This window comes from Vigna umbellata, chromosome 5, assembly GCF_029865625.1.
Source record: "Vigna umbellata cultivar VRB3 chromosome 5, Vumbellata_1.0, whole genome shotgun sequence".
Taxonomy (NCBI): Eukaryota; Viridiplantae; Streptophyta; class Magnoliopsida; order Fabales; family Fabaceae; genus Vigna; species Vigna umbellata.
Window position 1 is genome coordinate 45190305 of NC_142169.1, and position 72089 is coordinate 45262393.

Sequence of the window (72089 nt, forward strand, 5' to 3'; positions counted from 1 at the left end):
TCCGAGGATGGGAAAATGAAATTCCCCTGTGCGTGAAGATGGATACCCCGTGTTGATGCGCGTATGAATATGAGTATGAGGGTGATAGTTGATGATGTAGGGCTGGCGAGATGAGGAAGACTCTAGGAAGTGAATGAGTTTAATATCTGGGTTATGCGAGACCAGTGTGATAGTGATTGTGTGTGAATTTCTGCATAGTAATGATGATTTTTTTTTGTTACAGGGTGAATGGAGGTATTAAGGGGTGTTGATGATAGGGGAACCCATGATGTTCATAGGAAAAGCCTTTATGATGGAATAAGCATAAGAGGTAGTCATATAGTAAACGTTCATGATGAGTCCGGATGCACAGGTGAACCAGAGACTTACCTGCTGCTATGGCTGCTGCTATCATTCACTGTGTGTCCGATGACCTCTTCTCACCTTTCGCTTTCTCTGCCGGTGCTCCTGATGAATCTGGATGATGATTCCCCCAAAAAATGGTCCCCGTGTGTCCTCCTTCTCCCTTTTCTCTCTCTGATCCCACCCAAATCCTCCCTGCCAAAATCTTGGAAAAACCCTATTCTAACCACCTGGTCCCCCTGCTGCCTTTTTTTTTTTTTCCAAAAATCTTGGAAATATTCTCCTTAACCCCCTTGTCCCCCTCACTCCAGACACGTCCCACATACCCCTTTCCCACGTTTCTTATTTTTTATTTTTATTTTTTTCAATTTTATTTTATTTTTTAATTATTTTCAGTTTTAATTTTATTTTTCAATTTTTTAATTATTTTGATTAATTAACTCTATTAAAACAAATTGAAGATAAGAAAAATAGAAATTGAATTAAAAGCAAAAATCTAAATACATAAAAATAGAATAAAACAAAAAGGTAAAATAAAATAAAAAAAAACCAATAAAAACACTTTTTTTTTTCAACCCGGACAAAATTGAGTGTTGACAGCTGCCCCTCTTTACTTAGATATTACTAAATAATATGAAAATTTAATCTTTTCGTATTATTTAAGTAAAGCTAAGTAAAGATAAAGACACTAATTTTGTCCGGGTTTCAATCATGAAAGAAAACGAACAAAATGATTCAAGTCACGATGCCAAACGACCAATGTCAAGTAAAGTATCAGTAACAAAAACTAGAACCTGGATTTGACCATTGCCTCGCAGAGGGCCAAACTCGCAGAACATAAATTTAAATTCGACCATTGCCATGCAGAGGGCCGATAACAGAAAATTAAGACCTGAATTTGACCATTGCCTCGCAGAGGGCCAAACTCACAGAACAGAAATTTAAATCCGACCATTGCCATGCAGAGGGCCGATAACAGAAAACTAAAACCTGGATTTGACCATTGCCTCGCAGAGGGCCAAACTCACAGAACAGAAATTTAAATCCGACCATTGCCATGCAGAGGGCCGATAACAGAAAACTAAAACTTGGATTTGACCATTGCCTCGCAGAGGGCCAAACTCACAGAACAGAAATTTAAATCCGACCATTGCCATGCAGAGGGTCGATAACAGAAAATTAAAACCTGGATTTGACCATTGCCTCGCAGAGGGCCAAACTCACAGAACAGAAATTTAAATCCGACCATTGCCATGTAGAGGGCCGATAACAGAAAACTAAAACCTGGATTTGACCATTGCCTCGCAGAGGGCCAAACTCACAGAACAGAAATTTAAATCCGACCATTGCCATGCAGAGGGCCAACAATATAGAGCAACGAGCTGAAATTGACCATTGCCGAGCAGATGGCCAGTAATACAACAACGAGATGGGATTAGACCATTGCTTAGCAGAGGGCCATAAAACGAAAACTGGATTCGACCAATGCCTTGCAGAAGGCCAATATCGTATGAGAAAAAACTTGAATTCGACCATTGCGAAGCAGAGGGTCGGTATCGCAGAAGAAAACTTGGATTTGAAACTTTCTGAAACGTTGGTAAACACTTAGCAAAACATCGAATAAACTTAAAAGCAAATGCTGTATTAACCTTTTCACAACTTCTCTTGTGCCTAAAGGATTTTTCAAACAAAATACCTTGCTTATTATGAAATGTATGATGTAATGTCATGAGGGTGCATGAATGAATAAACACATGAAACCTGTTTTTTTTTTTTTTTTTTTTGCCACTCTCTCTTAATTAGACTGCCCATGTTTGAAACTCATTGTCAACATTGTCATCAAACCTAATGTACGTTCAAAACGTAATCATAAAATGTCAGGAGACAGTGAGCCCTCTAATGAGAAAGAGAAGGGTGTAACCATGAGTTCAAGTTCTCTTTATCGCTTCCTGCAATCCAATTTGGCCTGAACCCGAGAAGGTGAGGGAAAAATAGGGACGAGAAGTATATAGCTGAATGATTGTATGTGGAGCTAACATTTGTGTTCTCCTCATCTGGGGAGGTATAGAAACATGTAGGGCCCACAAGACTGCCCCAATTTTGTTGTGCACAGTAAGTACGATTTGGGGAGGTGAAAAGGTTTGGGTAGGAAGGATTGTCCCAGTTGAGGGTTCCTTCTTGACATGACGATTGACGGGGAGACTTTACATTGTATTTTCACTTTTCATTTTCAATGTCCTTTCTTTTCTTCTAGTGATGATATCAGTCACCACATCATTCCTTCCCAGAGTTAAGTTCGTAAGAAAGACCAGGACGAACAATCTTCAGTCGGCGTGGACTTTAATCGGCTTGTAACGTGGCTAAAAGGCAAACAGGTTATGAAAGAAATGGATAATGAAGGCCCAAATAAGTGTTTGACGGTTAAAGTTTTTAAACAAGAATCATTTGCAAGGTGCCCAGTCAACTGTCTTTAGAGATTTGAACTTCAGGCATCCTTTATTGTTGTTTTTTTCTTTCTTTCCTTTTGGATCATTCTTTTTGTTGCCCCTACTGTGGTCCTTTATGATACTTTCCTTTTCATTTTTGTTTTGTTTTGTTTTTTTTTTTTTTTTAGAGATTTCCTCCTCAACTTTGGATGCTTATGATGTATGTTTTTGAGTTGACGTCGATATGCTAATGATTCTTGTCTAGGGTAATGAAAAATGATTACGACTTACGGCTCAAAGTGGGTGCAATTGATTAAACCTCTTTTATCATTTGGATAAAGAAAACGGCCACACGTCATCCTGAAGCTTGCTTGACTTGCTTTCCACAACCTTAACCATGAGACGAAATTCTGTAGCAGTTGATACATCGACTTCATTTTTTCAAATTTTTTATTATTTTTGCTCCCCGATCGCGAATCATTGGGCATGGGTACAATGATGACAACTGCCCCAGTGTTATATCCACGACAATCCTTTGTTTTGAAGGGAAATGAAAAGGTTAGGGGTTCACGCAATAAGAAAGCGGATGCTTTAACGAGAAATGAACACAGGTTACCCCCGAAACTCTGAATCAGGAGAAGACTCTGCATCTTTGCCATTTCCAGTTATTGTGTTTTTTTTTTTTTTTTTTTTTTTTTTTTTTTTTTTTTGAACGTACTATGCCCTAGACAACCTAATTGACAATGAATTCAACATGTGCATTTTTATTCTCTCCTTTTTTAGTCTTTCACGACATCCCTCAGGAACGAGCTGGTGCCAACCGAATATACCCGTGATGCTTTTAATCATGTGTGCTTAATTATCATTACCTTTATTTTCCTTTATTTACCTAAAAGCTCAGCACGACATGCAATATTTCAAGAAGCGTGCAAACAAAAATTATGAATGAAACCATGCAGTATTTATTGAATGAAATAACGTAGATTACAACAAACTTTAAAGATCATGTCAATATCCCTTAATATTGATCCCCTATCACGGAATCATCATGTGTAAAACTTTTTGACTGCACCCGAATTAACTGGCAATGGTAACTCCTCTCCGTCCATTCTCGTGAGAATTAGTGCCCCACCAGAAAATGCTTTTTTCACTACAAATGGCCCTTCATAATTTGGAGTCCATTTGCCTCTATGATCCTTCTGTATGGGTAGAATCTTCTTCAACACCAGCTCACCTTCATGAAATTCTCTTGGGTGTACCTTTTTGTCAAATGCATTTTTCATTCTTAGTTTTTCGCTTGACTGGAAGGTATTCCGGTTTAAGTGGGAGCTTGTGTTGCACAATATCGGTATCCAAACCTGGCATGTCATTGTAAGACCAAGCGAACACATCCTTAAACTCCTTCAATAGGGCTTGCAACCCTTCCCTCACTTCCTTTTTCATGCCAGTACCGATTTTTACTTCCTTTATCCTTCTTCCTCTCCCAAGTTGAGTACTTCAACCTCCTCCATATGAGGTTTTATCTCTTTAGACTCTTGTTCCACTAATCTAAAGAACTCTGGAGAGGGTTCCGGATTATCTTCATAATCATCTTCCGTATTATCGATAGGGTGTTCAAAATTAGGAATATCGACATTGTTATTTTCAAAACTTTCATTGTCACATCTGCATTATTTAAATTTATGAGAAAAAAAAAAGGAATAAATAAAAAAGGAAAAAAGATGACTAATGCGAAATGATGATAAAAACAAACACGATTCGATTATCACGTTGAGCACAAAACTAAACGTCAACCCGTAAGTCATGAATCATAAAGCCCCGGGTGAAGCTATAGGATTAATTAAAACTATTACATTTTATTCAAATTAAGCATCACGGGTAAACTCAGAGTTCCAATTGTTGAGTGGTGCATCTGGGGAGCCGGCCCGCACGAAACTTGAGCATTCAAAGCTATCTTCATCCTCCACGGCTGTTATATGGCCCGCGTTGATCCAACCAGCACTACGAAATTTCTCGTTGATGTCACGAATACGAATCTTTTCCACCCTGGGTTCACGCCTTTCTACACGAGCTAGACCGCGCTCTCTCCTTTCTTCCATCAGCCTTCCCGTTTTGTAAGGAAAGGGAGACGGCGCCCGGATGATGACAGACGACTTTTCTTCAGCCTCTGGCGCAGGGGTGGTTCTAGTGAAATGGATCACCAACGACTCAGGCAGAGTTACGTCGGATTCTCCACCAATCTGTGTAAACACTTCCCCCTCCTTATCCTTGTAGCATACTTGCATCAAACCCCGATCCAGCAGGTCTTGCAGAACATACTCAAATTCACCACATTCCTCAATAGAGTGCCCATCATCCGGATGAAGCGCGCATGTTACATCCTCGTCATAATCACCTTTTAAAAGACCCACCTTTATCAGCGCCTTGAAGATAAACTTTCTGGAACTTCGGATTCCACCCGCGTCCCTTATCAACTCATGTTTTTCATCCTTGATGGCATTCGTCGAGGCACTCCCATGCCCAGAAAGCGGGTTAGTCTCAATGCTGGGTTTATCTTCTTGAAACTTTAACCACCCAGAGTCGATTAGAGCCTGTACTTTGTGTTTAAAAGCCAGACACCTCTCAGTTGAGTGACCAACACCTTCCCCATGGTAACTACATTTGGCCTCTGCATCATAACCCCTGGGATACGGAGGTTGCATGGGCTTCATTGGACAAATAGCAACCAAACCCCTTTGGACGAGTTGGGGTAACAATTTTGTGTAAGTTGTAGGGATAGGGGTGAAATTAACAAATTGGTTCCTTCTTGGGTAAGTATTTTGGCCCGCATTCTGATTTGGACCTGCAATTGCCCCAGCCCTCCAAGTATCAGTTGGGGGCAATGGCGGTTGATAATACCCTTGTTGTTGTTGAGGCCTGGCTTGATGAGCAAACGCCGCATTAGCTGCAAGAGGGGGTTGCCCCAAGTATGGTCGGAAGCTATGAGCGGGAGCTTGACCTCTCCATACAGGCATTGCCGATGCCGCATGCACATCCCCTTCCTTCTTCTTTCCCGCATTGAAATTGGTTTTTTTGTAATTTGCAGTTGCGGGCGAACTGTATGCAATTTTCCCACTTTTAACCCCAATTTTTATCCTTTCGCCTATTATAATGATATCAGCGAAATTGGCAGACACGTTCCCGACCATGTGCTCGTAAAATGGCGGCTGGAGAGTGTTCACAAACATTGCCACCATTTCTCTATCATACAAAGGTGGTTCGACTTGTGCAGCTAACTCTCTCCACCGTTGGGCATATTCCTTGAAAGTTTCGTTGTCCTTCTTTGACATATTTTGCAGCTGTAAACGATCTGGTGCAACATGGGTATTGTATATGTATTGTTTCACAAAAGCATCAGCCAAGTCCGCCCAACAACGAATTCGAGTCGGCTCCAAATGAGTATACCAGTTTAATGCCACTCCAGCCAAACTATCTTGAAAAACATGGATGAGCAGCTGCTCGTCATAAGCATATGCAGCCATCTTTCTGCAAAACATGGTTAGATGGCTCTTTGGGCATGTATTTCCCTTATACTTCTCAAAATCTGGCGCTTTGAACTTATGTGGTATTCTGACGCCAGGAACCAAGCTCAATCTGGCAACATCTCCGAATCCATAACTTTCATACCCCTCAACAGCCCTCAATCTTGCCTCTAGGCTCTCAAGTTTATCCTTTGCTCCATCGACATTACTAATTACCCCCTGAAACGAGGTATGTGGTGCAGCCCCTGTAGAAAAGCCCTCTCCGGTAATCACAGGTGGCACCGGAGTTACTCGTATTCCATCCGACATGTTTGCATGCATTCCTTCATTTACCATAGGTGCGGACATTACAATAGGTCCCTGAGTACTGATTGGCGGTATGTTGACAGTGGTAGGGAAAGAGAATGAAGCATGCTCCCCTTCTGTGTATTCTCCCACAGGTGGGGTGTAACCTGGAGGTAATCCATACATTGGGAATGGAACAGATTGGCTCCCAGAACTGAACAACGGAGGGTAATACTGAGCACTTCCCTCAACTTGCGCAGGCGTCGTCCCTCCCGTAGTCTTTAGGGCTTCGAGAGCCGCCAAAATCTGGGCCATTTGATCCTTCAACTGGCTGACATCAGCCTTAATAGATTCATGTGACTGCTCCCAATTCTCCATGACCTTCGAGTTAGCTCTGGTCCTGTACGGATGTCGTGGAAAACTTGTCGTTGTTCTCTCACTTGTACTCATGATTATTTTTATTAAATTAAATTAGATAAGGATGAAAAATGCAAAACAAAAGAAAACATGATGCATGCTAGTGATAAGTGGAAATCACAGGATAACGATGACAATACTGATGGAAAATTAACACAAGCCGATACCAAACAAACATCCCCTATCTTTTATTTAAAGAAAATTTGATCCATTACATCGTCTAAGGAACAAAACACAATTATGATGTACATCAATCCCGCGCCCGGGCAACGAAAGATTTCATCTCTCCCACCAACCATTTATAATGATTAATAAACAATTCTATTTCCGCTGATGAATTACGAAAATGAGTACTAGCTTCAGCATTCGACACCATCCTGGGGATGTCTTCAATTGCCCCATTTGCCAAAGCAGCCAAAAAAAGATTTGCCCAAGTTTATTAGCCCGGTCAAATTTCCAACATGGGTCCTTAGACTATACTTCTTTCTTAAATCAGAAGAGTCGGTGTGCCGTGTAGCATCGGATCTTGTGTTAACATCCATCTCGTATGAAGTCAAGTAAGTACCTGTGATTTCCCTTAAAATTAACATGTTACTAAATGATGTATGAATATGATGCATGATAATAAAACAACATGACGAAACAAAGCACATGCATGGTATGAAATGTAATATCATTATAAAAAAAACGAATAGCGTGAGGATTACAGAAGTACATATTCCTCCCATCGTGCCCTAACAAAGGTTCACTGCTTTGAGTTCAAGGTCAAGTATATGCAATCTCACAAGGATGGTTCCCTGAACCTAAAGGTCGAAGGTTACTAGAGCTATGGCCCCCTTCATAGCATTTCCACAACAGTCGAGTAATCAACTAGGTGTGGAAACACATATGAAGAGAACAGACTCTAGCTGGAGTTCTCACGATAGCCAAACAGGAAGTACATCCCAGAGTGACACCGCTACACAACTCCTTTAATTCTAAGCTACGCTCAGACCCGGGTATAGGGCCCCACTCATGATATGCCGAAAGTGTGTGTGTGAAGGGAGAAAATTATGCACACCCAAACCCTCACCTGCAAAACAACCAGAAAAATTCCCAGGCAGATATAAACATATTGTCTACCCTAGGGTTCAATATTCCACAGTTATTGCAGTTATTCCGAATATCAAGCATAGATAGAGAAAAGGGAAAGAAAAACACATAAGAAAAACCACATCGAATTCGCGCATCTAATTAAATGGCTCGACTCTCTAAACGTCCCCAGTGGAGTCGCCATCTGTCGCAACCGGAATCGCGACGGGACGACGATCCAAATAAGAAACGGGTTTTAGAAGAGAGATTTGGAGTCGCCACCATAGTTTATTCTGGAAAACTACGGAAAAACCATAAAATAATAAGACACGGTCCACGAAAACCATATTCTGGGTTCGGGAGTCGGTTACGCGTAGGGAAGGTGTTAGCACCCTACAACGCCTGCCCTAAGGCAGTACCTTTAACTAAATGCACGAATGTGATGTGGTTTTCAAAATGTTTAACTGTCCCTAAAATAAAATTCTAAATAAACAAAATATATTTTTTAGTTTATTGGGCCCGACAAGGATTGACCTTGCTCCTACGTATTCTCATTCAGAATGAGAAATCAGGGTTACGTAGTTCTTTTTAAGAGATTGTTTGTTGTTTGGAAAAGCAGATGTTTTTAATTTTTGGAGTTTTTATATTTTTAATATTTTCGAGAAAAAGAAGGTAATGAGTACTAGGCCAACGCGAACGGTCGCACGAATACTCATACCTTTAAAACGATATTTTAATATATTTAATTATTTTTTAAAAAGAGAAATAACGATATTAAGCACTAGGACGATGCGGACGATCACACGAGCACTCATACCGTTATTTACTTATTTAGGAAAACTTGAGAGTATTGAGTGCTAGGTTGATGCGGACGATCGCACGAGCACTCATACCCTCGTTTAATATTATGTAAATAAGAGAGAAAAGTATTGAACACTAGGACGATGCGAACGATCACACGAGTATTCGACCTTTAAACGTATTTTTTTTGAAATTTTATTTAAGAAAAGAAAAGGTTTTTAGCACAAGGACGACGCGAGCGGTCACACGTGTGCTTAACCTTCAAAACGTATTTCTTTTGTAAATTTATTTAAAGAAGAAGAAAAGGTTTTTAGCACAAGGACGACGCGAGCGGTCACACGTGCGCTTAAACCTTTAAATATTTTTGTAATAATTTTTATAAGAAAGAAGAAAAGGTTTTTAACACAAGGACGACGCGAACGGTCACACGTGTGCTTAACCTTTAAAACAAATTTTTGTAATTTTCTATTTTATATGTGTATATAAGTAAAATTATTATATATATATATATTTTGAAATAAGTGGATATTTAAAAGAAATAAATAAAATAAAGTAATAAAATAAAAAATGAAATGAAATAAGATAAATAAAAAGGCAAATGAATAATTAAATAATAATAAAAAATGGGGGTACCAAAATAAAAATAAAATAATGTCGAACGGTCAGTCAAAAAGCTTGGATAACGAACGGTCCGTGGTAAAGGCCGAACGTACGTTGGGAAAAGATTCAGAGTCACGAGCGCTCGTACGTTGAGAAAAATAGACTGAATAACGATCGTTCGTTGGGTGATACGACGAACGTACGTTGAGTACAGGAAGGTAGATGACGAGCGTTCATTGGATGATGTGACGAACAGACGCTGAGAAGAGGAGGTGGGATGACGAATGACGAGCGCTCGTTTGGGACGGGCGTTCGTTGGGAAGATGAGGCTGGATGACGAACGCTCGTTATGGACGAGCGTTCCTTGGGAAGATGTTGGAAGTGGAGACCGAATGACGAGCGCTCATTTGGGACGAGCGTTCGTTGGGAAGATGTGAGAAGAGGAGACCGAATGACGAGCGCTCGTTTGGGACGGGCGTTCGTTGGGAAGATGAGGCTGGATGACGAACGCTCGTTATGGACGAGCGTTCGTTGGGAAGATGTTGGAAGTGGAGACCGAATGACGAGCGCTCGTTTGGGACGAGCGTTCGTTGGGAAGATGAGGCTGGATGACGAACGCTCGTTATGGACGAGCGTTCGTTGGGAAGATGTGGGAAGAGGAGACCGAATGACGAGCGCTCGTTTGGGACGGGCGTTCGTTGGGAAGATGAGGCTGGATGACGAACGCTCGTTATGGACGAGCGTTCGTTGGGAAGATGTGGGAAGTGGAGACCGAATTACGAGTGCTCGTTTGGGACGAGCGTTCGTTGGGAAGATTAGGCTGGATGACGAACGCTCGTTATGGACGAGCGTTCGTTGGGAAGATGAGGTTGTATGACGATCGTTCGAAAAAGGCCAAAGGTTCCTGGACGTACGTTTAATTCTGGGCCTGGCCCAATTGAATGGTTTCTAACCTAGAATTTCCTAGGGGTTCTGCCTTCCCACTCTCATTCACTCGGAACCAACACTCTCCCGCAATCCCACTCCCTCAGCCTACACACTCTCCAAAGACCCAAGGTCTCTTACTCTCTCCGTAGGCTCACCGTCACCTCCGTCAATGCCAGCCGCAACGCCACTATTTTCTCTCACTCGCTTCTCTCACACTAGCCTAGGGTTAGGGCCTTTCCACCTCTGGCACTGCCTATCGCATCCTCTACCAGAGTCGGCCACCGTCGCCTTTAGCCGGAGCACGCTTCATCAACGGAACCAAATGAAAATATTTGGGGTTTTAACGATAACCTTGTCGTGAGTGGGGGAAAGGATGACTGGGTTCCGAGGATGGGAAAATGAAATTCCCCTGTGCGTGAAGATGGATACCCCGTGTTGATGCGCGTATGAATATGAGTATGAGGGTGATAGTTGATGATGTAGGGCTGGCGAGATGAGGAAGACTCTGGGAAGTGAATGAGTTTAATATCTGGGTTATGCGAGACCAGTGTGATAGTGATTGTGTGTGAATTTCTGCATAGTAATGATGATTTTTTTTTGTTACAGGGTGAATGGAGGTATTAAGGGGTGTTGATGATAGGGGAACCCATGATGTTCATAGGAAAAGCCTTTATGATGGAATAAGCATAAGAGGTAGTCATATAGTAAACGTTCATGATGAGTCCGGATGCACAGGTGAACCAGAGACTTACCTGCTGCTATGGCTGCTGCTATCATTCACTGTGTGTCCGATGACCTCTTCTCACCTTTCGCTTTCTCTGCCGGTGCTCCTGATGAATCTGGATGATGATTCCCCCAAAAAATGGTCCCCGTGTGTCCTCCTTCTCCCTTTTCTCTCTCTGATCCCACCCAAATCCTCCCTGCCAAAATCTTGGAAAAACCCTATTCTAACCACCTGGTCCCCCTGCTGCCTTTTTTTTTTTTTTCTAAAAATCTTGGAAATATTCTCCTTAACCCCCTTGTCCCCCTCACTCCAGACACGTCCCACATACCCCTTTCCCACGTTTCTTATTTTTTATTTTTATTTTTTTCAATTTTATTTTATTTTTTAATTATTTTCAGTTTTAATTTTATTTTTCAATTTTTTAATTATTTTGATTAATTAACTCTATTAAAACAAATTGAAGATAAGAAAAATAGAAATTGAATTAAAAGCAAAAATCTAAATACATAAAAATAGAATAAAACAAAAAGGTAAAATAAAATAAAAAAAAACCAATAAAAACACATTTTTTTTTCAACCCGGACAAAATTGAGTGTTGACATCTATTGATGAGTGCATAGTTATGCCCACATTTATACTATAAAATTTAAATTTTTGATGGGATAATTATGTTTAAATGGTTGATTTTAAATGAATTTGTGATGATTGGAATTGTTGGGTTTGGGAAATAAAGAGACATAAAAAGTGAGTTTTAGCGCATAAATTATTCTTGGATGTTCTAATGTTTATTTGTGCAGCTGAGAATATAAGTTTTATTGGTTCAAATGGCAATTCAAGGCCCAAAATAAGATTTTATTTGGAAAATAATATACAAATGGGCCAAACTGATAGACTTTACCCTTGCACCTCCTAAAATTCCTACATACACTCCTATTTCTGAAACAGACCAAACAACCAGGCCCAATACTAAGCCAAACAGTAACCCTATTCTAAATACACCTCCTAAATTTCCCTACCCATACCCCTCCTAAGCCAAACTCCATCAGATGTTGACACGTGTCCAAATCCTCCACTAACATATCAAACCGTCCAGATGATGCCACATTGATGACAAATTTATGAACAACGAAAAACGGCGCCACAAACTTGTTTAACAATCGGCAAGTGTGATCGAATCATATCAAGTAATAAAACAAGGTAAGACCAAGTATCGTTTTCCCAAAGAACTCACAGCCTAGTTTAGCTATGTGATTTGTTCATTATTTAAGACTTAAGAACAAATTGATTATAGGTTTTAATGCAAAAGACAATAACTAAACATGTATGCATGAATTTGATCAATGGTAAAGAACAAAACAAACACTTCAATGAATTATATGGATGAGTATGTTGTTGGGGTTATCAATTTTATCTTATCCACTCTCATATATTTTCAGGAATTCATCATTCTTATCATCAATGCTAATGCCACTCTCTAAATTACCTTGCAAGAAGGCATATCCCTAATTACGAGTTCATACAATTCCTAGCATTCCTAGTAATTAGTTCTTAAAGTTCAGGAGCTTAAAGGCAACCAATATGCTATTGGGAGAAATTCCCCGGATCTAGACTTCCCCGTACGTTCCCGTATCGACAAAATCAATAATCATGGCAATGAATGAGTTAAACAAAGCAAGCAATAAGCAAAGAGGAAAAACCCTAGCTAAAGATGAAAGAAAGCATATATCTTAATATAAGACATTAAATCAAATTCCATATATGAGAGTTTCACAAGACTACATTGATTCCCCAACAACAATACAAGGTTTAGTTCACCATATTCATGGTGAAACTAGATGAACAATAATGAAAGAATGAAAGATAGAACCCTAGAAAGAGGAGGAGGTAGCCTGAGCATCCAAGATCTTCCTTCAAGGGGTGAAAAAGAGAGTGTTTGCTTCGTCTCTGCCAAAGATACAAACCCTAGGACGTCCTAAAGCTTATATACTATTCTAAAATTACAGAAAATTAGGCCCAAGCCCAAAAATAGTGCAGCTCAGCGATAAACTACCGCTCAACGGTAAGTGCGTGAGTTGTTTTTCTCCCCTCAGCGGCCTTTTCACCCCTCAGCGGATCCAACGTGACTGCCTGAGTGCCGCTCAGCGGTAAACTGCCGCTCAGCGGCAATTGCGACTTCTCCTTTTGCACTTTTTGATGTCTTTTCTGATTCCATCTTTATCCTTCTTCACTTCTTTCACCAAATTCACCTTAAAACCTGCACAAAAACACTGAAATCAAGCATAAACCTGTCCAGCTCTCTTATTTATAAAAATATGGCCAAAAGCATGATTTCAAGCTAGTTTCTAAGTGTTAAAGGTTGCTTTTAGTATCAATTTTAAGCATGAAAAATAACAGTTTTTCAACTGTTATCACACATCAGTCATCCTTGCACTAATCAGTGGACCAATCAGGTTTTGCCACATCACCACCCATGACACCTCAGCCCTAACACATGAGCATCATCTTCCACCCACTGAAACCCTAGCCACCGTTCCGCTTCTGCCGCTCCCGCCAATGCTGCAAGTCGCTGCCACGGCCAGAACATCATCTCCTTCCTTTCTCGCCGGCGCATCAACGGACCACCACGGTGCCTCAACCAAGATGCCGCGACATCACCTTGAAACCACGAGCCGCCTCTCCATCTGCGCCGCCACCATCAACGGAGCACCGTTCGTCTCCTCAAAAGTTGTGATTTCTTCAACCTCTGTCGCACCGCAACGTCGCGCACCACCATACTTTTTTTGTGCCATCTTCATCTTCTTTCTCGCAAGTTCCAGCTAGCTGCCGCGAATACCAGTCAGGCCGCCACCGTGAAGGTGCCTCCATCTTCCTCGCATAGCACAACCGTCAACGCACACCGCCATCTTCGTCGCTCTACCATAATCGCGAGACCGCCATCAAACCTAAAATGCAGAAAAACATCCACAGAAACCCCAAAATCGCGCCTTCCTATTCGCGATTCAAGCTTCTTCGCCACCAGACCTGCAAAAATCAACCATCACCACTGATGAGTCAATATTTTCTCAATTTCACTTAGCTTATTGTACCGAATTTAATCAGGGAATTGTGCTAAAACGTCCGATATTTTTCCGTTTTTACTAATTGTGCTTAATTTGATCAGAAATTCTAATTTTAATTAATTTGAATTATTTGAGCTAACTATTTGCATTATTAATTGTAGGAAAATTGTTGGACAATATTTTGGGATTTAGAGAAATGCCACATCCATTTTATTTTAAGCTAAAAGGAGAAAGGAGGTATGGATTTAATTTTAGGGGTGCACATCGAGAAGCTGGATTCATATGAAGACGTGGTGCATAGAGCAAACCTCGGCCCAGCTTGCTTTCATATGAAGAGCATCACGTTCCAGCTGCCACCGAGAAGACTTCTTCAATTTTTATAAGTTCACTCACCGGTCCAGTAAATGGGAAATTGACACGGCCCAAAGAAAAAAAAGGGGGCTGCACGTTAAGAAGAAGGTGGTGTCACGGAGTGGGCTGGACGGATGGAAGCAGCTGCCACGTCCTTGGTCCAGCACCCAGCAGCCTTCACAAGCGGAAGCAAGAAGCACATGGTCCAGCACGTTTCTTCATTTTCCATCCACGGTCCAGCAGTAAGCGGTGCACACAGCAAAAAGAAGAAGCACACCGGGCCACACTTGGCTGCACACGTCCAGCAAGCACGGAGTTGAGGGAAGCCCAGCTCACGGTCTTGCATGGGAGAAGAGAGCCCAATGATGATTAGAAGTGAAGGTGTTGAACGTCCATGTGCACAAGAAGCATCCAGCAAGGAAGGGGGGGTCTCGGCCTGGAGCGAGGGTATCACGCTTCATGAGGGAGCCGCCACTGGCCATTCTCTGAGTTTTTTTTTTATGTTTTTCTTAGGCTTGTGCTTGGAACGTTTCTGAAAAAAAAAATGTAAAAACTGGGAGGTGTATTCACGCTATTACAATTTATAGAATGGAAGAACAACACTCTGGGTTTTTCAGTTTTTATGCACTTTGATTGAAGTCTTTCATTTCTTGACTGGAACGCTGTTTTTGGATGATGAATTAAGAGCTGATTTTTACTTCTATTTGCTGATTTACTCATGGCCACTTTATTTTGAGAATGAAGCAAGCTGGTAGGTGAAGTGTGTGGATGCACACGGCCCTTTTCATTTTTGCTGGAGAAGCTTTATGCTTGGAAGCAGGGAGAAAGTGATGATTCAGAGTGATGATTCAGAGATGAAGAGCTTGTGATGGGAAAGGGATTGGAGCAGTGACCGAGAGGGAGAGAATGGTGTGCACGGAGAATGGATAGGAGGTGGCACGGCTTGGAAGGTGCTCTCGGTTTCTCTCCAGCAGCACTAGGGAAATTAGTTTTTTTTTTCTTTCTTTCTTTTAGATGCATGAACGGTGATGTTGATTTTGCACATGGTCACGGCTTGCTGGAAGAAAAGTGAAGTGTGACTCACTTTGCATGAAGAGAAATGGAACGGTGATTGACTTTAGGAATTTATTTCTATTTAGCTTAGCTGGAATAGAGAATGGAATAGAGAATGAAAGGTGATTTGATGGGTAGGTAGGTGCACGAGTATTTTCTTTCTTGTAGAAAAAGTGCTGATTCCATTTGGATAAAAAAAAAACACATTACATTGCATTTTAATTGTGTGGACGCTGAACATCCTGGAAGAAGTGAGGCACACGTTGAGCAGCTGTCACGGAGTTGGTGGTAGGGAGAGATCACGTTCAGCATTGAATGAGGCGTTGATTTCATTTGAAAAGAGAGAATCCAAGCTGCTAAGGTCACGTCCAAGGGGCTGGAGAAGCACACACGGTTAATTTCATTTGTGGAACAGCATGGGGAATTTAATTGGAGATGTATGTCAAAAAAATTAGGTGAACAGTCATTATTTCATACTGCAGTACAGTGATTTTCATTTTGCACGGTGAAGGAGCGAATGCACACGGAAGTGGTGTGTTGTCACGGTTTAACGGAGTGAAGGTTTTAGTTTTCCTTGCTTCTTCAAGCATTTAATGTTAAATTTTGTTAAGCATTCTTTTCAATCGCCCGCCATTCTCAGTTTGCATTTAATTGTTTAGCTTGATGTTGCATTTTAAATTGGTTCAAGCACTTTTCACTTTAATGCTGTCTATTCTGTTTAGCTGTGTTAATTTAGTTGTGATGTTAGCTTAAATGACCAACCATTTTAACTCTGTGTTTATTTCTGTGTTTACATCCGTGTTTATGTTCGTGTTTTAATTTAGTTCAATTGCATTCTCAAAAATCTTCACAAAATCCCCCACTACGTGTTTGACCTAAGACTCGAACCACATTTGGTCCTTGAGAGACGACCTAGGAGTCACTGCCTAGTCTATACTGCATTCTTTTATGCAATCAACTTTTGTTGGGAGGTGCGACCCTCTCATCAAAATGGCGTCGTTGCCGGGGACCAACGGTTCGGTCTTAGGTTTTTGTTGTGTTTGTGTGTGTTGTGTTTTGTCTTGTGTTGTGATGTGATGTGATGTGATGTTCTGTTTTGTGTGTGCGTGTTGCATGTATAAATGTGTTGTGTTTTATTTGTTTCGTGATTTTTAGTATTCTTCTTTTTCCATGTCTACCTATTTTGATTTTGTGAACACTGCTTGTTTTGCTAGTGCCTCTGATTATGATTCTCCTTCTGCATGTTACTCTGATTGTAATTCATATTCTGCTGATTTCTATGTTGAGAACAATACGACTCATCCTCTAATTTCTGAGAGTGCTCTTTGTGAGCCGGTTTCACTTAAGGAGGATGATCTTCATTGCGATCTCACCCCTGGACTAATACATTTGCTGCCTAAGTTTCATGGTTTTGCAGGAGAATGCCCACACAGACATTTGGAGGAGCTCCACATCATGTGATCTTCAATGAAGCCTCCAGATGTCCCTCTTGATTACATTTTCTTGAGCGCATTTCCGCATTCATTACAAGGAGCAGCTAAGGATTGGAAAGACTCTCTTCCTCTGAGATCCGTTACCGATTGGGGATATCTTGAGCATCAGTTTCTGAGCAAATTTTCCCTTGTGCAATATGCTTACAGCAACGGTCTTGGATGGAATGACCCTACTTTGGGATGGTATAATGCTCCACAGCATCAATATCAAGAACCACCATTCCAGAGTACTTTCATGCCTCCACCAGTCCAGCAATATCAGAGTCAGCAATATGATGCTCCTGCCCAAATAGCTCCTCAGCCTTCTACTTCTGAGCCTACATTGCAGGAGTTGTTGGAGCAGATGACCATGCAGAACCTTCAGTTTCAGCAAGAGAACATGCAGTTCCAGCAAGAAATAGGAGCTGCCATTCAGAGTATGACTGATCAGATAGGGCAGATGGCCACTCAACTCACTGAGGAACAGTCTCAAGATTCAGAGTTACCATTTCAGACTGTTCAGATTCCAAATGATGATGATAGTGGCATCAACATAGAAGATGGGGAGAATAGTCATGAGCTTACTACTGCGCCACATACTTTCCCACCTTCAGATGGTCCCACTCTTGCACCTGAGGAGACCGAGAAAGATTTTGAGGACCAGGCATCTATGAGCAACATTTTTGAGAAAGGTAGACCATCATCAGCTTCCACCACTCTTCCAATCTTCAGGGAAGTGGAGGTAAGCATACCTCAGTATGATTATGTCAGTGATGATTATATTGATGATTATGTTGTTGAGAGGTATGCTGATGATTATATTGTTGTTGAGTCTGATTTTAATTTTCCCTCTATGCATGATGAGAACCAATTTTTGTTGTCGCATCCGAATGTTTATTCTCCATGCATTGAACATGAATCTGAGTCTGTAGTTCATATTGCTTGTGATTTTGAGATTGATTCATGTTCTGAGGATGTATCTGAGGTTCAGTCTGATAAATTGGGATTGGGTGTTATACCTCTGCACGTCATTTCTTTGGAGCCACATTGCACTAACCATGTTGCAGGAGGTACACATGAATTTGACCAACATGCACCCACAGTGGAAGGAAAAGGTGCTTACATACACACTAGTTTCAACAGCAATAGGCACCAGCTGAACCCGCTCATCAACAATCCTTTCTTCTTAGATCCAGCTGTGGATGATATCTCCCTGCTAGATCAAATCTGGAGGATGAAGCAATTCTTCCTCAAAACTTGCTTGCTGGATCCTGTGGTGGAAGACATCTCCCTGAAAGTCCAAAATTGGCAACTGCCACCATGATCAGGGGAGTTTTCCTTTTCTCTTCTCCTCCTTTTTCCTCACTTTTATTGCACTTTGTCGATATCTGATGACTGTTCTGATTGTTTGATCTGCTGATTGTGACACATTGAGGACACTGTGTAGTTTAAGTGTGGTCTATTGGGGGAGATTTTTATTTGTCTTTGTTAGTTTTTGTTTTCCGTGTTAAATTTTTTTTTTCTAGGTAGTTTTTGTTTTGTTTTGTGTACAGTTTTACATGTTTCTCTTGATTTCTGGACTTTGTTTGGGTTGTAAATATGTCTTCCACTTCATTGATACTCTGATTGGTTGGAAATCCTTGCTTTTCTCTGCTTGGAAGATGATTATGATTTTTGAGAGTTGAATTGATTGTGACAGAATTACCCTGTGTGAGATTTGAGCCACTTTATGTTCTTTCTTGTGTGTGATATGTCTCTTGATTGCTTGCGCATATGCCTTGGCTTGACTCTTGTTGATAACTCTTGATTGATATGCATGTTTGGAAGTGATAAAGGCAGTTTTGTTTTTTTAGCCTCTCTAGCCAAATAAGCTTACCCTGCTCTGATTCTTTGAAAACCCTTTTTGAGCCTATACTTTCCTCATTTCTTTGTTTTGAAGCTCATACACTGGCCCTAAGTGAAAAACCATGATTACCTTAACCTTAGGGAATTTTGGAGCTTTGGAAGTGTTTTGGGAACAAGTGTGGTCTCCTTAGGGATTCTTATGAGTTGGCTAGTTGGTTCCTCTTCTTGTTTTATGTTTGGTAAATATATGTGTATCTTGTCTTTTACAGTTTTGTTTTGAAAAGAGAGAAAAGAAAAGAGACAGGATGAAAAAAAAAAGAAGAGGAGAAAAATATAAAAAAATGTGAAAAATTGTGAATAATGGAGTCAAGAAGAGGATGGAATTAGAGGTCGTGGGTGTGTTTGAATGTGTTTACACTTGTTCCCCATTGCTCATCTATTCCTTATGGTTTGTAGCTTCTTATCCAGATATATCCTCCCTTGTCCTTGGCCCCATTACAACCATGAAAAGACCTTTTGATTTGAACATGCGTATGTGCTTGAGTGTTGATATTAGAGGCTTGCCAAGTCTATTTGTGATTGCTTTCTTGAGTGCATTGAGTGACATTGATTTACCTTAAACACTTGAGAGAAACACTGATTGTTTGCATCTGTGAGGCTTTGTTGCATTTGATTCATCTCTTGAACTGATTGAATGTTTTCCTTGTACTGAATTGCTTGGATGATTTCATGAGTGTCTGCTTTCTCTGATTGATTCTGTGTTGGATATTGTCTACTTCTTTTCTTGGTCCAGATTCCTGGAGAACTGTGTAATTCTGTTTCTGTCCTTGTTGAGTCTTTGTTTTCTGTATGCTGAGTTTGTGTCACCTTCCTAAAAGTCCTTTGAACTATTCCTTGATCTGCGTCTTGATTTTGCCCAGGAGTGCAAAAGACTAAGTGTGGTCTATTTTGATGAGTCAATATTTTCTCAATTTCACTTAGCTTATTGTACCGAATTTAATCAGGGAATTGTGCTAAAACGTCCGGTATTTTTCCGTTTTTACTAATTGTGCTTAATTTGATCAGAAATTCTAATTTTAATTAATTTGAATTATTTGAGCTAACTATTTGCATTATTAATTGTAGGAAAATTGTTGGACAATATTTTGGGATTTAGAGAAATGCCACATCCATTTTATTTTAAGCTAAAAGGAGAAATGAGGTATGGATTTAATTTTAGGGGTGCACATCGAGAAGCTGGATTCATATGAAGACGTGGTGCATAGAGCAAACCTCGGCCCAGCTTGCTTTCATATGAAGAGCATCATGTTCCAGCTGCCACCGAGAAGACTTCTTCAATTTTTATAAGTTCACTCACTGGTCCAGCAAATGGGAAATTGACACGGCCCAAAGAAAAAAAAGGGGGCTGCACGTTAAGAAGAAGGTGGTGTCACGGAGTGGGTGGACGGATGGAAGCAGCTGCCACGTCCTTGGTCCAGCACCCAGCAGCCTTCACAAGCGGAAGCAAGAAGCACATGGTCCAGCACGTTTCTTCATTTTCCATCCACGGTCCAGCAGTAAGCGGTGCACACAGCAAAAAGAAGAAGCACACCGGGCCACACTTGGCTGCACATGTCCAGCAAGCACGGAGTTGAGGGAAGCCCAGCTCACGGTCTTGCATGGGAGAAGAGAGCCCAATGATGATTAGAAGTGAAGGTGTTGAACGTCCATGTGCACAAGAAGCATCCAGCAAGGAAGGGGGGGTCTCGGCCTGGAGCGAGGGTATCACGCTTCATGAGGGAGCCGCCACTGGCCATTCTCTGAGTTTTTTTTTTATGTTTTTCTTAGGCTTGTGCTTGGAACGTTTCTGAAAAAAAAAATGTAAAAACTGGGAGGTGTATTCACGCTATTACAATTTATAGAATGGAAGAACAACACTCTGGGTTTTTCAGTTTTTATGCACTTTGATTGAAGTCTTTCATTTCTTGACTGGAACGCTGTTTTTGGATGATGAATTAAGAGCTGATCTTTACTTCTATTTGCTGATTTACTCATGGCCACTTTATTTTGAGAATGAAGCAAGCTGGTAGGTGAAGTGTGTGGATGCACACGGCCCTTTTCATTTTTGCTGGAGAAGCTTTATGCTTGGAAGCAGGGAGAAAGTGATGATTCAGAGTGATGATTCAGAGATGAAGAGCTTGTGATGGGAAAGGGATTGGAGCAGTGACCGAGAGGGAGAGAATGGTGTGCACGGAGAATGGATAGGAGCTGGCACGGCTTGGAAGGTGCTCTCGGTTTCTCTCCAGCAGCACTAGGGAAATTAGTTTTTTTTTTTTTTCTTTCTTTTAGATGCATGAACGGTGATGTTGATTTTGCACATGGTCACGGCTTGCTGGAAGAAAAGTGAAGTGTGACTCACTTTGCATGAAGAGAAATGGAACGGTGATTGACTTTAGGAATTTATTTCTATTTAGCTTAGCTGGAATAGAGAATGGAATAGAGAATGAAAGGTGATTTGATGGGTAGGTAGGTGCACGAGTATTTTCTTTCTTGTAGAAAAAGTGCTGATTCCATTTGGATAAAAAAAAACACATTACATTGCATTTTAATTGTGTGGACGCTGAACATCCTGGAAGAAGTGAGGCACACGTTGAGCAGCTGTCACGGAGTTGGTGGTAGGGAGAGATCACGTTCAGCATTGAATGAGGCGTTGATTTCATTTGAAAAGAGAGAATCCAAGCTGCTAAGGTCACGTCCAAGGGGCTGGAGAAGCACACACGGTTAATTTCATTTGTGGAACAGCATGGGGAATTTAATTGGAGATGTATGTCAAAAAAATTAGGTGAACAGTCATTATTTCAAACTGCAGTACAGTGATTTTCATTTTGCACGGTGAAGGAGCGAATGCACACGGAAGTGGTGTGTTGTCACGGTTTAACGGAGTGAAGGTTTTAGTTTTCCTTGCTTCTTCAAGCATTTAATGTTAAATTTTGTTAAGCATTCTTTTCAATCGCCCGCCATTCTCAGTTTGCATTTAATTGTTTAGCTTGATGTTGCATTTTAAATTGGTTCAAGCACTTTTCACTTTAATGCTGTCTATTCTGTTTAGCTGTGTTAATTTAGTTGTGATGTTAGCTTAAATGACCAACCATTTTAACTCTGTGTTTATTTCTGTGTTTACATCCGTGTTTATGTTCGTGTTTTAATTTAGTTCAATTGCATTCTCAAAAATCTTCACAAAATCCCCCACTACGTGTTTGACCTAAGACTCGAACCACATTTGGTCCTTGAGAGACGACCTAGGAGTCATTGCCTAGTCTATACTGCATTCTTTTATGCAATCAACTTTTGTTGGGAGGTGCGACCCTCTCATCAACCACCGTTCATCTCCTCCTCTGAAATCATCACCATCACGCCGCTGCCATGACCGGACAATCTTCAGGCCACCATCTTCCTCACCGCCAGCACCAAAGCGCGACATCCATGGCCGCCGCGACGCCACGCTTCTCGCGCACCATTGACGCAACCATCAACAGCTGCCGTCACTACCATGCCACCACCACGCCGTGAACATTTCCTCCATCACCGCATCAGAACCTGCAGAGAAACACAGACCTAGAATCGCGAAAGCCAATATCGTGAAACCGCCAACAGCGAAACCTCCATGATTGCCGCATCACACCTCCGCTGCGAGAATCTTCAAGCGGCATCATCATCTTGCGAGTTCCATCCTCCTCAACACACCACGATTCACGCTTCCCGCCATCAACCACCTTCTTCCACGACCAATAACCACATGTCGCACCGCCATCAAACCCAGCATAGTCACCGTCAACCATGGCAGCACGTCAAACCAAACCTGCACTCAGAAAAACCAGAAACAGTAGGAACCCTCTGGCATCTTCGCTCGTGACGGCGCAAGAGGAAACCTTTGTCCTTTCCCCCAATCTGAAACCCTAATTGGGGAAGGAAGAGGGCAACCACGTGTGAAGCTCTGATTGGTGCGTGCAAGCTGGGTCAAAGCTGGTCAAAGCAGGTTAACAAGTCTCCTCTGGTCAAAAGTGGTCAAACTGAGGGGCTTTCTTGCAATTTCAGAAACTTAGAAGGGGCTAAAGTGCAGATAGAGGAAATTTCAGGGCATTTGTGCAATTTTGGAAATTCAGAAAAGCTAGAAGATAAAATTCAGTTGTTGAATTAATTTAAGTTGGGAATATCAACCGAAAATATCTTCCAAATAATGTTATAATTATCTAAATCTTTTAGTTATTTGGAAGATATAAGATAAAAGATTCTATCAACTGAATACTCAGAGTCCAAGCCCAATCAAGCCCTATATAAAGAGACCCAGGGACTTCACTTAATTCATTCATTCTCTCATACTCCTCTCACTTTTCTTTCATCTTGTATTCAACTCCATTCATGGAGAACTAAGCATCTAGGGCTATTCTGCTGTAATTCCATGACGGATTCTGAGGTTCCGTTCAGTTAATGCAATTGTTTACTTTGATTATTGATTTAAGTTGTTCTCTCTATGTCTTTCATCTCTCTATCTTGTTAAAAGTAAAGATTTTTTGCATCATAATGTGTTTGAATCTACATGCATATTGATTATATGAGTTTTAGGGTTTCTAGGTTTAAATTGAGAATCTACTTTGATTTAATTTAGGAACTTTCATATGATTAAATGATTTTTACTATCAATTGAGAATGTACTTTGAATGATTAGTAATAATTTCAACTATAATCAATTGAGAATTTACTTTGATTGATTAGCTTTTAATTTGGTTAGGAGATTTAAGAATAGACATGATTAAACACAATAGAATTTGATTGAGAATGTACTTTGGTTGAATTTATTGTGAATAATCTAGAAAGGTTTTGCATTTGATTGAGAATTTACTTTGGTTAAATGCATGATCGCCCTCGAATTAATTAAGAATGTACTTTAATTAATTTGAAACTTAAACAATAATCAATTGAACAATTATCCGTGAATAACCGATGATGAATCTATCTTAGAAAAGCAGTGGAATTAGCCTATTTCATCGTAACTGTTTTTAAGTTTCTTATTTGCTCTTTAAACATTCTCCAAACATTACTTTTATTCATAAGCATTGCATAACATTCATAAGAGTCAGATATTTGAAAGCAATTCCGTGTTCGTTGGGAGACGACTCAGGGTTACGTTAACCCTATCTACTTTCTTAAATACTACTTGGAAATACTGAAGTTGCCTTGAAAAGTAGTATTAATTTGATAGCCTCAACGACAACCTATCATCTATTCTATTTTTCAGCTTCTTATTTTCACTTTTAAACTTGTTGATCAAGTCTTGAAAAGCATCAAGTAGTTTATAGTACCTATTTTCGGTGCTTTCAGATTCAAAACTACTTACACTAATTTCAGATAATGTAGATCTTGATATCAAGCATAAATCTGTTTCCTCTTGGTCTTCTTCTCTTTCTTTACTGCCATCATCTTCATTATCTTCTTCCTCAACCTCATCATCTATTGCTACTTTTTCATCACCCATATTTTGATTCCCTAATAATTTCTGGAGTGCAGCATACTCTCGATCCAGTTTGTCAAGCCTGGAGGTGTATGTGGAATGATGATTAATCAATGTTTTCATTTGCTTAACCATATATCTCTCAAAGTCAATCTTGGGTTTATAGGAAGGTGCTGCAGCAGACATTTTCACATTTAGTAGGTCAGCATCTTCATTATTTTCAGATTGTGTAGATTTGGCCATCAAGTTGAAATCAGTTTCTTGTTGAGAGTGCTCGCTGGATTCAGTGTTGTCTTTAGTTACCTCAGTTGTTGGTTCAATTTGAATGTGGGACATTGGAATTTAATGTCTCCTTCTTTTTCACATTCAGTGTTGGAAGGAGCAACACATTCATCTTGCTTTCTATAGTGCTCTTTATTCCCTACAAAATTCAAGTTAGCTTTTCTTTTGAATATCAAAAATTTAGAAAATCTTTCTACCATCAGATCTGTCTCTTCATTCTCTGAACTTTTTGCAAATTCCATAGCAGTTTCAGCAACAGATTTCAAAGTGTTGATGTATATTTTCTCCTCTTGATTTTGCCTTCTTGATCTAGATAAATCTTTGGCTTTGACCTTCTCAATTCTTGTCTTGATTAGTTCATGAGGACTGTTGATCACACATTTCATACACCTTTGCCTATTGAATTCAAGAAATCATTATTTTCATCATCAATTGCACATTTGCTCATAGTCTGAGATATGTAAGAAACTGAATTTGAACCTTGATTCTTCAAGACACTTCTTGAACACTCATGTAACTAAAACTTAATGAAACAGTTAGTATATGAAAGTGATAACAATTGAATTTTTTTGAAACAAAGCTTAAGACGCATATATATAAATATATATATATATATATATATATATAGGATTTTCTGAATCTTGACACAATATAATCGATTAAGGAATTTACGTAATTTGTTATGCTTTTCTTTCTATTTTAACAAGTTTGCTTTTGTTTTAACAGATTATTCAAGCATGTAATCGATTATATAATCATACTAGCTAGTTATAAATTCATTTGATCATTGTGACAGTTCAGCTATTAAATGAAATGGATTTAAACAAAATAAACTGATTTAACCGATTATACAACTTATGTAATCGATTAACCCTGTACTTAAGCAAATTTTCGATCTAATTTCCATTTTAAACAGATCAAATCACTAATGAAACATATAATGACATAACCTTTTGTTTTAATCGATTATACAACTTATGTAATTGATTACTATAAAGCAGTTGGCCCTTGTTAAGCATACAATGATATATGGAGAAATCTAACAGATTATACACTTTGTTAAATCGATTATTTCATCAAGAAATGATATATTCAATCTATTTAAAGCATGATTTATTTAATGTAAATGAATTCTCATATCAAGCACAAACAAGATACAAATAAGACAATTGTTATGTCATTTGTTGTGCAAGAAACTATAAAATCATTCTTCTGTTCATCATAAAAAACATAAATATAAAGGGTAGGTTTAGTTCCCCTATCAACAATATCCTTTTAAGAAAGAAAAAACACTAACGAATGAAAACAAACATAAACTTTTTTGCATTTGTTAGCTTATACTTGTTGAAGGGTTTGACGATGTTCTTTCTCTTTTCGTACTTGATGTTAGAAGTTTTTGTGGGCTTTTTGTGTCTCTCGAGATGTATTTGAAACTCTATTTAAGGCAAGTGCGGTGCTTTGTCGAATCTAAGCACATGAGCACATCAACAAGCGCAATAGTAAGCGCAATTGAATCCTAACTGACGAGCGATGACAAAGACCACCTCGATGAAGTAAGAACGATGATGAAATATGTTGCTGACTAAGATCGTTGATGAACCACAAACAAACTCATAACGTATAATATTGGGAAAATAAAAAATATGAAATGTGTTGCAAAGTTTGAACTAGGAAGGAAAAATTTGGTGAAATTTGAGCGTAAGAGAAAAGATAAAAAGACGGAATGTGTATTTTAATTTATGGAGGTCACAAACCTCTTCAAAAAATAATTAAAACCCCAATTATTATCCGTCTTCATACAACTTATTACTATCTTTAAATAAAGTTGATTTGTAAAGGATTTTTATAACTTCCATTAAATATCTTTTTTTTTTTAGTATTTTTCTATACACCTTTAACTCTCAAATAATTCAAATTTTAACTACTATTAACTAAAATTATTACTATTGTCATGTAATTTAAATAATTATTACATAATAATTTTCAAATTTGTTATTTTCCTAATTTTAAAATTTAATTGTATGGTTATATTTATTACTAATCATTAATGTTTCCTTTTTCACTAAATTTATAAATAAAATACTTTTAATAATTATTTAAAATAATTTACATTTTCAATCTTTAAGAACTCTTTTTAATATTTTTATTATTAATTATCAACATGTACATAATTATTAAAATAATTATAAGTTTAATGATAAAAATTCATATTATATATTTATTTACACAATCTAAATTAATATTTATTTAAATTAATCTTTAACAAATAAACATATTACCTTACTACATATTGAACAGTACGAAGTATAAGCACTAAAAAAATTGTTTGACCTACATCCTAAACATGTTATATAATATGATAAAAGTAATTATTTATGATTTTTTGAAAATTAAAAAATTATTTACTATTTAAGATAAGTACTAAAAGTAAATTTAAATTTATTTACGAATGCTAGTTAGATTTTGGTCCACTGGTGTTGTGTGACACAGATTTGAGAGGGACTAGTCACTTGCATGTCAACTAGGGTTTGTCCATAAGATAAATATCAATTATTTAACTTTGTGTCTTCCATTTCTAACTTTTCCAACCTCAAGCAGCCTCCAATTTCCTGCTTCACTCCTAAAAATGGCCGTTACCTTCTCAAATCTCCACACAGACGCAGGCCTCAAGTCCCTCAACGACTTTCTCTCTGGGAAGACCTATGTTTCTGGGTAAAACCGTTTCCCTCTCAATTTTTTTTTTCGTTTTTTTGCAATGCCCCCTTCATTTCTAAATGATTTTTTTTTTTAATCTTTAGCAACTATTTTCATGCTTCTTGCTCATTTTCCTGCTGGGTCTTTCTGGGTTTTCAGGGATCAGTTTACAAAGGACGACATCAAAGTGTACGCTGCCGTTTTAGAGAATCCGGGCGATGCTTTCCCCAGTGTTGGCAAGTGGTACGAGGTTGTCTCATCTAACCTTGCTGCAAGGTTTGTTCTTATGCTCATGATTGCAATTGGGTGTCTCTGTTTTGATCGTTCTGTGATGCCAAATTGAGGTTTTATTTGTGTTTGTTAATGTGCAATTTTTTTTTCTTTTTATAATAATTTTTGTTTTTTTTTTGGTTATGAAGTTTCCCTGGCAATGCTCAAGGGGTGAGATTCAGTGGTCAAGCTTCTGCTCCCGAGGCGGCTCCTGCAAAACCGGTGTGTATATGCTTTATGTGTTGTTTCAAGTTACTTAAATATTTATGGTTGCATTTTAATTTTGCTTATGTGCATAATTTTAGGTATTTGATGCAATTTTTACTTTTAGTGCAAAAAGTTGAACGTGAGGGTAGTACATTCACTAAGATTCACCCTTCGCAACATAGTTGCATAAGTCATTAATAAGATTACATTAGGGATAATGTTGTGGTGATTCAGTTGTTTCTTAGACACAGTTCCCTTAAAGTTTGGATTAGAATGAAAGAAGTTAAATTCAATTTTGAGGAAGCGAGCATAGTGAGTTTGGAAACATCTCAACCTCCATTTTTGTTGAAGCACATGTTTCTGATGTTGGCTTCAGGACTATGAGACTGAAAATTTAATGTTTCTCATCCTAATCTGGACGTCTTTCTTGGCGGTCATGTTAGAACATAGACTTCATCTATGAAAGCTGAAGATTGATGAAACGTCAAGTGCACTATTGAGATTTTATTTTGAATTTGCAGGAAGCTTCTGCTGCTGAAGATGATGATGACCTTGATCTCTTTGGCGATGAGACTGAGGAAGACAAAAAGGCGGCGGAGGAAAGGGAGGCTGCTAAGAAGTCTACCAAGAAGAAAGAGAGTGAGATGTCTTTTAAATCTTGACTTAGATTTTTACTGAGTGTAAAAGCATCCCTGAATGCACATAACCAAAAGTGATTAAAACTAGCTGTAATATTCACTTATATGGTAAATTTACATTATTTTTATATGCTCCTTGTTTCTTTCTTGCTTCCTTACCAAAAGGGATTAAAACTATCAACAATTGGTGCTTTTAGGTGGAAAATCTTCTGTTCTGCTAGATGTTAAGCCTTGGGATGATGAGACAGACATGAAGAAACTGGAAGAGGCTGTTCGCAGTGTTGAGATGCCGGGTCTATTGTGGGGAGCATGTATGTCAAACTTTCATAGCTTTTTCTCTTGAATATCGATGTGGTTACCTATAGGTTATGATTTGAACAAAATGTTTTTGTTGATGTTGTTGATACAGCCAAACTGGTTCCTGTTGGTTATGGGATCAAGAAGTTGCAGATCATGTTAACCATTGTTGACGACCTTGTATCTGTGGACTCCCTTATTGAGGAGCAATTGACAGTGGAGCCCATCAACGAGTATGTCCAAAGCTGTGACATTGTTGCATTCAACAAAATTTAAGTTTTCTTGTTCAAAGTGGCTGATTAGCCTGTTTTTCTTTGATAAGTCTCGACCACTTCCTTAATCATTCATGTCTAGTTTGTGTTTCAGTGGTGGCTTTTTGTTACTAGAATTTTGCGAAGTTAAAGGAATATATGTTCTGAATATCTATGCGCTAGTGTTTCATCAATGTTATTCTTTTTGATAAAACTATTAGGTTATGTATGTGGTATTAAAATGACTGAGTAATGGGATTCTGTTCAATTGTAGACATTGGAGGTGGTGGTATAACTTGGGTAAAGAAGTGACATCATCATTCTCTTAAGAATTTAATGAAGAATATAATGTCTCATATTACAATAAAGAATAGTTAATGTACTTGAGTTGAGAAAGGATTAGGTTGAATTAGTTCAAGAGTGAGGATTATTTATTTAATTATTTGCTAGCATAATAAATAAGAATGTAAGTATTGTTGAATAAAAATCCGCTGCACACATTGGATATTATCTTTTCTGAATAAACGTCGTGGCAGGGGACACATGCACTAGATATAACTTTTTGTAACTCTGATGTGTGTTTCACTTAACTCTCGTAACCTTTAAATAGGCTGTGAAAACGGGCCATGGGCTGAATACAATTCAGTGAAAATAACAACTGTCTAAGTATAACAACTAACTCAAGAATATAAACCACCCTAGCTGTTCTATGAATTAAAACGAAAAACTAAATGAATGCCACTTTCTGCTCTTAAATGAAACGTTATAGTAGCAAAATAGTGCAATTGAAAACAAAATAAAATAAAGAGTCAATGAAATTACAAATAAATCCTTTCTTAATTTAAGTTTATTTAACAAAATTTCATAAATTTAAATTTACCTTCATCTTGGCATCCCGACTTTCCATGTGAATCATTTTACAAGTTTGATTCTTTTATTAAAAGTTGGATTCTTTATTTTTATTTTCTTCATGTTGTTGAACTGTCTTTTACATTAAAAAGACCTTTATAGAGTTTTGGTCGACTTGTTTTTTTTTCGGTTTGATTTCTTATTGATCAATTCATTTTTTTTTTACTTTAGGTGACTTCTCAGTAATTTTAACCAATTTCATCTTGTTCGAAATTTTACTCCTAAGATTTTTTGCTATCTTAGTATTTAAGTTTTTCATACTTGAATTTTTCTCCACATCTTCTTCTTTATTGTTTTTGTATTGTTCAAGAATACTAGATGTTTTCTTTTTTCGTTAAGAAACATTTTCTTTAACTCCTTAAGTTCAATTATTTGTTCTTTGTAAGCTATCCAGAATACTAACAAGTTAGTTGGGCTTGTCTCATACTTATCTAAGCTCCCTCCTTACTGCTTCAAGCTGTGTAGAATCACCTCCAAGCTAATCGAGCTGTTATCAATTCAACCGGGCTACTTGGTCTCTACACAAACCATTCAAGCTCTCCGATTGGTTGACTGAGCTTCCTATTGAGCTCTGTGCTAAGTTCTTAATAGCCAACACTAGGCTCTCCTTTCTCATTGTTGGGCTCTCAAACAGTCCAACATTAAGCAACTCAACCTTACCTGGCCTAAGTCACCAAAGCTTAGCCTAAAGTCCTTATAGCTCACCCTAAGCTCTCTATAGCTTGACAATACGTTGTCAGGGCTTCTTGTCATCAAGAGGATTCCCATCTCTTCCTCTACATCTTTAGGAGATTCGTCTCCCCTTTTGTCTCAGCCTTGTAAGACTTTGCAATATGGCTGGTCCTACCACAATTATAACATTTACCTATCTGCACTTGTTTGTGTAGCAGTCGTGCTTGTCACACTTAAAACACTTTGTTCTTGATTGATCTTCTCGGTCTTTTCCTTGTCTTAGCCATGCAATTTTGCTGATCGATTTGCTCTTTGCTATCATCCTCAAAATCACCTCTGTCATGTCCTCCTCGTCCTTTGCTTTCCGTTGCGCCTGTAGTGTTTGGTTGAGAGGTGCATTCCGTTCATCCCATTCCATTATCCTTTGTTCGTTGGATTCTAATGACCCAACAAGTTCATCCACTATGAGAACTGACAAGTCCTTCGATTCTTTGATGGTGCACACGATACTAAATCAAAATCTTTTGTGAGTAATCTCAAGATTTTTCTTACAACCCCACTAAGTGACATTTGTTCTCCATTCTGGCCGAGTTGGTTAGCCACCTTCTCCACCCGAGTTATGTACTCAGTTACCCGTCGACACCTTTGTATGCAATCTCCAAAATCTATTAAGTTTCCTTTGCTGACGACGTATTCACTAATTTTTCAAATTCTAGACTCATTTATTGCATTGTAGAGAAAGTACATGTCGATTCACATTTTCTTCAATGTAATGACATGTGCTATTGTCAAATGTTCATCCTCATCAAGTTCGTCGTACTCATATTCCATTATATCCCAAATATCCTAGAATCTTAAAAACACCTTCATCTATAATCACCAATTATTATAATTGGTCTTTTTCATCTTTTTCATCAAGTGTGACACATTCATTCCATTAATTACTTTTGTCATCTCTCTCACTTTTTCTCTCCAAACCGCCAGGCATTTAGTGTTTTTCTCTCCCACTTTTGTTTCTCTTACTCAACACTCAGAGTATAAAATTCTAATACTACTTTGTTAAATAAAATACCGCTGCACACACAAATGAATATTATCTTTTCTGAATAAATGCTCTGGCGGGTGATACACACTAGATATAACTTTGATAGTCAGTGTAAGTGTAACTCTGATGTGTGTTCATTTAACTCTCGTAATCTTTAAATAGGCTATGAAAACTGGCTATGGACAGAATACAATTCAATGAAAATAACAACTGCCAAAGTATAACAACTAACTCAAGAATATAAACTACCCTAATTGTTTTATGAATAAAAACGAAAAACTAAATGATTGTGACTTTCTGCACTTAAATTAAACGACACACTAGTAAAATATTGCAACTGAAAATAAAATAGAATAAAGACTCAATGAAATTATAAACAAACCCTTTCTTAATTTAAGTTTATCTAATAATACAAGATTTGTATCAAGCATCATGGTCTAATTATTAGAGAAGGCATCAGTCTGTCAAAATTTGGTGCCTCAAACTTTGAGGTGTCGAATTAAACTTTTGAAGTTTTCTTGCCCGACTTGCCAAAAATGATGCACATTTGAAATATGCAAATATATAATAATTTGTTATTAATGCTTACTAATTAAATTTTAATTTTTAACAATAATAAAATAATTTAATATTATAAGTATAATTATTATTTTAACTTATTTAATTAGAGATATTCATTAATTAATTAAATTTGAAAAATATTTATTATATATATATATATAACTAATTTTAAAATATACAATTGAAAATATTTAAAAAATAAAAGTTGATGGGATCAACCCGCCATTTTGCAAAGTGGATTAAGGTTTTCAATACATTCTCTTATAACACGTTAAAAACAGATGATAAATACAATTTCTTACTAAGAATTAAAATAGACTACTGGGTTAAAACAAATGACGAGTGAAAAGAAAAGTAGTCAAATTTGCACTCCTAATTATCTCTAAAATGTGATTAAGGGTGTGTTCTTTTGGGTGTATTTGGGGAGATGATTTGGGGGAGATGATTTGAATGGATTTGAGTGGATTTGAGGGTAATTTTTTAGTTGTTTTTTTGAGTGGATTTGTGGTTAATTGAGAGTGGATTTGAAAGTAAAGTTTGTGAGAATTAGTGTGGATTTGATTGATGTGATAGATTTTAGAAATTAGTTTAATTGGTAGAAAATAAAGATTACCAAAATGCCCCTAGGTATAAAAGTATTATAAAATGTTATTTTGTAATGTTATATTTAATTGTAAAAATGTTTATGAAGAGAAAAAAATTATGAATATTTTATAAAATTAATGGTGAAAAATTATAAAAGTTATAATGTAGTAAAAAAAAATTATTTTAAAATGTAGTATTTGCTTGTAATATAACTTAGTACGAAGTGATATTAATTTATTTGTTACGGAAGTGCGAATGATTACCATTAAACAAACAAATAATTAAGTAGCAAGTTATAATATTACATGACCTAAAAAAAAGTTGCAACAATTCAACATACAAATATTCTTTTAATAGTTCATGATCACGTTGATTCAACAAGGTATCGTTGCAATGCATTGAAATAATATTGTATTGGCATCCCTATTAGACATCTTGTATGAGATGGATGCGAAGATAAAAAAATCAAAGCACTATCTGAATAAATTATGATCTTCAATGTTCATAGTCCGTAACAAGTTTTCAATTTGTTCTGTAGTTGGATTAGATGATTGAATCCTAACATTTACCAGGGATATTCGACGCTCCATGGCCTGTGTATGTCGTTCAAGAACGACAAATAGTCTTCTTGATAGATTAATTTGTTTTTGCACTTCATCAATGATTCGAGAGTCCATCTAATTTGCAGATGAGAAAGTACACAATAAAAAAAACTACCGAAGCTGATGTGAAAGATAATAATTGAAAAAATAAGTAATGTAATATTTGAAACACATAAGTCAATTTAAGCAAAACAAAGTCATGTAATACACGATGCATCGTAACCATAACCATAACTTATAAATTGTTGATGGATGGAAAACCAATAAGTCATAATTACATCACAGAAACATTAATGAATATAATATTACTACAACCGGTCAGATAACACTTCCTAACAATCACCTCCGGAGATCATTTTACATAATTTATTCCACCGCTTGTGTGATGGAAGTCCCATCAACCTCTTTGTACATGTGGGGTTCGCACATAAGAAATCATAACACTGTTTGAGTAAGTTTTCATCAGCAATGTTCATACCACTCAACATTTCATAAATGTCGCCCTCTGTGTATGTGTACGTCGATGTGCGACGGAGTATTTTATTTCTATCTTCCATTGCTGAGACTTGATGCACGACTGCATCAGATATCACACCAAAATGAATATTTGATGAGCTAAGCACATTTGCGAAACCATCCAGGCTGGTCGTCAACTTATCAAATTGAGAATCAATAACATCGACCATAGGTGCCTTCCTTTTTGAGCCTCGTGAGGATGAAGTTCTAGCGGATGGGACGGAAGGCACAGATTGAGTCTGTCCTGGACTATATTCATCCACAGATGGAGGAGGTGATGGTGGAGTTGGGTCTCTATACCTCGTCCAATCAGGCTGTTCTGGAATGTACTCAATATTTTGATTCAAATAAACACTGACACGAGGCCCAACACGCTGTCGACGTGCTTGACGAGCAGTTCGAACACCACTTCTAGTAGCTCAATCAACTGCCCATAACTCGACCATTAAATCGTAGTGCTTTATACTATTAACTCTCCACTTTGCCGCCATTGGCCTCGACTGAAACAACAAAAAGATCAAACACATTGCTTCATATGATGTATAATAACGATCCACAAAATGTTAGTATTTGTATAAATACCTGAATCAGGTCCATCCAAACCTCGTCCTCAGCATGAAATGTCATACTAACCGGGTTCCACGCAAATCCACTCAATCCAGAAAACAAGTCATGTACCTCGCGCCATTTATCTTTCAAGACTTTTTGACGATTTTTAACATTATTTTTGGTAATTGCGACATACCTAGAGCTATGAAGATGATCAACTATATTACTATATGCTTGGGATGTCCAGCTTCCGTCAACCCTATTACCGATTCGTGATTCCTCAATCATAGAGAGTAGAAGACGTGCGTCCATGTCCTCTGTCCACTTCATGAACTCTCTAGTACGAGCAGAGGACTCAATGACGGCTGCCTTACCTCTGTTCATCTCTTACCTATTTCATAAACAAAATGGTAACTAATTAACATTAAACATCCTTAATTGCTTGTAATAGTCATACACATAACATCAAATAGTCATACAACACAATAATATAAAATAACTACGAGTTTTGATAATCTCGCCACATATGATCTGCTATAGAATCCGTGATACTACTACCAATCGTATGGTCGTCTTCTCTGACTTGAGATGATGAAACATTATGGTCTTCCCTTTCATTCAACTCGTTATCAACTTCATGAAGTAATGAGTCATCGTTATCCACACCACGAAGGAAGTTGTGTAAGATACAACAAGTTAATATGATGTCTGTCATTGTATCCAATCCATACTGTGGTTCAGTGCCACTTGCAATGATAGGGAATTTTTTTTTCAACACACCAAAAGTTCTTTCAATAACATTTCTCAACGATGAATGCCGATGATTAAACAACTCCTGTGCATTTTGTGGTCTTTTGCGTGTATATTCTTTAAGGTGATATCTTACACCTCTATATGGTGTCAATACTGTGCTTTTCAACATAAATCCAGCATCACCAAGATAGTATTTGCCTACACATTTGGAACATTTACAGGTAATTAGGAACTAATAAATTAAATGTTGAACATCCCAATGAACACACTCACCTTGGGGGATAACCAAAGGATCATCTCGCTCAAGAGCATTTTTTAAAATTCGAGAATCAGATGCAGTGCCTTCCCACTCAGCAAGAACGTAAGTGAATTTCATGTCAAAATCACATGCCGCAAACACATTTTGTGTTGGCCAATCTTTTCTTCCTCGAAATCTAGGAGCATCAGATCTTGACACCTTAACACGAACATGAGTACCGTCTATGGCCCCTAAACAATCCTAAACATAATTTACAAAGTGGTTATAAAACTCATAATTTCTTATCATCATTTGATCAAAAAACATGTACAAATGTGTGCGGATGAGTACCTTAAAGTACGGGTAAAATCGATTGTTGTTCAATACATATGGATGAACCTCATTTCCTGAGGGTTGAATTAGAAACTCAGATTCCAAAGTTAAGATAGCATCCAACACATCGTGAAAGTGTTTGCTAACCGTCGAGCTAGATCGATGAAAGAAAAATGCGACACTTCGATTCTTAACATTATGGCGAATTATATGAAGAAATTGAGCAACTTGTTGCTCCACCGTCGACCGAATGGTGTCCTTAACTAGCTCAGTTGATCGTAGTCTCTCACAAAGATTAATAAATGCCTCTGGACCCATCCTAATAATGTCACGACATCGATTAGTATGCACAAGATACGACATTAATTGATCTCTACGACAGTCTCTGTCTGGTAGGTAATTCATTACACTATTGTAATGACTAGAGTACTTATTCAAGATACTCAAAGCGTGTCCAACAATACATACCATTGTTAAAGCACCCAATGAAGTGGTTATTTGTAATTGTTGATGTATCATTGCGATAATTTTGAAGTCTACACCAACCACGTCATCATCTATATCTTCACAGTCCATATATGATAAATCTAATTCTTCATCCATCTATATTTACTTAACAAAATACATACAATTTATGAACTTTATACATACAACTACAATGAACAATATCATTAAATTCATATATTCATATGATCATATCCTAAATAACAATATTCATGCATTCATATAATATAATTAACGAAAATACATTACATTTATTCAGCAAAATAGACCATGGTCATGCATAATAATTGAATATAGTAATATGAAACATACCTCTTGAAGAAACTTTGGAAGCGATAATTAGAGATTTGATCGAAGATACGGAAGATTGGCAACGCACTCACGGTTATATCCCAGATAAGATACTTATTTCAAATGTAAGTATTGAAATAAATGACTCACAATTGCAAACCAAACCTGTTCAAAAAATAGATCAATATCCTATCTCATATATTACTTGTAAAAGAATTAAATTATTTGCCAAATATCAACCTTGTCTTATACACACTACTTGCGGCTTCAACAAACTCCACAGAATGACTGAACAACTTAGAAACCTCAACCATTGAATGCGTTAAAATTTGTAACATACAACCACCAACATTTATGTTCTGTTTCGTTTCATGCAAATTATATCTCCTTTTGTTTTAACACTTCAAGTACAAATAAGTACTTCGTCTGTTACTACAATACGTACTTCAATTAATTTTAGAAAAAAAATACACAAATAATTTGGTTGATGAAATTTTATCTCCTATTTTTTAACACCTCAAGCACATACCTTTTAATTACTGAATTAATGTAATATTAAAAGGATGCTTTTGTAATTTTTTTTTGCTGTAAAAAGAACTATTTGTGTAGTTTATTTTAAAATCAGACAACGAATATATGAACTTTACGTTAGGTTTAAAACCTACAGATACAATATTTTGGGACAAAATAAATTACATATTTTTACTCTTTCATGTTTATGTTTATATTTGTCTATCTCTTAATTTTTGCTTCGATTATTGGTTTTCTTACATTAGATTAAAATTAATAAAATGGTAATTAAAATCCGTCACAACAATATCTATGGATTCAAACATGTTTCTACAAGGGTAATTGACACATTGATTCTTTTAACAGCAACAATAACATTTATAATTTGCAAAAAAAAAAATTTAAAAATCGTACTTCCTTTTTTTTCTTACATGATGGGTGAATTGATTGAAGAATTGTGACTAGACACATTTAAATCAAAATGTCTTAAATTTTGTGACTTAAGTATAACCACTGATATTAAAAATGAATTCTTAGTAAGAAATATGTATGAAAAAAAGTCCCCATAAAATTTAAAAAATAAAGAAAAAAAATTGAACAATTTTATTAATATGATAAAATTGATTAATATATAAATAAAAATGATCTTATAAAAGAAGATTATGATTTGGGTAAGTATATATACCTGGACAAAAGAGTTGTTTGCATAGCTTGTTTTTCCAGCACCACCGTTCATGCGCAGTACCTGGGCTACCTCCATTCTTCTATCTGATATTCTTTAATGCTTTTATTTTTTCTTCTGATGTGTAATTCTAGTTCATACCATAGACACATATTTATAGACACATACTGATGATGAGCATGCTCTTTTTCACAAGAAACTCGTGTTTTCTTAATTATAAATAAATAACATTATCTTGAAATCTCATCAGAAGTTATTATTGATCTAAAAGTTTGCAGGTGAAGTATGTCTGCCATCAGTTATGGCTTAACGTCACTGTGAGTCCTGTATGGCCATAAAAAGAAATTGATTATAATGATTATATGAACCTCTAATCATAGCATAAGGCAAACTTCAGTAATAAGCTCTATATTCTAAAGAACTAGGTTGTCTTTAACAATAAAAATCAAAACAATTGCACACAATATAGATGGCTAACCTGGACACCTTACTAATCCCTTACTGCACCTTGATGGACAAATTTATGAACACTAAAATATGATGTCACAAACTTGTTTTTCAATCGGCAAGTATGACCGAATCGTTCAAGTAATAAACTTGGTAAGACCAAGTATCGTTCTTCCCAAAGGACTCACGGCCTAGTTTAGTTGTGTGGTTTCTTGATTAGCTAAGACTTAAAGACGAAATATTTAGATTTTTATATGCAAAAGACGAAAATTAAATATGTATGCATGAAGTTTTGATCAATGGCAAAAAGCAAAAGATAAACACTTTCAATGAAATTTATGTATGAATATGTTGTTGGGGGTCAATTTCATCTTATCCACTCTCATATATTTTAGGAATTCAACATTCAAATCATCATTGTTAATGCCACTCTCTAAAGTACCTTTCAAGAAGGCTTCTCCCTAATCACGAGTTCATACAATTCCTAGCATTCCTAATGATCAGTTCATAAGTGCAGGAGCTTAACGACAACCAATATCATATTGGGAGAAATTCCCCGGATCTAGACTTCCCCGTACGCGCCCGTATCGACAAAACCAATAATCATGCATCGAATGAGTTAAACAATGCAAGCATTAAACAAAGAGGAAAAACCCTAACTAATGATGAAAGAAAGCATATATCTTAAATAAAAGATGTAAAAACAAATTCCATATATGAGAGCTTCAAAAGATTACATTGATTCCCCAACAAACATACAGAGTTTAGTTCACCATATTCATGGTGAACCTAGATGAATAACAATGAAAGAATGAAAGATAAAACCCTAAAAAGGTGAAGAGGAAGCCTCAGCATCCAAGATCCTCCTTCAAAGGGGTGGAAGAGAGAGTGTTTGCTTCGTTCCAGCCAAAGATACAAACCCTAGGAAACCCTAAAGCTTATATATTATTCGTAAATTACAGAAAATTAGGTCCAAGCCCATTAAAGTGCCGCTCAGCGGTAAACTGCCGCTGAGCGGTGACTTCGGCTTCTCCTTTTGCACTTTTTGATGTCTTTTCTGATTCCATATCTCTCCTTCTTCACTTCTTTCACCAAATTCACCTTAAAACCTGCACAAAAACACTGAAATCAAGCATAAACCTGTCCAGCTCTCTTATTTCTGAAAATATGAAGAAAAGCATCATTTCAAGCTAGTTTCTAAGTATAAAGGTTGCTTTTAGTATCAATTTTAAGCATGAAAATAACAGTTTTTCAACTGTTATCACAACCCCAAACTTAGAACATTGCTTGTCCTCAAGCAAACAAGATGTAACTCCATCTTCAACCAATTCATATGATGGTTCACTTCATTCAAAAATCTTCTTTTTTTTTAGATAAGTAAAAACTTCAATCAAACTTATGACCAAGATTTCAATCAAGATGTGCACATGCTTTAGTGTTTCACAAAATCAGTTAATACCCAACAAATGCTCTTTTTCATGAATGACCAATCAATTAAGCATGGATGTTCATGTGCTAATGGAATATTTCCTCACTAGGTAAAGTATTTCACTCAACACACAAGTGTATAAAAGGTAATCACTCATTCACTTTACTATCACAATGTCACCTGAATCAACTTTGCCTTTCATTTTACCACAATCAAAAACATTCACAAGCATGCATCATCACAAGGACTTTTCAATGGCTTATAATGTGGCTGGGCTAACAAGAAAATTGGTTTTTCTGGATCACAAAATCCTTGAGTTAAGAGAATCATAACAACACAATCATCTTATTCACTCCCAACTTTCTTTTGCCTTTGCATTGAGCTTTGCTTCTTTTTCTTTTCTTTTCTTTTTCTTTGCATATTCTTACTTTTTAGCTCTTGGCTCAATGCTTTTCCTTTTTCATGTTTTCCCAACAACCCCAAACTTGAACATTTAACAATATCACACAAGATCTTCTACTTAACTCAAGGTAAAGATTTTCAATCAAGGGTTTCAGTGTATGTTCAAGGCTAAGGGTTCAAAAGGATAGAACACAAAGTGTTCTCTTTTAGTGGGCTAATTTTACGAATTTGGCCAATAAGAAGGTTTCCAACAAACGGCCTTGATCATATGATGCAAAACAAGCAATTGATTCAATCATAGAAAACCTGGGCAAAGTCATTCATGCTTTCAGAGTAATAGCATTTAACAATAACAACTCTGGAGCTCAAAACCTCACATATAAGCTCATTCACATTTGACATACACATCCTGCTTAATTTCACAATCACAATCATGATATCCTGCATTTGTTCACAAAGCTTGTGAATCACCTGTATAAGCATTTTAATGTGCACATCATCTCAACATCAATTAATCATAAGCATCATTCAGCATTACTTATCACACAACTACAGTTAATAGCAAACCATCATAACAAAACAGGTGTTCAATAGAGTACATCAAACCCTAATCTAAAAACAAAAACAAATAAGTTCAGAAGACTTAAACCACAAAAGCATAATCATATGATAGCATTTATCAGTAAATGCTATCTCAGCTCCTCATCAGTCTGATGACACATGCACCACCAACATGCACCACCAACATCACAACAACATCACACCATGGAGGTTAAAGGGTTATGCACCTTCAGCTATGGCCACGGAGCCACTGTCCAGCTATGGGGAACCGGTCTATGGAATCGGAACACACACCTGCCATCGAAACAACCAACAACCAAGCCGCACACCACCCTCACTTATTAATGGATCCAGATACAATAAATACGTAATCGGATACACCTAAAGAGCAGAAACTGAGTATGGCTCGATCCGGATACACAAACATGAGATCTGGATACACACACATTTCTTCTTCATCCGCTGCTGTCTTCATCATCAACCAACAATATCCTCCGACGTCGTCTTCTTCATCCCTTACGTCGGTTGTCATCAACAGCCTTCTTCCTCCTCCGCACACCCCCGTCTTCGTCTTCACCTCTTCCAGAGGTCTTCAACCTGCAACAACCACGTTAATGTGTAGCAAAAATTTCCTCACCTAAACTTCTCCACACCTGCTGGACCTCACTCTCGGATAAACACTCTCAACACACAAACAACACACAAAGATCTCTCACTGCCGCAAAAGCTGGGCTAAGTATAGACACTCTCACACTCTCACAATTAATAACTTATCTACCAACGGCCTCTTATAAATGGTGTTACTGGTCAGACTAACTTTTTGAATTTCAAACAGGAATTCTCCTTTGCAGTGAATTGTTCTCTCAACTAGGGAATCTTGCTGCTATCTAATGCTGCAAAAGCCTGCCTCCACACAGTCGAACCTCCTCACATGCCAAGCCACAGTATTATCCCTTGTGATGGCACAGTGCATTTGGTTGAAAGGAGTAAAAAAAATCAAACCTAATCACGTGATATATGTACGTATCTCATGCACGCTTTTTTAAATTATCGTTGAATTATTGTAAAAGCACAGGGGCAGATACGAGTTTTCACTACAAATCAGCGCAAATCTTTGCTCATCTGCGAGATGTTGAAAAAGTGAAAATCATCGCAAATCGCTACATTTACATGCATTTCCGTCGTACCAAATCACGCCAATCGAACACGGTTTACCACGCAAATCCATCCTCGCAAATTCTCCTATACAGTAAATCGCCTCATTCGAACGCAATGTAAGACATGAAACAAATTCTTACACTTATTAATACAATATTTTAATAGGTGTTGAGTATCTTGAAAATTATATATAGGATTAATTTCTCTACACCTAGAGTTCTTTATTTATAATAGAAGAAATATGGGTTAAGTCCAAAATACAAATAAGAAATAATAACAAACAAATTAAAGATAAAAGATAAATATAAAATAAAGATAATATATCTAACACTCCTCTCAAACTAATGCATACAAATCATATGTACCAAGCTTGTTACTAATGTACCAAGCTTGTTACTAGTGTACCATAAAGACTTAGTGAAAATATCTTATTCTACACTCGAGTGACACCAAATTGTTAATGATTTGCGAAGACGACATAAAAGACGAAATATCAACCTAAAAGACGAAATATCAACCTAGAAGACTCCCTTAAGCAACAAATCTTGAAGGTTGCTCCATGTAAATATTTTCTTGCAAATCGCCGTTGAGGAATATATTGTTGACATATAGTGGATAAAGAGGTCATTGTTGAAGAGTCACACTATAAATAAACTAGATGCTCTGAATAACTACCTGAGAGGATATGCCACGTGCGATAATGAGCGATGAACCTTAAAGAGGAAATAGAGTGACCTTGACTCTCTAAATCGCTACCTGAAAAGAGACGAGATGTGCCACCTTGCACAACGAAAGAAGGGAGCAGATCCACAACTTCAAAAGGTGTTGAGAGCATGTAGGAGCTCCTATGAAGGCGTCGTTGATGGCACGGTGGTCGCCTGACCAAGACGATCAAAATCGTGTGATCGTCAGTGATGAGTCAATATTTTCTCGATTTCACTTAGCTTATTGTGCTAGATTTAATCAGGGAATTGAGCTAGAATGTCCAGTATTTTCCCATTTTTCCTAATTATGCTTAATTTGATCAGAAATTCTTATTTTAATTAACTTGAATTATCTGAGGCTATTATTTGCATTATTGATTGTAGGCAAATTGTTGGATAGTATTTGGGACATTTTGGAGGTCAAAAGAAAATGCCACATCAAATTATTTCAAGCTAAAATGTGAGAGGAGGTGTGGATGTCATGTTTGGGGGTGCACACGGAAATCGACTCGAATGGATAACTCCATGTTTTTAATTAGCGCTTGAAAAAATGAAGTGCTAATTTTGTTTTGAGAAGGAAGGCAACGGGGTCCTGATCCACTTGGGCTCACGCACACTACAACTTGGGTAGCAGCTTGGCACAGGTGGGCCCATGGACAAATCAAATTTGGAAGTCCAGCACGCTCATTTGAGGAGAGCAGCAGCCACCGAGAGAAGGAATGTAGCACGTGAAGGAGTTATGAAAAGGAAAAATGCTGCAGACAGGAATGAACTTTGACATCCAACTAGGCATGGTCTCGGTCCAGCAAGCACGGGAGGCACCACGCGTCCATCTTTTGAGCAGGTGCAGCACGTCACGGCCCACCATATGCACACTTCACAATGGCGTCCAGCAGCCTCCACGACCCAGCAGCAGAAGAAGGGGTAGACAATGGAGTCCAACGCTGGTCAGCACGAGAAAGAGAGGTGCACACGGAAGCACACACCAGTAAGGCATGGAGGAGCACACGTGGAGGCTCACTTTCCTTTTAGGCTTGGAGGAGGTGTGTGCTTGGACAGAATGGAAGTGCAGCTGTCCAGCAGGCCTTCACGCTACAGCTGCTGATTCACACGTCCACGGAGAAGCACGACCCTTGAGCAATTAAATGGGAGCACATCCAGCAGCTTGACACGGCCTAGGGTCCATTAGAAAATTCAATTTGTCAAGCATACACCAAAGCACATGTTTTGGAATAAAGGAGGGGACCACATGGAAGGAAAAGACCTATGCTCTCTTAATACGCCGGTGCTATTTTGAAGAAAGGTGTTTATACATTTTTGGAAGTGAATTCCAGCTAGCACCCATCCAGCAAAGCACATGGAAAGATGCACACGTGAAGGGGCTGCACTCCTTGTTCCAGCAGCTTCACACGTCTTCTCGGTCCAGCAGCTCTTCTCGGCCTTGTTCCAACAGCTTCTGAATGAGTAGTGAAGAGCCATGGCTGCCACACTCATGCACAGTCCACCAACTTCAGGCAGCAGCAAGGCCCAGCTAGTCCAGCAAGAAGGGGAGTGGTGTCCAGCCTGCAACAGCAGCAACATTTGCATCCAGCAGCACCAACACTTCTCCGAGAGCAGGCAGAAGCTTGTGGGTGCAGCAACTAGTTCAGCTTGGATTCACGCAGAGAAAAGAAGAGGAGCCAGCGTTGGTGTGTGCGTTCACGTCCAGCGAGGTCCACCACGGTCCAAGGGAAAGCTCACGGTGGCAGCGAAGAGGTGCAGGAGCGCCCAACAACAGCTTCATGTTCCAGTTTCTAATCACAGCCTGCACATCTAGGAAACAAAAGAGGAGCTCACAGTCTTGCCTTGGTCCAACTTTGGAAGCACACTGCTGGCTGGAAGGACAGCAAACGTTCATGGTTCAGCAAAGAAGAGTGACGTCCAGCATGGACAATGGAGCCCAATGATGGTTGAAGAGAAGGGCTTGGATGCACACGGAGCACGCTCATTGGAGGAGGTCCAGCAGGAGAATGGGAAGCACAGGGGTGTCCAAGGCAAAAGAAACACATGGACAACACAATTGGAGGGCCCACCTTAGTTTACTTTTAGCATAGATTGAAGAAAAAAACAAAGGTGACAGGGAGACAAACACACGGAAAAGCTGTTGGAAAAAGCACAATTTTATATTTGTCTTTCTTGGAAAAGCACCTCACAACAGAAATAAAAGGGGGAGTGGGAGCAGCCTTCAATAGGGGTGTTACGGCCTGGGGAGAGGCTCTCTTCCAGAGTTCCAGTAGCTCCCATTTTTCTTCCAGTAGCTCCCATTCCAGTAGTGTGATTTCCAGTAGTGTAGTGTAGTTTTCCACCAGAATGTAATGAAGAGTAGTGTAGGAGAGTGTAATACAGCCGTGTAGTGAGGAGAGAATGCAAAGAGTGCTGGGCAGTAGGCTGGAAAATACAGCAAAGGTGCTGAAACAGTAGGAGTTTGTAACTGAGAATGGAAGGCTATGGTCGAGCGGTTGTACACGTTAGGTTCCTATTTTATTTTCTCTGTTGTAATGAATTTTAATGCAATGAACAGTTTGATTTAGTTTTCTGTTATTGAATTTTCAATGCTATTTTACTGTTTCGCTGCGATTTAATTTCTGTTGTTGTTTGTCTGCCGTTCAATTTCCACGGTTGTTTTTACCATGTTGTCGATTATTTCACTTAAAATTGTTCATTGTAATTTTGTTCTCGGTATTTTGTTGCTGTAATGTTGATTCTGTTTTCATATTTGAAATTTACTGTTTTCTGTTTTTACTGTTTACTGTATTTTCGTTTTCTGTATTTTCATTTTCTGCATTTTTATTTTCTGTTCCAGATCTGTTTTTACTGTTCAATGTTGCTGTAATTTCGTTTTTACTGTACCAATTTCGTTTTCACTGTTTTAATTTTGTTTGACTGTTTTGAATTTTATTTCAACGCTTTTTAATTTTACTGCAACCAAAAAAAAATCACAAACCCCCCCCACTTCGTGTTTAATCTGAGACTGAACCACAATATTGGTCCTTGAGAGACGACCTAGGAGTCACTTCCTAGTACTATACCGCATTAATTTTGCAATCAACTTTTGTGTGAGGTGCGACCCTCTCAATAGTCAGTCGAAAATTTAATTACAATAGTGACAACGTAGATGATGGCGTTGTCGCCAACATCGACAGGTGTAGTGATAGAGGCAACAAATTTTTTTCCTCAAAAGAACCCTAGGCTTTAGATACCATGTTAAATATATTTTAAACTATGTACGAGATTAATTTTCCTTGTGTTTGTTGGGTCTATCAAGGAGGAGGTTCACTGAGAAGATACAAACACCAATGAGATATGAGCCCAACCATATAAGGGATTAACACCACTCTCTACCCAAAACCTTAAGGGAATGGGTTAATGTGTCTTTCACCTTTATATAGTGCTCTACTTTCTCATTTCTATCTAATGTGGGACACACTTATTTGGAACCCTTTGCTAGGTAGACATTCGATATAGGGACCATTGTACTCGTCTGAGCCGGTCACCAAGACAAATCATCGACTTTGATACCACTGTTGGGTTTATCGAGGAGGATGCTCACTGGGGAGATACAAACATCAATGAGATATGAGGCCATCCATATAAGGGATTAACACCACTCTCTACCCAAAACCTTAATGCAATGAGTTAATGGGTTTTTCACCTTTATATAGTGCTTTACTTTCTCATTTCTATCCAATGTGGGACTTGGACTCACACTTGGATTCCTAACAGTGTTGAATATACACTGATGAACAAATCTTAAAGCCCCAAAAACGGAGTAAAAGACTTGTTAACCCTCGACAAGTGTAACCGAATCGTATCAAGTAATAAACCTGGTAAGACCAAGTATCGTTCTCCCAAAGGAATCACGGCCTAGACACTTATGTGATTTATTGATAAATTAAGACTTGTGAACAAATTGTTATAAGTTTCAAATGCAAAAGACTGAAAAGTAAATATGTATGCATGTGATGATCAATGGGCAAGAAGAAACAAAACACATGAATTGAAATATATGGATGAATATGTTGTTGGGGTTTATCAATTTCCTCCTATCCACTCTCTTGTATTTAGGAATTCATCATTCTTTTCATTAATGTTAATGCCACTTTCTAAATTACTTAAAACCCGATGTCTCGGCGAAGAAAGCCTATCCTTAATTATGAGTTCATACAATTTCTAGCATCCTTAATAATTAATTCTGAAGCACAGAAGCTTAAAGGCAACCAACTATCATACTCCTATGTCTAGGTTGGTAATATACTTTTGAGAGAGATTCCCCAAATCTAGATTTTCCCGTATGTGTCCATATCGACAAAACCAATAATCATGACATCGAATGAGTTAAACAATGCATGCTTTGAGCAAAGAGGAAAAACCCTAACTATTAATGAAAGAAAGCAAGTATCATAAAGATGATCTTGAAGAAGAAATTCCATACAAGAGAGTTTCTAAGGATTTACATTGATTCCCCAACAACAAAATAAGTTTAGTTCACCATATTCATGGTGAAACTAGATGAACTACAATGGAAAAGTGAAAGAATTGAAGAGATAGAAAAACCCGAAAAAAGAGAAGAGGAGAACCGTCACCATCTCTAATTCTACCTCCAAGGGGTGAAAAGTGTGTTTTTGCTTCGTTCCAGCCAAAGATCCAAACCCTAGGACGTCCTAAAGCTTATATACTATTCTAAAAAATATAGAAAATTAGGCCCAAGCCCATAAAAGTGCCGCTCAGCGGTAGTAGCGCGTTTCACCTCTTCCCCTCAGCGCCAGTTTTCCCTTCAGAGGTGCCAACGGGTACTGAAAAGTGCCGCTCAGTGGTAGTTGGCGCTAAGCGATACTTGTTGATTCTCTTATGTTGCACTTTTTGTGTCCTTTTTTGTCTCCATTTCTTTCCCTTTTCACTTCTTTCATCAATTTCATCTTAAAACCTGCAAAAACAAGGAAATCAAGCATAAAACCTGTCCAACTCTGTTATTTCCAATAATTCAACAAAATCATGAGTTCAAGCTAATTTCTAAGTCATAAAGGTTGTAATTGAAGTCATTTTTAAGTATAAAAATAACAGTTTTTCAATTGTTATCACAACCCCAAACTTAGCACTTTGCTTGTCCTCAAGCAAATAAGATGTAACTCAATCTTCTACCAATCCATTTAATGGTTCACCACATTCAAAAGTCCTTCTTTCAAGATAAGTAAATACTCAATTTAGCTCATCACCAAGACTTCAATCAAGATGTGCACATGCTTTTAGTGTTCACTCAATCACATCATATCTAACAAATGTTATTATCATGAATGATCAATCAACTAAGCAAAGATGTCCTTATGTGTTCATGGAATCTATCCTCACTAGATAAAGTGTTTCACTCAAACACAAAAAAGACTAGACATCTACTGATGGATGTTACTGAGAGCATCTACTAATGGATGCTGATGAGAAGGATTCGCATCTACTGATGGATGCTGGAAGATTCAGATGAAAGCATCTACTGATGGATGCTACTGGATTAGGATTTTACATTTTTTCTTTATTTTTATGCTTATTTGAATTATGTTCATTTTGTTGCTTATGTACTTGGTTTAATGAATTGTGCTGCAATGGTTTGGTATGATTTGATAAAATGTTGTTTGTGATGAGTAATATTCTTGTGTTTGCTCTGTTGTTCCATTATGCATGTTGAGTTAATGATTGGTGAGGCTTTTAAGCATACACAAGTGGTTGCTCATGATTTTAGAAACTAATGCATGATTTTAGTTGTGATTAATGAGCTATGCAGGATGTTTATCAAATTGTGGAACTTGATTTAACCTATGAGAGGTTGGACTCCAGAGTCTTTGATTGATGGAATGATATTGCTTTGGAAGCATGACTGATTTTGCCTAATTTTCTAAGATTGAACCACTTGCTTTCTTGTTACATATGATCAAGGCCATGTTTTCTTCTCCCTTAGAGTCAATGCCAATAGGTGAACCCAACAAAGAACAATGTTTCTCTTTACCCTTTGAACCTTGAGCTTAAAGTTGAATGGGAAAAACCCTTTTTGAAATCCTTACCTTGAGTTAAGTAGAGTATGTTTTTGTGGTACTGGAGAATGGTTCAAGTTTGGGGTGGTGAGAAACCGAAAAGAACTTTGTGAAATTCATTAAAGAGCATTGGGCAAAAGAAAGAGAAAGAAAAAGAAAAGAGAAGAAAAGCAAGAAAAGAAAAGGTTAAGCTCAATGCAAGTAAAGTTGGGAATAAGTTCAATATTGGTTTCTCACATAAAAGAAGAAATAGAGTTGATTGTTACTATGAATAAATGAATTGTGAACTCTCTTAACTCAAGAATTTTGTTGTCTTGAAAAACCAATTTTCTTCTTAGCCCGGCCTCAATACAAGCCTTAAAAAGTCCATGTGATGATAACTTGCGTGTAAGTGTGTTTGATATGTGGTTAAATGAAAGGAAAAGTTGATTCATGTGACATTGTGATGGTAGAGTGTAAGAGTGTCACCTCACTATACACCATTGAGTGTGAGTGAAACACTTTTGAGTGCTTGAGTGAAACACTATCTTTGGTGAGGAATAGTTCCATGCATATAGGGTAACATTCTTGCTTGGTTGTTGATTAATCATGAGGTTTGCATCTGTTGTGTATGTCTTGATTTTGTGAGCACCATAGTTGAAGTTTGATTATCTAAAGCATCATTATATCTTGACTAATCTTTCTATGATGAGCATTCATGAGTGATTTACTTGTCCAAAAAGAAAACACTTTTTTGTGTTCTAGACCATTGTAGTATGATTGTTTTGTTTAAACCAAGTTACGTTTTGCTTGAGGACAAGCAAAGTTTCAAGTTTGGGGTTGTGATAACGGTTGAAAATATCATTATCTGTGATATAATTTTGATATTAAACGCACCCTTTTTAACTTAGAAGCTTGCTTGAACTCATATTTTTGCTTCAGTTTTATGAATAAGTGAGTAGAGGTTATACTTTATGATTTATCACTAAATTCCCTTTATTTTGTAGCTAATAATGTGCTTGGAAGAATCTCCAACAATATATAGAGCTGTATATAGCTGAATCAGCCAAAAAAACAAGCAAAACAGCAAAAAAAGTGAGTTTTGGAATGCTACCGCCAGGGCTGAGCGCCCTTGAGCGCCAGTTTTCTTCCCGCACCACGCCTAGGCGCCCTTTTAGGGGCGTTGAGCACCAGTTTTGTCCCGTACCACGCTTGGGCGCCCCACTTAGGGTGCTGAGCGCCAGTTTCATGGGCTTTGACCTGTTTTCTGTTATTTTTATGCTTTATTTAAGGACTTGGACCTCCTAGGGATTGTATCTTTTTGATGGCTTGAGCATAGAAACACATTTTTCACCCCTTGGGGGTAGATTTGGGGATGTGACAACTCTCCTTTTCCTTGAGGGTAGATTTGGGGATGTGATAGCTCTCCTCTTCTCTTTCTAGGGTTTTTCTATCTCTTTCATTCTTTCATTATTCATCTAGTTTTGCCATGATGATGGGGAACTAAACCTTATTTGTTATTGGGGAAAGATGTAACCTTTTGAACTTTCATGTATATTGAATTGATTCTTAATTATTTATGCTTGTTTCATTAATTGTTAGGGTAATTCTTCTTCGCATATTGCTTGCTGTGTTTAACTCATTCATTAGCATGATGGATGATTTGTATGAGTACCGGAAGGTATCTTACAATTCAAGTTATGGAGAATTATTCCCAGAAGCAGTATTGCTCAGGAATGGGGATATGAGTTCTGGTTGTCTTAAGCTTATAATCTTCATAATTAATCATTAGGAATGCTAGGAATTGTATGAACTAATAATTAAGGATAGGCTTTCTTCGCCGAGGAATCGGGTTTTAAGTAATTTAGAAAGTGACATTGACATTAACGAAGAAGATGAATTCTTATATGCATGAGAGTGATTAGGTGAAATCTAAACCCCAACAACATATTCATCTCATATTATCAACTTCATACATTCATTCTAGTGTTTAGCCTCAATTGATCAAATTGCATTCATGTTTATGTTTATTGTATTTGCATTGAAAACCCCCCAAAATTTTTCGTAAGTCTTAATTGGTTAAGTAATTACATAATTGTTTAGTGCCGTGAGTCCTTTGGGATATGATACTTGGTCTTACCATTTTACATTACTTGATACGATTCAGTGCACTTGCCGGAGTCTTAACAGTTATGCGAATAGAAAGGCAGTGTGCTCGTCTGCATAATTCTTTAGCAGCAAACTGCAGAATTACCCAACTCATACCAAAATTTACCAATTCCAAATATTTTTCCCAACTTCTAATCCTCCTAGATTGTATTATATACTTCCCAAACATCATCCAATTCCAATCATTATCACAGTTCATCAATGCACACCCAAAATAGTCAAATTGCACATGATACATTTACCTTAAAAACCTAAATTTAGTTTAGTCAACACAATAAACATAGAATCATCTCACATATATACTAAATCACTAACTAAAGCAATAATCTAACTTCCATTACCTCAACTCAAGGAAAAGTAACTGTTGATCCATGCAAAATAGAACTTCCTAATCGTCGAACAAATGATCTAAGAGTGAGAAAAGTTAGAGAGAAGTGAGCGAAAGCGAAGAGAAAGAGTTTAGAGAGATAGAAAGTATTTTAGATAATGAGACGAGCTTTAGTAAATTCTATTTATATTATAAGATTTGTTTATAATAAAATACTCAGTCTCATTATTTTAATACACCTATATACTCCAAGACTCTGTTTTCTAGGTTCTTACATTCTCTCCAACAACAAAATTTTTGACCTAAAAAATTAGACTTACTAGAGAACAGGTGAGGATACGACTATCTCATGACTCCCTGTAACTCCCAGGTAGAATCACTTGTCCTACTATCCAAGACAACTCTGACTAGACTGATGGTCTTTCCTTTAAGTTGTTTCGTTTGGCTCTCCATAATCTAAAAGATCTTTTCTAACATGCACATCATCCACTTCTAACACATGAGAGGGATCACACACTGCTTACAAATGAGAACCTGATAACAGTTGAAAAACTGTTATTTTCATGCTTAAAAGTGATACTAAAAGCAACCTTTAGACTTAGAAACTAGCTTGAAATCATGCATTTTGTTTATATTTTCAGAAATAAGAGAGCTGGACAGGTTTATGCTTGATTTGAGTGTTTTTGTGCAGGTTTTGAGGTGAATTTGGTGAAAGAAGTGAAGAATGAGAGAGAGGACATTAGAAAAGACAAGAAAGAGTGCAAAAAGAGAAGTCGAAGGCACCGCTCAGCGGCAAACTACCGCTGAGCGGCACTCAAGAGGTGGCGTTGGAACCGCTGAGGGGCAAATGGCCGCTGAGGGGAAGAAAGAAGACGCGTAACCACCGCTGAGCGGTAAATGGCGCTGAGCGGCACTTTTTGGGCTTGGGCTTTTGTAATCTTTTGTAACTCTAGATTAGTATATAAGGGCTTGCACGTCCTTTAGTTAGGTATCTTTGGCAGAAACGAGGCAAACACTCTCTCTTTCACCCCTTTGAAGGAGGATCTTGGATGCTCAGGCTACCTCTTCACCTTTATTGGGTTTATTCTTTCATACTTTCATTGTTATTCATCTAGGTTCACCATGAATATGGTGAACTAAACCTTGTATGTTTGTTGGGGAATCAATGTAATCTCTTGAAGCTCTCATATATGGATTTGTTGAATACATCTTTGAATTAAGACATATGCTTTCTTTTCATCATTAGTTAGGGTTTTTCCTCTTTGCTCAATGCTTGCATTGTTTAACTCATTCTAATGCATGATTATTGGTTTTGTTGATACGGACACGTACGGGGAAATCTAGATCCGGGGAATTTCTCCCAATATTTTACTGACAACATTATATTGGTTGCCTTAAGCTCCTGCACTCATGAACTAATCATTAGGAATGCTAGGAATTGTATGAACTATTTGATTAGGGAGAAGCCATCTAGAATGGTACATTAGAGAGTGGCATTAACAATGATGATTTGAAAGAGGAATTCCTAAAATATATGAGAGTGGATGAGATGAAATTGACCCCCAACAACATATTCATTCATTTAATCCATTGAAAGTGTTTATCTTATGTTTTTGCCATTGATCAATTCATGCATACATGTTTATTTTCGTCTTGCATATTAAAATTTCAATCATTGTTTTCTTAAGTCTTAGCTAATCAAGAAATCACATAACTAAACTAGGCCGTGAGTCCTTTGGGAAGAACGATACTTGGTCTTACCAAGTTTTATTACTTGAACGATTCGGTCATACTTGCCAATTGTGAAACAAGTTTGTGACATCATATTTTGGTGCTTACAAATTTGTCCATCAAGTTTTTGGCGCCGTTGCCGGGGACTCGTGGTTTAACTGGTTAATTTGTGTGATTATTGATTACCTTTGACTTTAATTTTGAATTTCTGTTTTTATTTTTTCTGTTTTTATTTTTTTATCTTTTTAGATTTGATTTTTATCTTTTAGGTTAGATTTTATTTTTATCTTTTTAGATTAGATTTTATTTTAATTTCGAATTTTTATTTTATTTTTCTGTTTTCTGTTTTTCTGTTTTTTGTTTTTTATTTTTCGGTTTTTATTTGATTTTATTTTATCTTTTAGATTAGATTTTATTTTATTTTATTAGATTTTATCTTTTTATCTTTTTAGGTTAGATTTTATTTTATTCTTATTCTATCTTTTAGGTTAGGTTAGATTTGATTTTATTTTATCTTTTAGGTTAGATTAGATTTTATTTTATTCTATCTTTTAGGTTAGGTTAGATTTTATTTTATCTTTTTAGATTAGGTTAGATTTTATTTTATTTTATTTTATTTTATTCTATCTTATTCTATCTTATCTTCTGAATCTTTTATTTTTTTTTGAATCTATATCTTCTTCTCTATCTTTTTGTGCTAACAAATATTTTCTAGAGTTTTGTGCCTAATGTCTGCAGAATGCAATTTGGTCAAGAGTTTAACTATAGGGGCACTCAATTCTACCAAAGTAATCTCAACCAATGGTGGGAACCTCACTCAAGCATGGATCAAAGCCAATTTTGGCAAGCTGCTGGACAATTTGAGAACCAACCACAACAACAATGGCAGCAACAACCCTTTCTATCAGGAAGTTTGGATAGGTTGGAGGACACCCTTCAACGATTTTTGAAAAATTCCGACTCTACTCAGAAAAGCATTGAAGAATCATGTAAAAGAATGGAGATGCAACTTCGTCACATTAGTCAGATATTAAATGATGATGTTAATACTGATGTTAACCTTAAGGAGGAAGGGCAAGTCATTATCACTGAAAGTGACAAGATTCTTGATGAGGAAAAATTAGAGGGAGATGAGGAAAGGGTAGAGAGAAAAGAGAAAGAAGAGTTGAGTGAGAAAGATAAAGATGAAGAAAAAGAAAAAGAATTGGTTGAGAGAAAAGAGAGAAAGAAAATTTGTGTGAAGATAAAGAAGTTGAGGAGAAAAAGAGAAAGGAAGAAAAAAATAAAAGAAGAGAAAAAGAGAAAATTTAGGGAGAGAAAAAGGAAGAAAAAGAAGATGAGAGGAAAGAAGAAGAAATCACATGAAAAATCACATCCTCATCTAAAGAAGAATCATAGGAAGGAAAAGAAATTTAAGTGCTTTATGGAAATCTTCAAGAAATTGGAGATTAAAGTTCCTATGATTGAGACATTGCAACAGGTTCCTGGTTTGATCAAATTTCTGAAGAAGTTCAGTAGAAAGAAGAAAAAGAAGAAGGAACATGAACTTTATTGGGTCAAGCTAGTGACGTTAAAGAAGCGCTTGCTGGGAGGCAACCCAGTGGATTTACAAACTTTTGATTTGTTTTATTTTGGTTGTGTAACTTGTAATTTATGAACATTATTGTGGACATTATTTTGTTGGATTTAGCATCTACTGAAGGATGCTATGTGGACAAGTATCTACTGAAGGATACTAGGTTTGTAACACCTACTGATGGGTGTTGGTGAGAAGATTTTGCACCTACTGATGGGTGTTGGTAAGTTGGAAACACCTACTGATGGGTGTTGGTGGAATTTGGGTCAGGCTCGTGACGTTAAACAAGCGCTACCTGGGAGGCAACCCAGTTGATTGATTGTTTCTGTTTGTTTATTTTTAGTTAGGATTTGCATAAGCATCTTTAACAATGAATTGCAGGGAACCTATGAGGCACATGTAGGGAAGGCACGCAGGTAATGAAAAGAAGGAGAAGGGCACATCACGAAAGTGCCGCTGAGCGGCAATTACCGCTGAGCGGTACTCTCGCAGATGGGCTTTAGTTCCCCTTAGCGGAACCCGAGCCCATTGGGGTATTTTTAAACCCTAAGCTGCGCGTTTTTACACTCTTTCAAGTTCTTCTCTGCATAAACACTTCCACACCTCTTCTCCTAGGTTTTCCACATCTTTCTACTCTTCCCTCTTTAGAAGATTTCTCTTCCACTCACTTTTATACTAGTGTGCCATCAAAGTTTGGGGTTGGAAGAGAGCATTCTAGTTTGGAAGCATTCTCATATCATCTAGCATCTCCACCCAAGTAAGTAAAATGCATTTTGTTCATTCTAGGGTTCTTGAATTTGAATGTGATTGTCAAAGCATGAATACTTAGGGGTTTTAGTTTCTATGCATGATTTGATGATATATTTGATGTTTGAACCGATTAAACTGCTTGATTATGAACTGGAAAACTGAAAATTGCATTTGGGTGGAGTTAGGACTGTTTTAAAAAGAAGATTTGCAAAAATCTGCAGATCACCGCTGAGCGGCATTTACCGCTGAGCGGCACTTTGCCAGATTTGTTTTTTCTGGTTTATTGCGTGTTTGAATGTGGCACTGGTGGCGCTGAGGGGAAATTCTGGCCCTCAGCGGTGGTTTAGCTTCGAAAGGAGTTGTGTTCTGAGTTTACTAATGATTAACATCATGTTTTGTGGTTTTGGATTTGTGTTTGAATGCAGGAATGGCATCCTCTTCAGGAAAGAGATTGAAAACCATGGCAACCAAGAGGAAGGAAAAGGAACCAGAGCAGCCCCATAATGGCAGGTTCCTCTCTAGGAAACATGAGAAGCACTTTAGGGTGGTTCAGGACAGGAGACTTCTAATGGAGAGAAAGGTTGGAATGATACCTAACTTTGCTCCTCAATTTGGAGAGCAAGTGTTAGGGAATGATTGGGGAAAGCTAGCCACCTATCCAGCACCTGCCAACATAGCTGTGGTCAAGGAATTCTACACCAATGCAAAGAAGATTGGTGATCATCCAGCTGAGAATTATTTGGGCTATGTTAGAGGCCATGCTATCAGGTATGATCCTGACTCCATCAATAACTTCCTGGATACTGTGTGGGCTGGTGAGCAATGCCAGTTTGCTCTTAGCATGGAGGAAGGTGCTGACTTTGAGGATGTTGAGAGAGTATTGTGCATACCTGGAGGACACTTTCAAAGGAATAGATCTGGAGCAGTGGTTAACATTAGGAGGACAGACTTGACTCCTCTTGCAAAGTATTGGATGGCATTTTCTCATGCCAACATTCAGCCATGCTCACATGTGTCAGATATCACTCTCAGCAGGGCACTATTCATCTATTGTGCTATCAGAAACTTGAATGTTAATATTGGGCAGGTGATAGCTGATGAGATTAGTGTGTGTGCTAACACCTCAAACAACAAAGCACCACTGGGACATCCTTCTTTGATCACTCACCTTTGCAAGCTAGCTGGGGTGGATACTTCTGTTCCACCATTTGAGAGGCCAAGAAAAGCTATAGATGAGGCCTATTACAGACAGTACTGTGGAGGTGAGGAGGTAGCCCAGCCAGTTCCACCACGCCAGGCTCGTAGAGAGAGAAGGCCAGCACAGGGCAGGACTTCTGCTGATACTCATGAGGCAGAACCATTCCAGATGAGGGACATGTATATGTCTCTTATAGGTGCTCAGTTGCAGTCCATCCACAGAGGGCAGGTGGCAACGGCTGAGATGATAGTGGGGATGTGGTTTCCAACCCTGATTATAATTCCCTTGACGGTATGGAAACTGATTAGCCATGAAGTTAACATCCTCCAAGGCCTCTACTGGAAAAGCACACTGGCCATTAATGTGATCACCTCCACATAGTTCGCACAACTGGGTTTGTCCCTATGCAACAGAAAGGGGTTCTTCAATTACAAACCCATGATGCTCTGCTAGCACAGAATAAGATTCTAACTCAACAGCTGGAAACTCTGACCAAAACTCTTGCTTCACTACCTAAAGAGTTAAAATCTGCTGCACAGGTACAAACCCAGTTGTGCGAACTATGTGGAGGTGATCACATTAATGGCCAGTGTGCTTTTCCAGTAGAGGCCTTGGAGGATGTTAACTTCATGGCTAATCAGTTTCCATACCGTCAAGGGAATTATAATCAGGGTTGGAAACCACATCCAAGCATTGGCCAAGGACAAGCTGGGCAGGCTAATCAGTTTAATAAGCAGCAGCAGCAACCAACTTTGTGGCAACAATTATCTATGCTTAATGACAGATCAACAAAGTTGGAAGAAACTCTTCAGCAATTCATCCAGAAAACTGAATCTTCTCAAAAGAGCACTGAAGCTGCTATAAAGAATCTGGAGATTCAGATGGGTCAGATCACCAAGCAATTGGAAGAAAGACCCAACAGAAACTTTGGGGCTAATACTGAGGTTAACCCCAGAGAAGAGTGCAAAGTGGTCAAGAGTGTAAATGAAGAGATCATTGAGTTGGAAGAAGATGAAACAGAAGAGAGAAGAGAAGAAGAAAGAAAGGACACTTTTCCTTTTCTAACAAATCAGGAGAAACCAATGAATTTCACAGATTTATTCAAAATGGTTGATAATGAAGCTCCTTGGGAACAAATTCTACAGAAAATAGCAGTTTACACCAAATCAGATGAAGGAACCTCTACAAAAAGAAGACGTAAAGAGGATGAGGAAGAAAAGTGTATAACTGTTAAGAAAGAATCATTCCCACCAAAAGCAGCAGATCCAGGCAGTTTTTCTATTCCTTGCATTATAGGGAAGAAAAAGGTAAAGAAAGCTCTCCTTGATTTAGGCTCAAGTGTTAACTTGATGCCTTATTCTCTATTGGAGCAAATTGGCCATGTTGAAATAAAACCTGTAAAGGTTAATCTTGTAATGGCTGATGGATCTTCAAAGGAGCCATGTGGGATTGCAGAAGACATTGTAGTTTGTGTTGGCAAACTTCAGTTCTTGGCAGACTTTGTGGTGATGAAGATGGAAACTGAGAGAATACCTTTCATACTTGGAAGGCCGTTTATGAAAACGGCTAGGGCTATCATTGATGTGAATGAAGGTATAGTGGTTCTCCAAGACAGAGAGGAGAAAGTGGTGGTGGATGTGTTCAAAGATGAGATACAAGCAAAGGAGGAAGAAGCCAGTTATAAAGCTGCATTTCGAGATGCACCCATAACTAGAGGTAAAAATAAAAATCTTAAGGTTTCTGATAACCATTGTTTGTATTTTCAGGCACCCAAGGTAGAAGAGATTGGAAAAGGAGAAGAAGTTCCTAGAGACTGGAAAAAATTAAGACTCCAACTTGGCACACCTGTAAGACTCAAGAACAAGTTGTGGGTTATTAAAGGCTTTAAAGAGAAGGAGATGATAGAGATAGAGTCTCCATATTCTAGAGAATCTAAGACAGTCCAAAGGAAGCAGTTGAAAGGTTGGTGGAAGGACTACGTCAACTATAAAGAAGATGAAACGTGAGCTTTAACAGGGTCAAGCTAGTGACGTTAAAGAAGCGCTTGCTGGGAGGCAACCCAGTGGATTTACAAACTTTTGATTTGGTTTTGTAATTTATAATTTGTGAATATTATTCTGGATATTATTTTGTTTGATCTAGCATCTACTGAAGGATGCTAGGTGGTTAAGTATCTACTGAAGGATACTAAGTTTGTAACACCTACTGATGGGTGTTGGTGAGAAGATTTTGCACCTACTGATGGGTGCTGGTAAGTTTGAAACGCCTACTGATGGGTGTTGGTGGATTTTGGGTCAGGCTCGGGACGTTAAACAAGCGCTACCTGGGAGGCAACCCAGTTGATTTATTGTTTTTGTTTGTTTATTTTTAGTTAGGATTTGCATAAGCATTTTTAACATTGAATTGTAGGGAACCTATGAGGGGTATGCTAGGAAGGCACGTAGGTCAAGAAAAGAAGGAGGGGAGCACTTCACGAAAGTGCCGCTGAGCGGCAATTACCGCTGAGCGGAACTATCGCAGAGGGGCTTAAGTTCCCCTTAGCGGGACCCGAGCCCATTAGGGTATTTTTATACCCCAAGCTGCGTTTTAGGGTTTATTTCCAAACTTCTCTCTGCACAAACACTTCCACACACCTTCTCCTAGGTTTTCCACATCTTTTCACTCTTCCCTCTTAAGAAAATCTCTCTTCTATTCACTTTTTCACTAGTGTACCATCAAAGTTTGGGGTTGGAAGAGAGCATTCTAGTTTGAAGGCATTCTCATTGCATCTAGTATCTCCACCCAAGTAAGTAAAATGCATTTTGTTCATTCTAGGGTTCTTGAATTTGAATGTGATTGTCAAAGCATGAATATTTAGGGGTTTTGATTTCTATGCATGATTTGATGATATATTTGATGTTTGAACCGATTAAACTGCATGATTATGAACTGGAAAACTGAAAATTGCATTTGGGTGGAGTTAGGGAAGCTTTAAAACTGATTTTTCAAAAATCTGCAGAGTTACCGCTGAGGGGTAAATTACCGCTGAGCGGCACTCTGCCAGATTTGGTTTTTTTCTGATTTTTGCGTGTTGGAATGTGGCACTGGTGGCGCTGAGGGGAAATTCTGGCCCTCAGCGGTGGTTTAGCTTCAAAAGGAGTTTTGTTTTGTGTTTACTAATGATTAACATCATGTTCTGTGGTTTTGGATTCATGTTTGAATGCAGGAATGGCATCCTCTTCAGGAAAGAGATTGAAAACCATGGCAACCAAGAGAAAGGAAAAGGAACCAGAGCAGCCCCATAATGGCAGGTTCCTCTCTAGGAAACATGAGAAGCACTTTAGGGTGGTTCAGGACAGGAGACTTCTAATGGAGAGAAAGGTTGGAATGATACCTAACTTTGCTCCTCAATTTGGAGAGCAAGTGTTAGGGAATGATTGGGGGAAGCTAGCCACTTATCCATCACCTGCCAACATAGCTGTGGTGAAAGAATTCTACACCAATGCAAAGAAGATTGGTGATTATCCAGCTGAGAATTATTTAGGCTATGTTAGAGGCCATGCTATCAGGTATGATCCTGACTCCATAAATAACTTTTTGGATACTGTGTGGGCTGGTGAGCAATGCCAGTTTGCTCTTAGCATGGAGGAAGGTGCTGATTATGAGGATGTGGAGAGAGTATTGTGTATACCTGGAGGACACTTCCAAAGGAATAGATCTGGCTCAGTGGTTAACATTAGGAGGACAGATTTGACTCCTCTTGCAAAGTATTGGATGGCGTTTTCTCATGCCAACATTCAGCCATGTTCACATGTGTCAGATATTACTCTCAGCAGGGCACTATTCATCTACTGTGTTATCAGAAACTTGAATGTTAATATTGGGCAGGTGATAGCTGATGAGATTAGTGTGTGTGCTAACACCTCAAACAACAAAGCACCACTAGGACATCCTTCTTTGATCACTCACCTTTGCAAGCTAGCTGGGGTGGACACTTCTGTTCCACCATTTGAGAGGCCAAGAAAAGCTATAGATGAGGCCTATTACAGACAGTATTGTGGAGGAGAGGAGGCAGCCCAGCCAGTTCCACCACGCCAGGCTCGTAGAGAGAGAAGGCCAGCACAGGGCAGGACTTTTGCTGATACTCATGAGGCAGAACCATTCCAGATGAGGGACATGTATATGTCTCTTATAGGTGCTCAGTTGCAGTCCATCCACAGAGGGCAGGTGGCCACGGCTGAGATGATAGTGGGGATGTATGATACCCCTCCAGCACACAGGTGGACTATGGATGAATTCCATAATGTGGTAGCTTGGCCAGAAGAACCAGTATATGGAGGAGCTGGAGCAGCTGAAGCTTCAGCCAGAGATATGGAGGAAGATGAAGCAGAGGAGGAGGATGCATTTGATAAAGATGATGATGAAGAGGAAGAGGAAGATACAGAGAGCTCGGACTGATGAGGAGCTGAGATAGCATTTACTGATGAATGCTATCATATGATTATGCTTTTATGGTTTAAGTTTTCTGCACTTATTTGTTTTTGTTTTTAGATTAGGGTTTGATGTACTCTATTGAACACCTGGTTTCTTATGATGGTTTGCTATTAACTGTGATTGTGTGATAAGTAATGCTTGATGATGCTTATGATTGATTGATGTTGAGATGATGTGCATATTAAAATGCTTATACAGGTGATTCACAAGCTTTGTGAACAAATGCATAATATCATGATTGTGATTGTGAAATTAAGCAGGATGTGCATGTCAAATGTGAATGAGCTTATATGTGAGGTTTTGAGCTCCAGAGTTGTTATTGTTGAATGCTATTACTTTGAAAGCATGAATGACTTTGCCCAGGTTTTCTATGATTGAATCAATTGCTTGTTTTGCATCATATGATCAAAGGCCGTGTTTTTGAAACCCTTTTTATTGGCCAAATTCATAAAGTTAGCCTTCTAAAAAGAGAACACGTTGTGTTCTATCCTTTGAACCCTTAGCATTAAATATACACTGAACACCCTTGATTGAAAATCTTTACCTTGAGTTAAGTAGAAGATCTTGTGTGGTATTGTTAAATGTTCAAGTTTGGGGTTATTGGGGAAACATGAAAAAGGAAAAAGCATTGAGCTAAGAGCTAAAAAGTAAGAATATGCAAAGAAAAGAAAAGAAAAGAAAAAGAAGCAAAGCTCAATGCAAATGCAAAAGCAAAGGCAAAAGAAAGTTGGGAATGAATAAGAAGATTGTGTTGTTATGATTCTCTTAACTCAAGGATTGTGATCCAGAAAAACCAATTTTCTTGTTAGCCCAGCCACATTATAAGCCATTGAAAAGTCCTTGTGATGATGCATGCTTGTGAATGTATTTGATTGTGGTAAAATGAAAGGCAAAGTTGATTCATGTGACATTGTGATAGTGGAGTGAATGAGTGAAACACTTTACCTCTTATACACTTGTGTGTTGAGTGAAACACTTTACCTAGTGAGGAAAGATTCCATAAGCACATGAACATCCATGCTTAATTGATTGATCATTCATGAAAAATAGCATTTGTTGGAACTTAAATGACTTTGTGAACACTAAAGCATGTGCACATCTTGAATTAACTCTTGGTCATAAGTTTGAGTGAAGTTATTACTTATCTTGAAAAGAGGATTTTGAATGAGTGAACCATCATATGAATTGGTTGGAGATGGAGTTACATTTTATTTGCTTGAGGACAAGCAAAGTTCTAAGTTTGGGGTTGTGATAACAGTTGAAAAACTGTTATTTTCATGCTTAAAGTTGATACTAAAAGCAACCTTTAGACTTAGAAACTAGCTTGAAATCATGCCTTTTGTGTATATTTTCAGAAATAAGAGAGCTGGACAGGTTTATGCTTGATTTAAGTGTTTTTGTGCAGGTTTTGAGGTGAATTTGGTGAAAGAAGTGAAGAATAAGAGAGAGGACATTAGAAAAGACAAGAAAGAGTGCAAAAAGGAGAAGTCGAAGGCACCGCTCAGCGGCAAACTACCGCTGAGCGGCACTCAAGAGGTGGCGTTGGAACCGCTGAGGGGCAAATGGCCGCTGAGGGGAAGAAAGAAGACGCGTAACTACCGCTGAGCGGTAAATGGCGCTGAGCGGCACTTTTTGGGCTTGGACTTTTATAGTCTTTTGTAACTCTAGATTAGTATTTAAGGGCTTGCACGTCCTTTAGTTAGTATCTTTGGCAGAAACGAGGAAAACACTCTCTCTTTCACCCCTTTGAAGGAGGATCTTGGATGCTCAGGCTACCTCTTCCACTTTATTGGGTTTATTCTTTCATACTTTCATTGTTATTCATCTAGGTTCACCATGAATATGGTGAACTAAACCTTGTATGTTTGTTGGGGAATCAATGTAATCTCTTGAAGCTCTCATATATGGATTTGTTGAATACATCTTTGAATTAAGACATATGCTTTCTTTTCATCATTAGTTAGGGTTTTTCCTCTTTGCTCAATGCTTGCATTGTTTAACTCATTCTAATGCATGATTATTGGTTTTGTTGATACGGACACGTACGGGGAAATCTAGATCCGGGGAATTTCTCCCAATATTTTACTGACAACATTATATTGGTTGCCTTAAGCTCCTGCACTCATGAACTAATCATTAGGAATGCTAGGAATTGTATGAACTATTTGATTAGGGAGAAGCCATCTAGAATGGTACATTAGAGAGTGGCATTAACAATGATGATTTGAAAGAGGAATTCCTAAAATATATGAGAGTGGATGAGATGAAATTGACCCCCAACAACATATTCATTCATTTAATCCATTGAAAGTGTTTATCTTATGTCTTTGCCATTGATCAATTCATGCATACATGTTTATTTTCGTCTTGCATATTAAAATTTCAATCATTGTTTTCTTAAGTCTTAGCTAATCAAGAAATCACATAACTAAACTAGGCCGTGAGTCCTTTGGGAAGAACGATACTTGGTCTTACCAAGTTTTATTACTTGAACGATTCGGTCATACTTGCCGATTGTGAAACAAGTTTGTGACATCATATTTTGGTGCTTACAAATTTAGAAGATAGAATCAAATAAAATATAATAAAACCTAATCTAAAAAAAAATAAAATCTAATCTAAAAGATAAAATAAAATAAAATCTAACCTAACCTAAAAGATAGAATAAAAATAAAATAAAATCTAATCTAAAAAGATAAAAATAAAATCTAACCTAAAAGATAAAAATAAAATCTAATAAAATCTAACCTAAAAATAAAAAACAGAAAACAGAAAAACAGAAAACAGAAAAATAAAATAAAAAATAAAAATTCGAAAACAAAATAAAATCTAATCTAAAAAGATAAAAATAAAATCTAACCTAAAAGATAAAAATCAAATCTAATAAAATCTAACCTAAAAATAAAAAAACAGAAAACAGAAAAACAGAAAACAGAAAAATAAAATAAAATCAAATAAAATACAAACTGAAAAATATAAACAGAAAAATAAAATAAAATAAAAATTCGAAATTTAAAATAAAATAAAAAAAAAAAAATAAGTCAAAGATAATCAATAATCACACAAATTAACCAGTTAAACCACGAATCCCCGGCAACGGCGCCAAAAACTTGATGGACAAATTTGTAAGCACCAAAATATGATGTCACAAACTTGTTTCACAATCGGCAAGTATGACCGAATCGTTCAAGTAATAAAACTTGGTAAGACCAAGTATCGTTCTTCCCAAAGGACTCACGGCCTAGTTTAGTTATGTGATTTCTTGATTAGCTAAGACTTAAGAAAACAATGATTGAAATTTTAATATGCAAGACGAAAATAAACATGTATGCATGAATTGATCAATGGCAAAAACATAAGATAAACACTTTCAATGGATTAAATGAATGAATATGTTGTTGGGGGTCAATTTCATCTCATCCACTCTCATATATTTTAGGAATTCCTCTTTCAAATCATCATTGTTAATGCCACTCTCTAATGTACCATTCTAGATGGCTTCTCCCTAATCAAATAGTTCATACAATTCCTAGCATTCCTAATGATTAGTTCATGAGTGCAGGAGCTTAAGGCAACCAATATAATGTTGTCAGTAAAATATTGGGAGAAATTCCCCAGATCTAGATTTCCCCGTACGTGTCCGTATCAACAAAACCAATAATCATGCATTAGAATGAGTTAAACAATGCAAGCATTGAGCAAAGAGGAAAAACCCTAACTAATGATGAAAAGAAAGCATATGTCTTAATTCAAAGATGTATTCAACAAATCCATATATGAGAGCTTCAAGAGATTACATTGATTCCCCAACAAACATACAAGGTTTAGTTCACCATATTCATGGTGAACCTAGATGAATAACAATGAAAGTATGAAAGAATAAACCCAATAAAGGTGAAGAGGTAGCCTGAGCATCCAAGATCCTCCTTCAAAGGGGTGAAAGAGAGAGTGTTTGCCTCGTTTCTGCCAAAGATACCTAACTAAAGGACGTGCAAGCCCTTATATACTAATCTAGAGTTACAAAAGATTACAAAAGCCCAAGCCCAAAAAGTGCCGCTCAGCGCCATTTACCGCTCAACGGTGGTTACGCGTCTTCTTTCTTCCCCTCAGCGGCCATTTGCCCCTCAGCGGTTCCAACGCCACCTCTTGAGTGCCGCTCAGCGGTAGTTTGCCGCTGAGCGGTGCCTTCGACTTCTCTTTTTGCACTCTTTCTTGTCTTTTCTAATGTCCTCTCTCTCATTCTTCACTTCTTTCACCAAATTCACCTCAAAACCTGCACAAAAACACTCAAATCAAGCATAAACCTGTCCAGCTCTCTTATTTCTGAAAATATAAACAAAATGCATGATTTCAAGCTAGTTTCTAAGTCTAAAGGTTGCTTTTAGTATCACTTTTAAGCATGAAAATAACAGTTTTTCAACTGTTATCACAACCCCAAACTTAGAACTTTGCTTGTCCTCAAGCAAACAAAATGTAACTCCATCTCCAACCAATTCATATGATGGTTCACTCATTCAAAATCCTCTTTTCAAGATAAGTAATAACTTCACTCAAACTTATGACCAAGAGTTAATTCAAGATGTGCACATGCTTTAGTGTTCACAAAGTCATTTAAGTTCCAACAAATGCTATTTTTCATGAATGATCAATCAATTAAGCATGGATGTTCATGTGCTTATGGAATATTTCCTCACTAGGTAAAGTGTTTCACTCAACACACAAGTGTATAAGAGGTAAAGTGTTTCACTCATTCACTCCACTATCACAATGTCACATGAATCAACTTTGCCTTTCATTTAACCACAATCAAATACATTCACAAGCATGCATCATCACAAGGACTTTTCAATGGCTTATAATGTGGCTGGGCTAACAAGAAAATTGGTTTTTCTGGATCACAAAATCCTTGAGTTAAGAGAATCATAACAACACAATCTTCTTATTCATTCCCAACTTTCTTTTGCCTTTGCTTTTGCATTTGCATTGAGCTTTGCTTCTTTTTCTTTTCTTTTCTTTTGCATATTCTTACTTTTTAGCTGTTAGCTCAATGCTTTTTTCCTTTTTCATGTTTCCCCAATAACCCCAAACTTGAACATTTAACAATACCACACAAGATCTTCTACTTAACTCAAGGTAAAGATTTTCAATCAAGGGTGTTCAGTGTATATTTAAGGCTAAGGGTTCAAAGGATAGAACACAATGTGTTCTCTTTTAGAAGGCTAACTTTATGAATTTGGCCAATAAAAAGGGTTTCAACAACACGGCCTTGATCATATGATGCAAAACAAGCAATTGATTCAATCATAGAAAACCTGGGCAAAATCATTCATGCTTTCAAAGTAATAGCATTCAACAATAATAACTCTGGAGCTCAAAACCTCACATATAAGCTCATTCACATTTGACATGCACATCCTGCTTAATTTCACAATCACAATCATGATATTATGCATTTGTTCACAAAGCTTGTGAATCACCTGTATAAGCATTTTAATGTGCACATCATCTCAACATCAATCAATCAATAAGCATCATCAAGCATTACTTATCACACAATCACAGTTAATAGCAAACCATCATAACAAACCAGGTGTTCAATAGAGTACATCAAACCCTAATCTAAAAACAAAAACAAATAAGTTCAGAAAACTTAAACCATAAAAGCATAATCATATGATAGCATTCATCAGTAAATGCTATCTCAGCTCCTCATCAGTCCGAGCTCTCTGTATCTTCCTCTTCCTCTTCATCATCATCTTCATCAAATGCATCCTCCTCCTCTGCTTCATCTTCCTCCATATCTCTGGCTGAAGCTTCAGCTGCTCCAGCTCCTCCATATACTGGTTCTTCTGGCCAAGCTACCACATTATGGAATTCATCCATAGTCCACCTGTGTGCTGGAGGGGTATCATACATCCCCACTATCATCTCAGCCGTTGCCACCTGCCCTCTGTGGATGGACTGCAACTGAGCACCTATAAGAGACATATACATGTCCCTCATCTGGAATGGTTCTGCCTCATGAGTATCAGCAGAAGTCCTGCCCTGTGCTGGCCAACACTCTCTCTTTCACCCCTTTGAAGGAGGATCTTGGATGCTCAGGCTACCTCTTCACCTTTATTGGGTTTATTCTTTCATACTTTCATTGTTATTCATCTAGGTTCACCATGAATATGGTGAACTAAACCTTGTATGTTTGTTGGGGAATCAATGTAATCTCTTGAAGCTCTCATATATGGATTTGTTGAATACATCTTTGAATTAAGACATATGCTTTCTTTTCATCATTAGTTAGGGTTTTTCCTCTTTGCTCAATGCTTGCATTGTTTAACTCATTCTAATGCATGATTATTGGTTTTGTTGATACGGACACGTACGGGGAAATCTAGATCCGGGGAATTTCTCCCAATATTTTACTGACAACATTATATTGGTTGCCTTAAGCTCCTGCACTCATGAACTAATCATTAGGAATGCTAGGAATTGTATGAACTATTTGATTAGGGAGAAGCCATCTAGAATGGTACATTAGAGAGTGGCATTAACAATGATGATTTGAAAGAGGAATTCCTAAAATATATGAGAGTGGATGAGATGAAATTGACCCCCAACAACATATTCATTCATTTAATCCATTGAAAGTGTTTATCTTATGTTTTTGCCATTGATCAATTCATGCATACATGTTTATTTTCGTCTTGCATATTAAAATTTCAATCATTGTTTTCTTAAGTCTTAGCTAATCAAGAAATCACATAACTAAACTAGGCCGTGAGTCCTTTGGGAAGAACGATACTTGGTCTTACCAAGTTTTATTACTTGAACGATTCGGTCATACTTGCCGATTGTGAAACAAGTTTGTGACATCATATTTTGGTGCTTACAAATTTGTCCATCAGAACCAAGAAGATGAAAATTCTCCAAAACAGAGTTTTTGATGCGGTACTGTTTTTTCCCAAACTAAACCTCATATTCATGATCTGAATGGTCAAAATGAAGAACCATACGTATGGAACCCATTGTTCAAAAATTAGTCCGATCCAACGGTGAATGACTTCACAACGACAAAAACACAAGTGCAGATTTTATGAAATTCTCCAAAACAGAGATGCTGATGCGAGACTTTTTTTCTACAAAACTAGACCTCCGATTGATGATCCGAACAGTCAAAGTGCGGAACCATACGTCTAGAACTCACTTTCTAAAAATAAGACCAATCCAGTGATGAACAACTTCAAAACGACGAAAACACCAGTGTAGGTTTTATGTTATGCGAGAATGACTTCTTCTCTTCCTTTCTCTCTCACTTGGCTTTTCTCTCTTCTAATGACTCTAATGTGCCCTACTAATTTTTAACTCATTGGCAAATGTACCAAATCGTATCAAGTAATATAAAGTGGTAAGACTAAGTATCGTATCCCAGAAGACTCACGACACTAAACAATCATGTAATTACTTAACTAAGTAAGACTGAAAAGCTATTTTGTTGGCTTTTAAATGCAAATGCAACAAAAGTAAATATGAATGCAAATTGATCAATTGAGGCTAAAACACAAATAAATGGATGATGTTGATGATATGAGATTGATTATGTTGTTGGGCTTTAGATTTCACCTTCCTTACTTTCATGCATATAAGAATTCATCTTCTTCATTAAAATGTTAATGTCACTTTCTAAATTACTTAGAACCCGATCCCTCAGTGTAAAAAGCCTATCCTTAATTATTAGACCACAATCCCTTGCATCCCTAATAATCAATTATGCATTATGATTAGAAGCTTAAGACAACCAAACGTTTTATCCCTATGTCTAGGCAATAGTCCCTTTAGGTGAAAATTCTTCAGATCATGATTCGTAAGATATTTCCCAATACTCAGACAAATCAAACATCAAACTATGAATGACTAAAACATAATTAGCATTACGAATAGAAGAAAATCACTAAATTCAATGAAAGAAGCATAAACTATTTAAATCATATTCAAAGACATGAAAGTTTAAAGGTTACATCTTCCCCAACAACAAATGAGTTTAGTTCTCCATCTTCATGGAGAACCTTGGTGTACAATGGAAGAATGAGATAAAAACCCTAGAAAGAGAACAGAAGAGCTCCCGCATCCCTAATCTGCCTCCAAAGGGGCGAAAAATATGTTTCTATGTTTCTATGTTTCAGCCATCAAAAGATAACAACCATAGGGCGTGTAAATCCTTAAATAGATCAAAAATTGGCCCATAAGCCCAAGTCACTGGCGCTCAGTGCCCCAGCTAGGGGCAAGTAGGCGAAACTGCATGGAAACTAGCGTTCAGAGCTCCTTAGAGGGTAAGCAAGGGCCCAACGGTGTAACTGGATGGCGCTCATTGCCCCTCAAGGGGCAAGCAGGCGCCGAAAAATGAACATCACCCCTGGGGGCCCCTAAAGGGGGCAAGCAGGATTACTGCGTGACATGTGGCGCTGAGGACCCCCAGAAAAGGGCAATCAAGCGCCATGCGCCTTCTTCAACCTTCTTCTCTAGTGCTTTTGTTGTCCCTCTTGAGCTCCGACTCCTTGATACTTTTGCTTCTCTTCCAAAACATACCCATAACTTACAAAGTTAAGGGAATTTAGTGATAAAATCATAAAGTATAACCGTGATTCACTTATTCATAAAACTAAATTAAAAACAAGAGTTCAAGCAAGCTTCTAAGTCAAAAATAGTTGATTTAATATCAAAATTACATCATAAATAACGGTATATTCAACCGTTATCACTAATATGACCCATATCCACGTTATTTGGCTCATTGTCCACATAGGAAGGGAGCCCAATAACCCAACACTTACAACACATATTTTTGCATGAAAACCCACAAGCATCATAACTTTGTTCTTTCATAGCATCAAATCCTTTGTTTGGATAACCCAACAAAACATACATAATACTATCATAGGGAAAACTCATCACAAATATTACATAAACCCTATGTCCATTCATACACAAACTCTTACCCAACAATAAGCACAAATAATTATAATCATATACACATGTATCAAAACAATGATTACCAATCAAGATAATCAAGAAGACATATAACATACAACCATAAACAAACAAAAGTAAGTTTCCCAATACCTTGGCCAATGCATGCAACATATATGTCTTTTTTCTCATCACTTTTGTTGTTTTTAAACGTTGAACATTTAATGGCATTAAAAGTCTATTCAGAAAAACAAATTGCTTTTTGCATATTCTACCTTTTAGGTAGGATTTGATCATTTAAGCTTTGTACTAAGATACCAAGCAATTGATGAGAACTTCACTGTTTAATGAAGTGGATTCTTCGACACGTGGTATCATCTAGCCTATGTAAAAGCTTTAGATTTTTCTCCATTCTATTCAACAAGTCCATTTAGTAAGGCGTCTTCTATCATAAGTTTTTGGATTATCAATTAAGACTTTTCAGCATGCTTTCCAAAAGCATATTTTGACACTTTTATCTACTAAGACATATTGAGAGTTTCTTTGATTATTGTCTAGCGATGCATGACATTTGCATTCAGCAAAACTCTCATTGACACATTGATTTTGGGAATCGTTTAAAGGTGTGTCTTGTCCATAGCTGCGTGTTGCCTAAGGTATTTGGGTTTCTTAGCATTTTCATAAATCACTTATGTTTTACCTATGTTACTATCATAACACTTGTCTTATTCCGTTTAATGTTGTTTGTTAAACTTCAAATTGCATGAGAGTGTTTAGACAGTTTAGTCTTATAGACGATCTTGTGTTAACATAGATAATTACCCAACATCAACTAATGGCTCTACAAGAGGACTAGTTTTTACAACACAACTGCGTCGTTCTAGATATTCTCCCCTGACCATAGTCTTCACCGCAACGTGCGTCTAGGAAGTTGGTAGCAAGAAGAAAAAGTACAAGAGGAAGCATGAAGATAAATCTTCTTCCACTTGATCCTCTAAGCGTGGTCGGCCTGGAGAGGAGACATCTGCTCCTTTAAATGGGTAGTTTTTGGGACCAAGACTTGTAAAGAAAGTCTCCTATAACCTTAGCTTGGTTGAGAAGGAGTTTATTATGGGTCTTTCGGAGGCCAATCCTTTGGATGCCTTGGTTGAACTTAGTTTTCACACGACCTTGTTAAGCAAGCAAATCACCTTTGGTCACTTGCCTAGAAATGATTTTGGTGGAGTCTTAAGTAGATTTAGATGTCGTCCTCAAATCAACTCCACCATGACCGTTCAGTTGAAAAATGTAAATGTTGCTTATGCAAGGTGCACGAACAAGGAGAAATACCTGTCCTATAAGTTTTCTAAGTCGATGAAGGAAGAAAAATACCTTACCAATCTTCACAAAGGATGAACACCTCCTTGACTCTTCACAAATGATGACAGACTTTCAACTCAGCAACAACAACAACACTCAATCACTACTCCCGTGAAAGTTCTCGCTCTATGCCAACATCAGGTTCTCGAAGCCGCAACACAAGGGTTACACAAAACCTAGAACACTTATCTTAGCACACATCAAATAAGAATTTTGAAATAAAAGTATTTTGTATGTCTTATTACCCAAATTCTTTTCCATTATTTAAGACAAAAACATTTACATCCAAATATTTTCAAATGAGAAACATTAGGCTTTCTACCTTTAAACAATTCATAAGGAGTACATTTTAAAATAGGACGAATGAGCATTCTATTTAAAAGATAACATGCAGTACTCACAATGTCAGCCCAAAAATGTTTTGGAATTTTTGATTCATTTAATAAAGTTCTTGCAATTTCTTTTAAAGTTCTATTCTTTCTTTCTACAACCCTATTTTGTTGTGGACTTCTAGGTGCAAATAAGTTATGAGAAATTCCAAGTTTTTCACAAAAATTTTTAAAAAATTCATTTTGAAATTCCCCTCTACGATCACTACGAATAGATTTAAGGTTTAATGTCTTGATAGATCCTTATTTTCGTCCCGAATTTGAAATAGGACCCTTTCTTTTTTGACGTTTGAATTGGGTCCTTATTTTTGTAAAATTGAATTAAATAGGACCTTTCCGTTAAATTGATGAGACGGCGTTAAATGTTTAGCATCTGGTATGCTGACTGTGTTATTTTTAACACACGTGTCATTAGCAACGTGGAATTATATTATTTTAAATTTTAAATTAAAAAATTTAAAATTCAATTAGGGCAGAGTTCAATTACAGAACCCCTAATGTATTCCGGCGACGTCTCCTCCTGACTCCATGTTTTCCGGCACCAGCCTACAGCCACTCCCCTCTCAATCCTTCCCTTTTTCGCGGACCGACGACCCAACCCCAATTTCGCAAACCGCAGAGCCTCCAAAAATCCTTGTCCCTAAAACT

The 72089-nt window shown here is 37.6% G+C and overlaps 1 protein-coding gene across 1 annotated transcript; it reads left to right on the forward strand.

Moving 5' to 3' along the window:
• Positions 1 to 27216: 27216 nt before the first annotated feature.
• On the forward strand, positions 27217 to 29196 carry LOC124840266 (elongation factor 1-beta 2-like). Its single transcript, XM_047316290.2, has 6 exons — positions 27217 to 27376; positions 27518 to 27634; positions 27778 to 27850; positions 28357 to 28474; positions 28671 to 28784; positions 28883 to 29196. The coding sequence occupies exons 1-6, from the start codon at positions 27291 to 27293 to the stop codon at positions 29044 to 29046; spliced, it is 672 nt and encodes a 223-aa protein (XP_047172246.1). The 5' UTR covers positions 27217 to 27290; the 3' UTR covers positions 29047 to 29196.
• Positions 29197 to 72089: the final 42893 nt, after the last annotated feature.

Bases quoted from the DNA above. Each gene is read 5' to 3' on its own strand.
- LOC124840266 (XM_047316290.2), top strand. From the start codon at position 27,291: ATGGCCGTTACCTTCTCAAATCTCCACACAGACGCAGGCCTCAAGTCC. The intron at 28,475-28,670 runs GTGAGATGTCTT...TGGTGCTTTTAG, and splicing joins GTCTACCAAGAAGAAAGAGA to GTGGAAAATCTTCTGTTCTG. The intron at 28,785-28,882 runs GTATGTCAAACT...TTGTTGATACAG, and splicing joins GGGTCTATTGTGGGGAGCAT to CCAAACTGGTTCCTGTTGGT.